Raw genomic sequence first — 70,145 nt, 5'->3', positions numbered from 1 at the left:
CATTGGTGTTGATTCATAGTGATTCGCCTAGGCAATAAGATCCGATGTGATATCGGCTACAGACCTATGAGGTATGGTATTATTGTTATAGGCTACAGGGCTATGAGGTATGGTATTATTGTTCTAGGCTACAGGGCTATGAGGTATGGTATTATTGTTCTAGGCTACAGGGCTATGAGGTATGGTATTATTGTTATAGGCTACAGGGCTATGAGGTATGGTATTATTGTTATAGGCTACAGGGCTATGAGGTATGGTATAATTGTTATCGGCGATTGACAGCACATTAAGGTGATTATTATCTGTGGAAACTGGCTCACTTTCACTTCCTGAAAGAAGACGCATCGGAATTATGTATAGCTGTCATTAAATAAAAGTCTGTCTCATCAAGTAAATGTGACGTTCAACAATGTGCATAGACACTATTTAAAAGTAGGGCTGAATTAAAATATAAGTTTAAAGCTTTCTGACGACAGATCAGGGAGGCGGTGGTCCATTTTGCTCACTGCAGATGCGCTCGGTCACTGGCTCATCTATGCGCATTGTGAACCACGGGTTGAATCATCAGCACGCCTTTCTCAGAATGAAAACCCCGGTGCACCGGTCAAGATAAACTGATCGCACCTCAATGAACTCAAGCACTGCACTGCAGCACGCGTCTATTCACTAAACCAGGGATGGGCAACTGTCGTTCTGGGACCAATAATAAAAACATTGTTTTGGAACTCAGTCTGGGTCTCAACTTCCTGTTGGCCGTTAGAATAATAGAAAACACATGGTGCAGTGTGTAAATGTGGTTGAGCATCAGCAGTCAGTCTATTGGCCCATGTTAGCTACATGTTTTTAGATTGGTAAATTAGGTAAATCTCCCAAAATATCAAATTGGGTGTCAAATGAAAGCTAAGAGTTTATGGTTTGGGGAAATCAGAAGACATAGATACATTTTTCAACCATTTTCCATCAGAAAAATTATGCATAAATAATGGTTTTGATTTCTGGTCAAACAGATGAAAAGGGGTCTTAGAAAACATCTACCAGAAACAGTCTAAAAAGGTTTTCAAAATACATCAAAACACAATAATGTTGAAGTAAAGACCCCTGACAACTAATATCGACACCTACATTTAGTTTTGGATAAATTATTACCTTCTGTCAGTTTAAAAAACATTGCCTTGTAATTCTGTTACCAAACATCACATACACAGTATCTTTAAGATGGAGGATCATGAAAGTTCACCGAAGTACCAAGTAGACCTATTAGTTTTTACTGATTTATTAAGTGATTAAAACTCCATGGCAGGGAAATGAACATGAACACTTAAATGTCTTATTTTTGCTGTTAAGAGGGGAGCCACTAAATATGTTTTGCTCGGGGGGAGGAGGGGGGAGGGGGGGGTGTAAGGTTGTGGGTTACTGATATACATTTTTATTTATGAATTATTAAATGATTAAAACTCGTAATCAAGTTACCAAATCTGAAGCTAAAATAATTAAGAAACTCGTTTGAAAAAAATAAAACTATAATCATTGACTCCAAAACATAAATAAAAACCATCATAAATGATGTCCAGTCATTTTTTTCCCTTCTATACATTGTCTGGTAAATGCTGGCAGGAGATGGTGATGTTTCAAATAGGCCCAACTTGTTCATCACTAGTCTCCCCCTCGACAGACAGGTTGCCTCCCACAATGTACCAATGTTCCTGCATGCAAGCAAAGATTGTCTATTATACTGAGAAGATACTCAAGTGACCGCTCTAACAATGGAAATGCATGTCCTCAAAGATGGAAGGCAGGCGGGAGGAGGTGAGATCTAGAGATCTAGCCAATGAGAGGGCAGATACGCATGTGAACAACAGGCCACAGAGATAAAGGGACTGATTTTTATATCTGTGCCATTATATCCTCTGTGACAGCATGGGCAGTGCCATTGAGGATATCTCCATTTTAAAGTAGTACATTTTCTTCTTCATTGGCTGATTGCTCCCAACTCATAGGAATCCCCACCCAGTTGACTACTTTAAAATGGTGGGAGGCCTCAAGAGCAATGTCCATGCTAAAACAGATTATATCCATGATGAGCCCTCCATCTCTATGACAACAGGAACAACTCCGATATGAAGTTGTTTTTTTCCCTCGTAACAACCTAACCATTACAAAACTTCTATTAGATCAAAAAAGCCTCACGTAGCAAATTAGCAATTCCATTATTTGTTGACCAAATTCGACAAACTCTCACTGACCTCCATACAAAAACTCCTCACTTCGTGGACAGAGTTTGCGCTTCGCTCGCTTTTTTATATGGAGGTCTATGAGAGTGTGGAGTTACGTGAGGCTTATTAGATCTAATAGAAGGTTTGTAGTGTTTAAGCTGTTACAGATGTACTGATATAAGTGGATGGATGTTGCATTCCGGTGTGATGATACTGATGATTTGTCTCCATAGATGGTTTGTTTACGTTTCTACGGTTGTGGCTAGATGGAGTAGAGCTGTAGGTCTACAGCTCCATCTAGTGGTTGAGTTGGGGACAACAGATGTTGACAAATGTAGCATGTTAGCTAAGCCTAACCCTTTTCCTAACCTTAACTTCAGTCTCCTGTGTTAGTTCTCCTAAGCTGCCGCGTTAGTTCTCCTCCTAACCTGCCGTGTTAGTTCTCCTCCTAACCTGCCGTGTTAGTTCTCCTCCTAACCTGCCGCGTTAGTTCTCCTCCTAACCTGCCGCGTTAGTTCTCCTCCTAACCTGCCGCGTTAGTTCTCCTCCTAACCTGCCGCGTTAGTTCTCCTCCTAACCTGCCGCGTTAGTTCTCCTCCTAACCTGCCGCGTTAGTTCTCCTCCTAACCTGCCGCGTTAGTTCTCCTTCTAACCTGCCGCGTTAGTTCTCCTCCTAACCTGCCGGGTTAGTTTTCTTCCTAACCTGCCGCGTTAGTTCTCCTCCTAAGCTGCCGCGTTAGTTCTCCTCCTAACCTGCCGCGTTAGTTCTCCTCCTAAGCTGCCGCGTTAGTTCTCCTCCTAAGCTGCCGCGTTAGTTCTCCTCCTAACCTGCCGCGTTAGTTCTCCTCCTAACCTGCCGCGTTAGTTCTCCTTCTAACCTGCCGCGTTAGTTCTCCTCCTAACCTGCCGCGTTAGTTCTCCTCCTAACCTGCCGCGTTAGTTCTCCTCCTAACCTGCCGCGTTAGTTCTCCTCCTAACCTGCCGCGTTAGTTCTCCTCCTAACCTGCCGTGTCAGTTCTCCTCCTAACCTGCCACATTAGTTCTCCTCCTAACCTGCCGCGTTACTTATTTTCCACCATAATTTGCAAATAAATTCATAAAAAATCCTACAATGTGATTTTCTGGATTTTTTTTTTCTCATTTTGTCTGTCATAGTTGAAGTGTACCTATGATGAAAATTACAGGCCTCTCTCATCTTTTTAAGTGGGAGAACTTGCACAATTGGTGGCTGACTAAATACTTTTTTGCCCCACTGTACGTGCGTGTGAAAAACGGAAATAACGGTTTCCACTAGTTACCACATTTGCTATATCGTAAAAATGAATATATATTTTTTTTTTTGTCTTAATTTAAGGTCGTGCTTCGGTACAAGGTTAGCAGTCTGGTTAAGGTTAGATTTAAAATCCTATTTTAAAAAGATATATTCCGATATTAAGTGTTTTTTCTCAAAGTTGCCGGGCTGTCATGTGTCCAATTTATATCAGTACACTTGTAACAACCCAATCATTACAAAACTTCTATTTGATCAAATAAACCACACGCAGCAAATAAGCCATAGGTTTTTTGGCTGACCAAATTCACCACTCTTTCATTGACCTCCATACAAAAAATCCTCGATTGGTGGGAGTGATTTTCTGCCAACTTACCCCTGTCGCTTCACCTCTTCCTCTCTGCTTAATGTAAACATTTCTGACTTCCCCCTGTCGCTTCACCTCTTCCTCTCTGCTTAATGTAAACATCTCTGACTTCCCCCTGTCGCTTCACCTCTTCCTCTCTGCTTAATGTAAACATCTCTGACTTCCCCCTGTCGCTTCACCTCTTCCTCTCTGCTTAATGTAAACATCTCTGACTTCCCCCTGTCGCTTCACCTCTTCCTCTCTGCTTAATGTAAACATCTCTGACTTCCCCCTGTCGCTTCACCTCTTCCTCTCTGCTTAATGTAAACATCTCTGACTTCCCCCTGTCGCTTCACCTCTTCCTCTCTGCTTAATGTAAACATCTCTGACTTCCCCCTGTCGCCTCACCTCTTCCTCTCTGCTTAATGTAAACATCTCTGCCGGACACAAAGTAGTAGGTGGCTAGTAAGATGGAAAACACAGGAGAATTTAACTCATTAAATATAACTAAAGTGGCTAGTTTCCATCATCTACCTTAAACCACTGCAAAGGTTTTGCCTGCAAACTTTGGTTTCGAATCACAACGTCAAAAGGAAATATCTAAAGGAAGTCTGTTCTGGAGTGTCTGACCTCTATCTGAGAGATAAGAAAGATCAGGAAACATGCATCTTTTTACATGTATTTATCCCCTTATTTTAGTGCCTAAACTATCTCCATAAATACTTCCATTCATTTAAAACTGGTTCTGAGGCTTGAGGTCGTCCTAGAGGAAAACAGAGAACAGCATCATGTTCTCTGTTAGTGGAATTAAATAATTCCTCTAATGTACTCATTAATTAAATTCAATCTGTCTATTTATAAGAATTTGTAAGATACTTATTAACATAAAATAGACAGTATGCAGTCTTATTAAAAGTAGATAAGTGTTTATTCTCGGAGCACGCTGCCATTTGATCATAAACACAGGTTTATATACAAGATATGACGTCATAGGTTACAGAATTAAGTCTCATTGTCCTGACAAATAGAAAACAGGTTCAAAAGTTCATTCCAACTTCACAGGGCACTCACATGACACATATATAATAATTTATCCTGAAGGCTCACTATAATTTATTACCACTTTAGCAGACAACTCAAGATAATGGAAGACCTAAAAAGTTTATCTAAACACCTCAGGGCTAAGTTGGGTCAGTTCAACCATAGTTTAACGACCCTTTCTGCTTATTTTATGACCCACAACACAAATCTCTTTTCACCAGGCATGCAGAGTTCAATTTGTTATAGTTTTATCTAAAGCTAGAATTTGTTTTAACTATTTATTAACAAAATTCCTAACATTCTCCCAGAGACTCTCATCTTTCAATGTGGCCATAATTAACTCAGCAAAAAAAACTTCCCTTTTTTAGGACCCTGTCTTTCAAAGATAATTCGTAAAAATCCAAATAACTTCACAGATCTTCATTGTAAACGGTTTAAACACTGTTTCCCATGCTTGCTCAATGAAACATAAACAATTGATGAACATCCACCTGTGGAACGGTCGTTAAGACACTAACAGCTTACAGACGGTAGGCAATTATGGTCACAGTTATGAAAACTTAGGACACTAAAGAGGCATTTCTATTGACTCTGGAAAAACTCCAAAAGAAAGATGCCCAGGGTCCCTGCTCATCTGCGTGAACGTGCCTTAGGCATGCTGCAAGGAGGCATGAGTGTGGCAGTCCACGTGTAACAACACCTGCACATGATCAGTACATCCAAACATCACACCTGCGGAACAGGTACAGCATGGCATCAACAACTGCCTGAGTTACACCAGGAACGCACAATCCCTCCAGCAGTGCTCAGACTGTCCGCAATAGGCTGAGAGAGGCTGGACTGAGGGCTTGTAGGCCTGTTGTATGGCAGGTTCTCACCAGACATCACCGGCAACAACGTCGCCTATGGGCACAAACCCACCGTCGCTGGACCAGACAGGACTGGCAAAAGTGCTCTTCACTGACGAGTCGTGGTTTTGTCTCACCAGGGGTGATGGTCGGATTTGCGTTTATCGTCGAAGGAATGAGCGTTACACTGAGGCCTGTACTCTGAAGCGGGATCGATTTGGAGGTGGAGGGTCCGTCATGGTCTGGGGCGGTGTGTCACAGCATCATCGGACTGAGCTTGTTGTCATTGCAGGCAATCTCAACGCTGTGCGTTACAGGGAAGACATCCTCCTCCCTTATGTGGAACCCTTCCTGCAGGCTCATCCTGACATGACCCTCCAGCATGGCAATGCCACCAGCCTTACTGCTCGTTCTGTGCGTGATTTCCTGCAAGACAGGAATGTTACTGTTCTGCCATGGCCAGCGAAGAGCCCGGATCTCAATCCCATTGAGCACGTCTGGGATCTGTTGGATCAGAGGTTGAGGGCTAGGGCCATTCCCCCCCCAGAAATGTCCGGGAACTTGCAGGTGCCTTGGTGGAAGAGTGGGGTAACATCTCACAGCAAGAACTGGCAAATCTGGTGCAGTCCATGAGGAGGAGATGCACTGCAGTACTTAATGCAGCTGGTGGCCACACCAGATACTGACTGTTACTTTTGATTTTGACCCCCCCTTTGTTCAGGGACACATTATTCCATTTCTGTTAGTCACATGTCTGTGGAACTTGTTCAGTTTATGTCTCAGTTGTTGAATCTTATGTTCATACAAATATTTACACATGTTAAGTTTGCTGAAAATAAACGCAGTTGACAGTGAGAGGACATTTCTTTTTTTGCTGAGTTTAGTTTGTAGGCCAAACCGTTCGGACGCTACGTAACATTATGTGAGAAAAACGATTTTCAGGATGTCTCATGGTCTGACAAACACCGCTCTAGCTCTACCACCTTCCACCGCAGATGCCGAAGGGCGATATCGGCGGATGGTGTGGATTGAGACGCAGCCCATACAAAAAAATTGTTTTTCGATGGGGATTGTTTTATGTTAATTTGATTTCCGCGGGGGCGCGACCATTGTAGGCTAAGGGTTTTTAAATTCATAGACGGAGCTATGGATGCTAGGACTGAACATACATGACATTAAATGACCATTTTAACCATGTTTTAAGGCTATGGTGTTTTTACAAACATTGGAGTTAAACAAGCTTATATTTTGGGTTCTGATGGAGGACAACAGTTGAACTGAGCTCATGAGACATTTATAAGTTAGATTCTTCAAGAATTAATCAGTATATCATTCATTTATAAGTCAAAAAATGGATGTAGCAACTAAGGATTCTAGCTTTAAAGACCCAATGCAGGCATGTTTATATCAATATCAAATAATTTCAGGTTAACAATTAATGAAGTACTTTGCTGTAATGGATTTCCTCCCAAAATGGGGCTGTTATGGAGTGAGGGGATCCAACCAGGTAGACTAGCTGTTGTTATGGAGTCAGGGGATCCACCCAGGTGGACTAGCTGTTGTTATGGAGTCAGGGGATCCAACCAGGTAGACTAGCTGTTGTTATGGAGTCAGGGGATCCAACCAGGTAGACGAGCTGTTGTTATGGAGTCAGTGGATCCAACCAGGTGGTCTAGCTGTTGTTATGGAGTCAGGGGATCCAACCAGGTAGACTAGCTGTTGTTATGGAGTCAGGGGATCCAACCAGGTAGACTAGCTGTTGTTATGGAGTCAGGGGATCCAACCAGGTAGACTAGCTGTTGTTATGGAGTCAGGGGATCCAACCAGGTAGACTAGCTGTTGTTATGAAGTCAGCTATTGGGAATCCAACCAGGTGGACTAGCTGTTGTTATGGAGTCAGGGGATCCAACCAGGTAGACTAGCTGTTGTTATGGAGTCAGGGGATCCAACCAGGTAGACTAGCTGTTGTTATGGAGTCAGCTAATGGGGATCAAAGTCAAATCAAATGAACAACATATTGGACTGTGTATTTTTGAATACAATATGAAGTTTGATTTAACTCTTTGACCTCAGACAGTAAATGTGTTGTTAAACTTCGTATGGCTGGGGGCAGTATTGAGTAGCTTGGATGAATAAGGTGCCCAGAGTAAACTGCCTGCTACTCAGTCCCAGTTGCTAATATATGCATATTATTTGTCGATTTGGATAGAAAACACTCTGAAGTTTCTAAAACTGTTTGAATGATGTCTGTGAGTATAACAGAACTCATATGGCAAGCAAAAACCTGAGAAAAAATCCAACCAGGAAGTGGGAAATCTGAGGTTTGTAGTTTTTCAACTCTTTGCCTATCGAATATACAGTGGGATTTTGGTCATATTGCACTTCTTAAGGCTTCCACTAGATGTCAACAGTCTTTAGAACCTTGTTTGATGCTTCTACTGTGAAGGAGGGGGGAATGGGAGCTCATTGAGTAAGGGGTCTGGCAGAGTGCCACGAGCTCAGTCTCGCACGCTCCCGTGAGAGTTAGCTATGTTCCATTGTATTTCTACAGACAAAGGAATTCTCCGGTTGGAACATTATTGAAGATTTATGATAAAAACATCCTAAACATTGATTCTATACTTCGTTTGACATGTTTCTACAAACTGTAATATGACTTTTCGTCTGAACTTTTGCCTGGACTTGCCCGCGCGTCGTGAGTTTGGATTGTGTACTTAACCTGTTTGGGCTGCAGGGGCAGTATTGAGTAGCCAGATAAAAGGTGCCCATTTCAAACGGCCTCGTACTCAATTCTTGCTCGTACAATATGCATGTTATTATTACTATTGGATAGAAAACACTCTCTAGTTTCTAAAACCGTTTGAATTATATCTGTGAGTAAAACAGAACTCATTTTGCAGCAAACTTCCTGACAGGAAGTGGAAAATCTGAAATCGATGCTCTCTTCTAGGGGCTGCCTATTAAAGTCCTTGATATTTATTCGTTTAGATGCACTTCATACGTCTTCCACTAGATGTCGACAAGGAGTGAGAGAAGAAATGAACTGTGTAACTTGATCTGGGCTCGTATAATTGCTATTTGTATGACGTGTCACCAGTTTCCTGTTTTCTGGAGAGCGCATCAAGGGACCTGGATTTGCCTTCTGATAAGCTGTCGTTACGGACGACTAATATCTCCGGCTTTGATTTTATTTGATACATGTGACAATATCATCGTAAAGTATGTTTTTTCAATATAGTTTAATCAGATTATTGAAATTTTTTCGGGAGTTTTGCCGTGTTCCGTTCTCTTCCGTTTGTTGACATGGAGAGATTCGCGCCACTTGGCAAGTGTGCTTGCTAAATCGAGAAGGAAAAAGGCCGTTCTAAATCCAAACAACGATTGTTCTGGACAAAGGACCCCTTGTACAACATTCTGATGAAAGATCAGCAAAAGTAGGACCCATTTTATGATGCTATTTCATATATCTGTCGAACATGTTGTGCTAGTCGTTTGCGCCCAGCTTTTGGGTACTCTCTCGCTATACCTAAGCTGTATGTCGTAATGAAGTTATTTTTAGAATTCTAACACGGCGATTGCATTAAGAACTAGTGTATCTATCATTTCCTATACAACATGTATTTTTTAGTTATGTTTATGAATAGCTATTTGGTCAGAATATGTGTGTCAGAAAAAGTGTCAGAAAAATATCCGGACTTTGTGGGAAAAAGATGCTACGTTAGCACAATGTATAACCACTGATTTCAGCTCTAAATATGCACATTTTCGAACAAAACATAATGTATACTGATGTATACTGATGTTATAGGACTGTCATCTGATGAAGCATATCAAGGTTAGTCAAAAATTATATATCTTTTGCTGGTTTGTTACGATCGCTAACTTTTACTGCTGGGGAATGGCTTGTGTTTCTGGCTATTGTGGTAAGCTAATATAACGCTATATTGTGTTTTCGCTGTAAAACACATAAGAAATCGGAAATATTGTCTGGAATCACAAGATGCCTGTCTTTCATTTGCTGTACACTATGTATTTTTCAGAAATGTTTTATGATGAGTATTTAGGTATTTGACGTTGGTGTCTGTAATTATTCTGGCTGCTTTCGGTGCAATTTCTGATTGTAGCTGCAATGTAAACTATGATTTATACCTGAAATATGCACATTTTTCGAACAAAACATAGATTTATTGAATAACATGTTATAAGACTGTCATCTGATGAAGTTGTTTGTTGGTTAGTTTGGTTGGTTCTTGGTTAGTTAGGTTGGCTTTGTGCATGCTACCTGTGCTGTGAAAAATGTCTGTCCTTTTTTGTATTTGGTGGTGAGCTAACATAAATATACGTGCTGTTTTCGCTGTAAAACATTTTAAAAATCGGACATGTTGGCTGGATTCACAAGATGTGTACCTTTCATTTGCTGTATTGGACTTGTTAATGTGTGAAAGTTAAATATTTCTAAAAAATATATTTTGAATTTCGCGCCCTGCACTTGAAGTGGCTGTTGTCATATTGTGGCCGGCCTCGGGCTTGCAGCCAGAAGAAGTTAACATGCAAACAAAAAGGAGGTATTTGGACATAAATGATGGACTTTATCAAACAAATCAAACATTTATTGTGGAACTGGGATTCCTGGGAGTGCATTCTGATGAAGATCATCAAAGGTAAGTGAACATTTATAATGCTATTCTGACTTCTGTTGACTCCACAACATGGCGGATATCTGTATGGTTGTTTTGGTCTCTGAGCGCAGTACTCAGATTATTGCATGGTGTGCTTTTTCCGTAAAGATTTTTTTAAATCTGACACAGCGGTTGCATTAAGGAGAAGTTTATCTAAAGTTCAGTGCTTAACACTTGCATTTTCATCAACATTTATGATGAGTATTTCTGTAAATTGATGTGGCTCTCTGCAAAATCACCGGATGTTTTGGAAGCAAAACATTACTGAACGTAACGCGCCAATGTAAACTGACATTTTTGGATTATAAAAATGAACTTTATCGAACAAAACATACATGTATTGTGTAACACGAAGTCCTATGAGTGTCATTGATGATCATCAAAGGTTAGTGATGAATTTTATCTCTATTTCTGCTTTTTGTGACTCCTCTCTTTGGCTGGAAAAATGGCTGTGTTTTTCTGAGACTAGGTGCAGACCTAACATAATCGTTTGGTGTGCTTTCGTCGTAAAGCCTTTTTGAAATCGGACCCTGTGGTGGGATTAAAAACTAGTTTATCTTTAAAATGGTGTAAAATACTTGTATGTCTGAGGAATTTTAATTATGAGATTTCTGATGTTTTGAATTTGGCGCCCTGCACTTTCACTGGCTGTTGTCATATCGATCCCGTTAACGGGATCTCAGCCATAAGAAGCTAATGGTTCTTCAACAATGTTCAGAAATATTGACTGTTCTGTTATTTCTTATTGTAGCTGAGTGAGTTGTGACTTGCATCTAACATGAGTCTCTCTGGGGAGAGAGAGCAGGGGACCACTGCCTCTAAAATGAGTCTCTCTGGGGAGAGAAGGGAAGGGGACCACTGCCTCTAAAATGAGTCTCTCTGGGGAGAGAGGAGGGGACCACTGCCTCTAAAATGAGTCTCTCTGGGGAGAGAGAGCAGGGGACCACCGCCTCTAAAATGAGTCTTTCTGGGGAGAGAGAAGAGACAACTGCCTCTAAAATGAGTCTCTCTGGGGAAAGAGAGGAGGAGACCACTGCCTCTAAAATGACTCAAGACACCAGTTCTAAGAGGTAAGAGATTAAATGTAAAATATACAGTTATCTTAAAGATATAAACTAAGAGAAAAGTGTTCACAAATGACATAAAATGGAGGTCTATATCATTCATTTAAAAGGCCAAAAATGGATTTACCAATTGCAGACTGTAGCTTTAAAAGAAACATCAGGACTTCTAGAAGTTCCACTATACAGTTGTTAAAATGAAGTAGATGAGGTATTGATGAGATATTGATGAGGTGATCTGTCTCCCTGTTTTGTTCAGTGTCCAGAAGCCAAGAGCAGTGTCCCCTACAACCAGCCTGCTATCAATGAAGAGTGATCAGCCACCTGCTTTCAGCCAGGAACCATTACCAGATGACAATAAGGAAGTGGAGAGTTTTGGCAGTGAGGATGCATTAAAGATCACACACAACCTTCTGGACAGAAGAAGTAAGACTGTGTTTCATACAATATTACAAAGAACGGTACAAAGGCCCTTATAAAACACACACACAAACAACTCTCATTGTTTTCCTACAGGTCAAACTCTGCTGACAGTCCAACAAGACATTAAGGCTAAACTGAAACACAAGTATCAACACATATCTGAAGGAATTGGACACCATGGAAACCAAAGTCTGTTAAAGGATATTTACACAGAGCTCTACATCACAGAGGGTGGAAGTGGAGGGCTCAATAATGAACATGAGGTTAGACAGATAGAGATGGCATCCAAGAAACAAACCACACAAGAGACATCAATCAAATGCAACGACATCTTCAAGCCTTTACCTGGACAAGACAAACCTATCAGAACTGTGCTGACAAAAGGAATCGCTGGCATTGGTAAAACAGTCTCTGTGCAGAAGGTCATCCTTGACTGGGCAGAGGGAAAAGCAAACCAGGACGTTCATTTCATGTTTCCTCTTCCTTTCCGTGATCTGAACCTGAAAAAGGACCAATACAGTCTGATGCAACTTCTTTCCCACTACTTCTCAGAGCTGAAAGAGATTGACAGCATTGAAGATGGTGAAACCAAAACTGTTTTCATTTTTGATGGTCTGGATGAGTGTCGACTTCCTCTAGACTTCAAAAACAATGAGAAGTGCTGTGATGTCACGAAGCCAACCTCAGTGGACGTGCTGCTGACAAACCTCATTGAGGGGAATCTGCTTCCCTCTGCTCTCCTCTGGGTAACCTCACGGCCTGCAGCAGCCAATCAGATCCCTCCTGAGTGTGTTGACCAGGTGACAGAGGTACGAGGTTTCAATGATCCACAGAAGGAGGAGTACTTCAGGAAGAAGATCACAGATCAGAATCTGGCCAATGATATCATCAAACACATGAAGACATCAAGAAGCCTCCACATCATGTGCCACATGCCAGTCTTCTGTTGGATATCAGCCACTGTCCTTGAGATGATACTGAAAGTGGCAGAGAAGGATGAAGTCCCCAAAACTCTGACCCAGATGTACTCACACTTTATGCTCATCCAAATCATTGTGAAGAACAAGAAGTACAACAAAGCCACAGAGACAAACCCAAAGGAACTGTCTCAGTCAGACAAAGAGATGATCCTGAAACTGGCAAAGCTGGCTTTCCAACAGCTGCAGAAGGGCAACCTGATCTTCTATGAGGAGGACCTGAGAGAGTGTGGCCTTGATGTCACAGAGGCATCAGAGTACTCAGCATTGTGTACAGAAATCTTTAAAGAAGAATCTGGGCTGTACCAAGACAAGGTCTACAGCTTTGTGCATCTGAGCATGCAGGAGTTTCTAGCAGCAGTGCATGCTTTAGAATCATGTCTGGACAAGAAGGAAAATGTTTTCTCCCCCACTAGTGATGATGAAGAGAAGGAGTCAATCCAGTTGTCTGACTTACACAGGAGTGCAGTGGACCAGGCCTTGAAGAGTGAGAATGGACACCTGGACCTGTTCCTCCGCTTCCTTCTGGGTCTCTCGCTGGAGTCCAATCAGAATCTGTTACGAGGCCTTCTGACACAGACAGGAAGTACAACACAGACCAATGAGGAAACAGTTGAGAGAACAGTCAGGTACCTTTCAGACAAGATCAACCAGGAATCCTCACCAGAAAGGATCATCAACTTGTTCCACTGTCTGAATGAACTTGGTGCCAACTCTCTAGTTGAAGACATGCAGAGCTCCCTGCATTCAGGAACTCTTTCAGAAACAAGACTAAAACCTGACCAATGTTCAGCCCTGGCCTACCTGTTACTGATGTCAGAGGAGGTGCTGGAGGAGTTTGACCTGAAGACATACAACACATCAGAGAAAGGTTATCAGAGGTTGCTGCCCGTAGTGAAAACCTGCAGGAGAGCACTGTAAGTTCTGTTATTGAGTTGATGTTTACAGTATCATTATAATGAAGGATTTGTATATCTAACAGATTATCTCCTCTCTCCAGACTGGATGGCTGTAAACTCACATATAAATCCTGTGAGACTCTGGCCTCAGCTCTGCAGACACCAAACTCCCCCCTGAGAGAACTGGACCTCAGCTTTAATGACCTGGAAGACAGAGGAGTGGAGCTGCTCTGTGTTGGACTAACCAGTCCACTCTGCAACATACAGACACTGGTGTGAGTAAAATATCTTGTGTCTACTGTGTGTTTTATATATTTTGTATTTAGTTAGTATGTGTATGTTTTTAATATTATTTGAACATCTTGGTAAATATGCAGAAACATACATACAATGTGATAAATATATCAAACTAAGGTTGAATATCTTGAGTGAGATAGTATGTTTTTAACATTGGTAAATCATGTGTCCTTTTGTTATTGTCTTAATGTATCTCATTATTCTTAAAGCTTTGCATATTTAACAGTGTATCGACATTAGTGGTCGACCGATTATGATTTTAACGCCGATACCGAATATTGGAGGACCAAAAAAAGCCGATACCGATTAATCGGGCGATTTTTATTTATTTATTTATTTATTTATTTACTTTTTAATATATATTTTGTAATAATGACAATTATCACAAATATGACACCTTGCTTTCCCTGGTGCCAATTCAATGTAATTGTCCCACACTGGTGCTCTGCTTTTCTCTGCTATCTGTAAAATGAATATAATCGTACACACACACACACACACACACACACACACACACACACACACACACACACACACACACACACACACACACACACACACACACACACACACACACACACACACACACACACACACACACACAGCTCTCTGAAGTGACAAGGATACTGAAGAGTCTTCTTAGGAGACACAAATACTCTCAACTGTTTGAATAATAAGACTACAGTTGAAGTTACCTGTGATGAATGTTGAAAACAACTGTAATTTCTATATGCAGGGAATCCTATTTTAATAATGGGTATGAGTTGACTACCAAAGTGTGAGTCATAAATCCCATGACACATTCCAGCAAAATCTGAAAAGCGGTTCCTTCATTCATATATTCCATAGGATATTTTTAGATTCACTTCAAATCAGGTCTGTGTTTCGTGTAGGCTTACACCACCTTACCAATTTAATAACTGTGTAGATATCCATAGGACAAGGTAACTCTGATCAATAATGGATAAATATAAGCAAATTTTTTTTTTTTTTAATTGTAGAGTGGATTTCTTAAAATATGTTGAAAAACGTTACCTTATCCTAGCCAGATTTACACGACTATCAAAACGCCGAGGCGTTTTAAGCCTGCACAAAACACAGACCGTATTTGACCGTATTTGAAGTAGATCAAGACATTCTCTATGGAAGACATGAACGGTAAAATAACTTAGGAACCGCTTTCAAGTTCAGCCGCAAATTGTCATAGGAATTATGACGCGTCGACTATTTCTCTCTATACCTTTTGTATTTCATATATCTTTGAATATTGGATGTTCTTATAGGCACTTTAGTTTTGCCAGCCTAATCACAGGAGTTGATAGGCTTGAAGTCATAAACAGCGTCAAGCATTGCTAAGAGCTGCTGGCAAACGCAGTAAAGTGCTGTTTGAATGAATGCTTACGAGCCTGCTGCTGCCTACCACCGCTCAGTCAGACTGCTCTATCAAATATCAAATCATATACTTAATTATAATATAATAAACACAGAAATACGAGCCTTTTGTCATTAATATGGTCAAATCCGGAAACTATCATTTCGAAAACAAAACGTTTATTCTTTCAGTGATATCCGGAACCGTTCCGCAGTTTATCGAACGGGTGGCATCCCTAAGTCTAAATATTGCTGTTACAACCTTCAATGTTATGTCATGATTATGTAAAACTTGGGCAAATTAATTCCGGTCTTTGTTAGGAAGAAATGGTCTTCACACAGTTCGCAACGAGCCAGGCGGCCCAAACTGCGGCATATACCCTGACTCTGCTTGCACTGAACGCAAGAGAAATGACTCAATTTTCCTAGTTAATATTGCCTGCTAACATGAATTTCTTTCAACTAAATATGCAGGTTTAAAAAAAATATAGACTTCTGTGTATTGATTAAGAAAGGCATTGATGTTTATGGTTAGGTACATTTGTGCAACGATTGTGCTTTTGTTAAATCATCACCCGTTTGGCGAAGTTGAAGTAGGCTGTGAGTCGATGATAAATTAACAGGCAATGCATTGATTATATGTAACGCAGGACAAGCTAGTTAAACTAGTAATATCATCAACCATGTGTAGTTAACTAGTGATCATGTTAAGATTGATTGTTTTTTACAAGGTAAGTTAATTGCTAGCTAGCAACTTACCTTGGCCCCTTGCAGCAACAAGGTCCTTTTGATGCTGCACTTGCGTAACAGGTGGTCAGCCTGCCACGCAGTCTCCTCATGGATTGCAATTTAATCGGCCATAATCGGCGTCCAAAAATGCTGATTACCGATTATGAAAACTTGAAATCGGCCCTAATTAATCGTCCGACCTCTAATCGACATATCTCCTCTCTCCAGACTGGTTGACTGTAAAATCACACATGAATCCTGTGAGACTCTGATCTCAGCTCTGCAGACACCAAACTCCCCCCTGAGAAAACTGGACCTCAGCAACAATGACCTGGAAGACAGAGGAGTGAAGCTGCTCTGTGATGGACTAACCAGTCCACTCTGCAACATACAGACACTAGTGTGAGTTCAATATCTTCAGTATCCACTGTGTGTTTATATATTTTGTATGTAGTAAGTATGTGTATGTTTTTAACATTGTTTAATCATTTCCTTCTGTTATTGTCTTAATGAACAACGTTATTCTTAAAGCTTTGCATATTTAACAGTGTATCAACATATCTCCTCTCTCCAGACTGGTTGACTGTAAAATCACATATGAATCCTGTGAGACTCTGGCCTCAGCTCTGCAGACACCAAACTCCCCCCTGAGAGAACTGGACCTCAGCAACAATGACCTGGAAGACAGAGGAGTGAAACTGCTCTGTGTTGGACTAACCAGTCCACTCTGCAACATACAGACACTAGTGTGAGTTCAATATCTTCAGTATCCACTGTGTGTTTATATATTTTGTATGTAGCTAGTATGTTTTAGGTTTTTAACATTATTTGAACATCTTGGTAAATATGTAGGAACATTCATCAAATTTGATAAATGCAGTGGAGGGGAACAAGTATTTGATACACTGTCGATTTTGCAGGTTTTCCTTCTTACAAAGCGTGTAGAGGTCTGTAATTTTTATCATAGGTACACTTCAACTGTGAGAGATGGAATCTAAAACAAAAATCCAGAAAATCACATTGTATGATTTTTAAGTAATTAATTTGCATTTTATTGCATGACATAAGTATTTGATCACCTACCAACCAGTAAGAATTCTGGCTCTCACAGACCTGTTAGTTTTTCTTTAAGAAGCCCTCCTATTCTCCACTCATTACCTGTATTAACTGCACCCGTTTGAACTCGTTACCTGTATAAAAGACACCTGTCCACACACTCAATCAAACAGACTCCAACCTCTCCACAATGGCCAAGACCAGAGAGCTGTGTAAGGACATCAGGGATAAAATTGTAGACCAGCACAAGGCTGGGATGGGCTACAGGACAATAGGCAAGCAGCTTGGTGAGAAGGCAACAACTGTTGGCGCAATTATTAGAAAATGGAAGAAGTTCAAGATGACGGTCAATCACCCTTGGTCTGGGGCTCCATGCAAGATCTCACCTTGTGGGGTATCAATGATCATGAGGAAGGTGAGGGATCAGCCCAGAACTACACGGCAGGACCTGGTCAATGACCTGAAGAGAGCTGGGACCACAGTCTCAAAGAAAACCATTAATAACACACTCTACGCCGTCATGGATTAAAATCCTGCAGCGCACAAGGTCCCCCTGCTCAAGCCAGCGCATGTCTAGGCCCGTCTGAAGTTTACCAATGACCATCTGGATGATCCAGAGGAGGAATGGGAGAAGGTCATGTGGTCTGATGAGACAAAAATAGAGCTTTTTGGTCTAAACTCCACTCGCCGTGTTTGGAGGAAGAAGAAGGATGAGTACAACCCCAAGAACACCATCCCAACCATGAAGCATGGAGGTGGAAACATCATTCTTTGGGGATGCTTTTCTGCAAAGGGGACAGGACGACTGCACCGTATTGAGGGGAGGATGGATGGGGCCATGTATCGCGAGATCTTGGCCAACAACCTCCTTCCCTCAGTAAGAGCATTGAAGATGGGTCGTGGCTGGGTCTTCCAGCATGACAACGACCCGAAACACACAGCCAGGGCAACTAAGGAGTGGCTCCGTAAGAAGCATCTCAAGGTCCTGGAGTTGCCTAGCCAGTCTCCAGACCTGAACCCAATAGAAAATCTTTGGAGGGAGCTGAAAGTCCGTATTCCCCAGCGACAGCCCCGAAACCTGAAGGATCTGGAGAAGGTCTGTATGGAGGAGTGGGCCAAAATCCCTGCTGCAGTGTGTCCAAACCTGGTCAAGAACTACAGGAAACGTATGATCTCTGTAATTGCAAACAAAGGTTTCTGTACCAAATAGTAAGTTCTGCTCTTCTGATGTATCAAAGACTTATGTCATGCAATAAAATGCAAATACATTTCTTAAAAATGATACAATGTGATTTTCTGGATTTTTGTTTTAGATTCCGTCTCTCACAGTTGAAGTGTACCTATGATAAAAATGACATACCTCTACATGCTTTGTAAGTAGGAAAACTTGCAAAATCGGCAGTGTATCAAATACTTGTTCTCCAAACTGTATATCAATCTAAGGTTAAATATCTTTAGTGAGTTAGTATGTGTTTTTAGAAAAAAAAAAATTACTATTGGAACCAAGACTTAAAAATAACTGGCACAAGATGGAGGGAATGTTGGAACATAACTAATGAAATTAAAGTTAGCAAAAATGTACGTTTAATCCAGTATAAACTAATGTATAGAATTTATTACACAAGACAAAATGAACAAATTCTACAGCACAACGACAGAGTCATGTCTTAAGTGTAAAACTAACAATGAGTCAATAATTCATGCTTTCTGGGAATGCTATAATTCCTAAAGTTATGGGCGGAGTTAGAAGTTGTTTGTCAGAAGTATTACAATGTAAACATACTTTTAATCCGTCTGTCTGCATATTTCATGACATGGCATATGGGGGGTGTAGAGAGAGACCCAATGAGCTGGACAATTCTCTTGTCATCACTCATCTTGTAAAAACGTATACTAAAAATATATGAATAAATAAACAGATCTTATCAAATTAAAAGGGTCGTAAAAAGTATGTTTTTAACATTGGTTAATCATGTCCTTCTGTTATTGTCTTAATGCATCTCATTATTGTTAAAGCTTTGCATATTTAACAGTGTATTGACATATCACCTCTCTCCAGACTGGCTGACTGTAAAATCACATATGAATCCTGTGAGACTCTGACCTCAGCTCTGCAGACACCAAACTCCCACCTGAGAGAACTGGACCTCAGTTACAATGACCTGGGAGACAGAGGAGTGGAGCTGCTCTGTGTTGGACTAGCCAGTCCACTCTGCAACATACAGACACTAGTGTGAGTTAAATATATTCAGTATGAGTTATTATGTGGATGTTTTAAACATGTGTTAATCATGTGCTCTTCTGCCCTCTAGTCTAGGTCAGTGTGGTCTGACAGAGAGTTGCTGTTCAGATCTGGCCTCAGTCCTGAGTTCACCCAACTCACAACTGAAACAACTGGAGCTGAGAGACAATGACCTGCAGGACTCAGGAGTTACACTGCTGTCTGCTGGACTGAAGGATCCAGACTATAAACTACACACACTGGGGTAAGTACAGCTGTTTCAGTCAGGTCGGTACTGAGCTGAGTTACACTGCTGTCTGCTGGACTGGATGATCCAGACTGTAAACTACACACACTGGGGTAAGTACAGCTGTTTCAGTCAGGTCTGTACTGAGCTGAGTTACACTGCTGTCTGCTGGACTGGAGGATCCAGACTGTAAACTACACACACTGGGGTAAGTACACCTGTTTCAGTCAGGTCGGTACTGAGCTGAGTTACACTGCTGTCTGCTGGACTGGAGGATCCAGACTGTAAACTACACACACTGGGGTAAGTACAGCTGTTTCAGTCAGGTCGGTACTGAGCTTAGTAAAACAAATACTCTGAAAATCTGATGTTTCATCACAATATTTGTGTCATGGACAAATGGATGGGTGTCCTACAAGATGATTGACACCAGTACATCAACCTAGACAGCTGTTGTGTCTCTCTGTAGGCTGTCTGGCTGTCTGGTCACAGAGGAGGGCTGTGCTGCTCTGTCTTCAGCTCTGAGGTCAAACCCCTCCCTCCTGAAAGAGCTGGACCTGAGCTACAATCACCCAGGAGACTCTGTAGGGGGACTGCTTTCAGCTGCTCTGGTGGATCCCACATATAAACTGATGAAGCTGAAGTAAGTCAGAATAGATGTCCTAATAGTGTGAGCAGCGGTTGTGTCATATGTAGTGTAGTAGAGTCAGTAACATGAGGACATGATGGTAGAATTAAGGGGAAGTTTACTCAGCAGGCTGAGCACTCCAACACAGCATACATCATCACCACATGAATACTCTTCTTCTGCATCTCTGATATCCTGTTGGAATTGTACTCTGTTCTGTATGCAGTAGGTAGGATAGAATACCTGTATGTCTATAGTAATGAATTGTACTCCGTTCTGTATGCAGTAGGTAGGATAGAATACCTGTAGGTCTCTAGTAATGAATTGTACTCTGTTCTGTATGCAGTAGGTAGGATAGAATACCTGTATGTCTCTAGTAATGAATTGTACTCTGTTCTGTATGCAGTAGATAGGATATAATACCTGTATGTCTCTAGTAATGAATTGTACTCTGTTCTGTATGCAGTAGGTAGGATAGAATACCTGTATGTCTCTAGTAATGAATTGTACTCTGTTCTGTATGCAGTAGATAGGATATAATACCTGTATGTCTCTAGTAATGAATTGTACTCCGTTCTGTATGCAGTAGGGTAGGATAGAATACCTGTATGTCTCTAGTAATGAATTGTACTCTGTTCTGTATGCAGTAGGTAGTATAGAATACCTGTATGTCTCTAGTAATGAATTGTACTGTGTTCTGTATGCAGTAGGTAGGATAGAATACCTGTATGTCTCTAGTAATGAATTGTACTCTGTTCTGTATGCAGTAGATAGGATATAATACCTGTATGTCTCTAGTAATGAATTGTACTCTGTTCTGTATGCAGTAGGTAGGATAGAATACCTGTATGTCTCTAGTAAAGAATTGTACTCCGTTCTGTATGCAGTAGGTAGGATAGAATACCTGTATGTCTCTAGTAATGAATTGTACTCTGTTCTGTATGCAGTAGGTAGAATAGAATACCTGTATGTCTCTAGTAATGAATTGTACTCCGTTCTGTATGCAGTAGGTAGGATAGAATACCTGTATGTCTCTAGTAATGAATTGTACTCCGTTCTGTATGCAGTAGGTAGGATAGAATACCTGTATGTCTCTAGTAATGAATTGTACTCCGTTCTGTATGCAGTAGGTAGGATAGAATACCTGTATGTCTCTAGTAATGAATTGTACTCTGTTCTGTATGCAGTAGGTAGAATAGAATACCTGTATGTCTCTAGTAATGAATTGTACTCCGTTCTGTATGCAGTAGGTAGGATAGAATACCTGTATGTCTCTAGTAATGAATTGTACTCCGTTCTGTATGCAGTAGGTAGGATAGAATACCTGTATGTCTCTAGTAATGAATTGTACTCCGTTCTGTATGCAGTAGGTAGGATAGAATACCTGTATGTCTCTAGTAATGAATTGTACTCCGTTCTGTATGCAGTAGGTAGGATAGAATACCTGTATGTCTCTAGTAATGAACTTGGATAGTGCACCAGAACACAACAATATGGTTTAAATGTTGACTGCTTTATTAGGTCTTTGTCAGTCAACAACCTGTTTCTCCTACAGTGTGGATCATGGTGGAGAGTGCAGGCTGAAATCAGGGCTGAGGAAATGTAAGTCACTTTAATCCTAATTAACTGCATATTCAGAACTATAGTAACATAGTAACTAAGCAATACTTGTGCTGTTCCTCCAAAACAATATTTTGTATGAAGATGTGGTTTGATTAAACTCTCCTTTTGTCTACAGATGCCTGTCGTCTCACCCTGGACCCAAATACAGTAAACCCAAACCTGATACTGTCTGAGGGGAACAGGAAGGTGACATTGGTGGAAGAGAAGCAGCATTATGAAGACCATCCAGACAGATTTGACTATCATTCCCAAGTTCTCTGCAGAGAAGTCTTATCTGGAGGTCGTTATTACTGGGAGGTGGAGATGGATAGGTACCTGGATGGTGGCATGACTGTCATTGGTGTGGTGTACAAAGGAATGATGAGGAAGGGAGCTGGAGATGACAGTAGGATTGGACACAATAAGGAGTCCTGGTGTTTAGTCTGCTCTGACAGTCATTATCACTTTTTCCAAGCTGGAGTACGTAGGAGATCCATCAATCGTCCTGATTCTATGAGAGTTGGTGTGTATCTGGACTGGCCAGCTGGTACTTTGTCCTTCTATAGTGTGTCCTCCTCTGGTACACTAAAACACCTTTACACAAGAAACACCACATTCACTGAACCCCTCTGTCCTGGATTTGGGTTTCTGTTTGGGGTTTACTCCTCCTCATCCTCAGTGACCCTGTGTCAAATAGATGACCAACACATTCAGAGGTGAGTCATAGATATGTTTGATCATTTGTTTATCATTTATTTCCCTCTGGAATCATTTCTATAATTAGATTAGTAGTAGTGGTGTGTTTTAATGTGTTCTGTTGGACCTTCAGACAGTTAGATTAGTAGTAGTGGTGTGTTTTAATGGGTTCTGTTGGACCTACAGACAGTTAGATTAGTAGTAGTGGTGTGTTTTCATGGGTTCTGTTGGACCTACAGACAGTTAGATTAGTAGTAGTGGTGTGTTTTAATGGGTTCTGTTGGACCTACAGACAGTTAGATTAGTAGTAGTGGTGTGTTTTCATGGGTTCTGTTGGACCTACAGACAGTTAGATTAGTAGTAGTGGTGTGTTTTCATGTGTTCTGTTGGACCTTTAGACAGTTAGATTAGTAGTAGTGGTGTGTTTTAATGGGTTCTGTTGGACCTACAGACAGTTAGATTAGTAGTAGTGGTGTGTTTTCATGGGTTCTGTTGGACCTACAGACAGTTAGATTAGTAGTAGTGGTGTGTTTTCATGTGTTCTGTTGGACCTTTAGACAGTTAGATTAGTAGTAGTGGTGTGTTTTAATGGGTTCTGTTGGACCTACAGACAGTTAGATTAGTAGTAGTGGTGTGTTTTCATGTGTTCTGTTGGACCTACAGACATTTAGATTAGTAGTAGTGGTGTGTTCTAATGTGTTCTGTTGGACCTACAGACAGTTAGATTAGTAGTAGTGGTGTGTTTTAATGTGTTCTGTTGGACCTACAGACAGTTAGATTAGTAGTAGTGGTGTGTTTTAATGTGTTCTGTCAGACCTACAGACAGTTAGATTAGTAGTAGTGGTGTGTTTTAATGTGTTCTGTTGGACCTTCAGACAGTTAGATTAGTTGTAGTGGTGTGTTTTCATGTGTTCTGTTGGACCTACAGACAGTTAGATTAGTAGTAGTGGTGTGTTTTCATGTGTTCTGTTGGACCTTCAGACAGTTAGATTAGTAGTAGTGGTGTGTTTTAATGGGTTCTGTTGGACCTACAGACAGTTAGATTAGTAGTAGTGGTGTGTTTTCATGTGTTCTGTTGGACCTTCAGACAGTTAGATTAGTAGTAGTGGTGTGTTTTAATGGGTTCTGTTGGACCTACAGACAGTTAGATTAGGAGTAGTGGTGTGTTTTCATGGGTTCTGTTGGACCTACAGACAGTTAGATTAGCAGTAGTGGTGTGTTTTAATGTGTTCTGTTGGACCTACAGACAGTTAGATTAGTAGTAGTGGTGTGTTTTAATGTGTTCTGTTGGACCTACAGACAGTTAGATTAGTAGTAGTGGTGTGTTTTAATGTGTTCTGTTGGACCCACAGACAGTTAGATTAGTAGTAGTGGTGTGTTTTCATGGGTTCTGTTGGACCTACAGACAGTTAGATTACTACTAGTGGTGTGTTTTAATGTGTTCTGTTGGACCCACAGACAGTTAGATTAGTAGTGGTGTGTTTTCATGTGTTCTGTTGGACCCACAGACAGTTAGATTACTAGTAGTGGTGTGTTTTCATGTGTTCTGTTGGACCTACAGACAGTTAGATTAGTAGTGTGTTTAATGTGTTCTGTTGGACCTACAGACAGTTCGATTAGTAGTAGTGGTGTGTTTTAATGTGTTCTGTTGGATGTACAGACAGTTAGATTATCTCTCCTCTCTGTAATGTCAGTCTCACTCTAACCACTAGAGGGCATCAGAACCTATTAAATAGGACATCCTCACTGTAAGGCCAGTCTCAATCACTCATTTCCAAATCAAATTTTGTTAGTCACATGCGCTGAATACAACCTTGCAGTGAAATGCTTACTTACGAGCCCTTAACCAACAGTGCAGCTGGGAAGAAAATATGGATAAGAATAAGATAAGAGTAACGAGTAATTAAAGAGCAGCAGTAAAATAACAATAGTGACCTCAATCCAATAGTCAATGTGCGGGGGAACCGGTTAGTTGAGGTAATATGTACATGTAGGTTGAGTTATTAAAGTGACTATGCATAGATGATAACAACAGAGAGTAGCAGCGGTGTAAGGGGGGGGGGGGGGGGTGCAAATAGTCTGGGTAGCCATTTGATTAGATGTTCAGGCGTCTTATGGCTTGAGGGTAGAAGCTGTTTAGAAGCCTCTTGGACCTAGACTTGGCGCGCCGGTACCGCTTGCCGTGCGGTAGCAGAGAGAACAGTGACTGGGGTGGCTGGGGTCTTTAACAACTTTTAGGGCCTTCCTCTGACACCGCCTGGTATAGAGGTCTTGGATGGCAGGAAGCTTGGCCCCAGTGATGTACTGGGCCGTTCGCACTACCCTCTGTAGTGCCTTGCGGTCGGAGGCTTAGCAGTTGCCATACCAATCAGGATGCTCTCGATGGTGCAGCTATATAACCTTTTGAGGATCTGAGGACCCATGCCAAATGTTTTCAGTCTCCTGAGGGGGAATAGGTTTTGTTGTGCCCTCTTCACGAATGTCTTGGTGTGCTTGGACCATGTTAGTTGGTTGGTGATGTCGACACAGAGGAACTTGAAGCTCTCAACCTGCTCCACTGCAGCCCTGTCGATGAGAATGGGGGCGTTCTCGGTCCTCTTATTCCTGTAGTCCACAATCATCTCCTTTGTCTTGATCACGTTGAAGTAGAGGTTGTTGCACCACACGGCCAGGTCTCTGACCTCCTTCCTAAAGACTGTCTCGTCGGTGATCAGGCCTACCACTGTTGTGTCATTTGTAAACTTAATGATGGTGTTGGAGTCATGCCTGGCCGTGCAGTCATGAGTGAACAGGGAGTACAGGAGGGGACTGAGCAACCACCCCTGAGGGGCCCCCGTGTTGAGGATCAGCGTGGCAGATGTGTTGTTACCTACCCTTACCACCTGGGGGCGGCCCGTCAGGAAGTCCAGGATCCAGTTGCAGAGGGAGGCGTTTAGTCCCAGGGTCTTTAGCTTATTGATTAGCTTTGAGGGCACTATGGTGTGTTCCTTTTGTCCAGGTGGGAAAGGGCAGTGTGGATTGCAATAGAGATTGCATGATCTGTTGGGGCGGTATGCAAATTGGAGTGGGTCTAGGGTTTCTGGAATAATGGTGTTGATGTGAGCCATGACCAGCCTTTCAAATCAAATCAAATGTATTTATATAGCCCTTCGTACATCAGCTGATATCTCAAAGTGCTGTACAGAAACCCAGCCTAAAACCCCAAACAGAAAGCAATGCAGGTGTAGAAGCACGGTGGTTAGGAAAAACTCCCTAGAAAGGCCAAAACCTAGGAAGAAACGTAGAGAGGAACCAGGCTATGAGGGGTGGCCAAAGCACTTCATGGCAACAGACCTGAGTGCTACGTGTCGGTAGTCATTTAGGCAGATTACCTTAGTGTTCGTGGGCACAGGCACTATGGTGGTCTGCTTAAAACATGTTGGTATTACAGACTCGGACAGGGAGAGGTTGAAAATGTCAGTGAAGACGCTTTCCAGTTGGTCAGCGCATGCTCGCAGTACACGTCCTGGTAATCCGTCTGGCCCTGCGGCCTTGTGAATGTTGACCTTTTAAAGGTCTTACATCAGAGAGCGTGATCACAGTCTTCCAGAACAGATGGTGCGCTCATGCATGTTTCAGTGTTATTTGACTCGAAGCGAGCATAGAAGTACAGTGCCTTGCAAAAGTATTCACCCCCCTTGGCATTTTTCCTATTTTGTTGCCTTACAACCTGGAATTAAAATGGATCATTTGATTTACACAACATGCCTACCACTTTGAAGATGAAAAATATTTTTTATTTTGAAACAAGAAGAAATAAGACAAAAAAACAGAACTTGGGCGTGCATAACTATTCACCCTCACAAAGTCAATACTTTGTAGGGCCACCTTCTGCAGCAATTACAACTGCAAGTCTCTTGGGATATGTCTCTATAAGCTTGGCACATGTAGCCACTGGGATTTTTGCCCATTCTTCAAGGCAAAACTGCTCCAGCTCCTTCAAGTTGGATGGGTTCCTGCTGGTGTACAGCAATCTTTAAGTCGTACCACAGATTCTAAATTGGATTGAGGTCTGGGCTTTGACTAGGCCATTCCAAGACATTTAAATGTTTCCCCTTAAACCACTCGAGTGTTGCTTTAGCAGTATGCTTAGGGTCATTGTCCTGCTGGAAGGTGAGCCTCTGTCCCAGTCTCAAATCTCTGGAAGACTGAAACAGGTTTCCCTCAATAATTTCCCTGTATTTAGCGCCATCCATCATTCCTTAAATTCTGACCAGTTTCCCAGTCCCTGCAGATGGAAAAACATCCCCACAGCATGATGCTGCCACCATGCTTCAGTGTGGGGATGGTGTTCTCGGGGTGATGAGAGGTGTTGGGTTTGTGCCAGACATAGCAATTTCCTTGATGGCCAAAAAGCTAAATTTTTGTCTCATCTGACCAGAGTACCTTCTTCCATATGTTTGGGGAGTCTCCCACATGCCTTTTTGCGAACACCAATTGTGTTTGCTTATTTATTTTCTTTAAGCAATGGCTTTTTTCTGGCCATTCTTCTGTAAAGCCCAGCTCTGTGGAGTGTACGGCATAAAGTGGTCCTATGGACAGATACTCCAATCTCCACTGTGGAGCTTTGCAGCTCCTTCAGGGTTATCTTTGGTCTCTTTGTTGCCTCTCTGATTAATGCCCTCTTTGCCTGGTCTGTGAGTTTTGGTGGGTGGCCCTCTCTTGGCAGGTTTGTTGGGGTGCCATATTCTTCCCATTTGTTTAATAATGGATTTAATGGGGCTCCGTGGGATGTTCAAAGTTTCTGATCTTTTTTTATAACCCAACCCTGATCTGTACTTCTCCACAACTTTGTCCCTGACCTGTTTGGAGGTCTTCATGGTGCCGCTTGCTTGTTGGTGGCCCTTGCTTAGTGGTGTTGCAGACTCTGGGGCCTTTCAGAACAGGTGTATATATACTGAGATCATGTGACAGATCATGTGACACTTAGATTGCACACAGGTGGACTTTATTTAAATAATGATGTGATTTCTGAAGGTAATTGGTTAGGGGTTTCATAGCAAGGGGGGTGAATACATATGCACGCACCACTTTTCCGTTTTTAATTTTAATTTATTTTTTGTAACAAGTATTTTTTTGTCATTTCCCTTCACCAATTTGGACTATTTTGTGTATGTCCATTACATGAAATCCAAATAAAAATCCATTTAAATTACAGGTTGTAGTGCAACAAAATAGGAAAAAGGCCAAGGGGGTGAATACTTTTGCAAGGCACTGTAGTTTAGCTCGTCTGGTAGGCTCGTGTCACTAGGCAGCTCTCGGCTGTGCTTCCCTTTGTAGTCTGTAATGGTTTGCAAGCCCTGCCACATCCGACGAGCGTCAGAGCCGGTGTAGTATACGATTCGATCTTAGTCCTGTATTGATGCTTTGCCTGTTTGATGGTTCGTTGGAAGGCATAGCGGGATTTCTTATAAGTTTCCGGTTTAGAGTCCCGCTCATTGAAAGCGGCAGCTCTAGCCTTTAGCTCAGTGCGGATGTTGCCTGTAATCCATGGCTTCTGGTTTGGGAATGTACGTACGGTCACTGGCGACGAAGTCATCGATGCACTTATTGATGAAGCCAGTGAATGCTAAGACAACGCCAAAAACAAACAAAACACAATTGGTTGGGGACACGTAAAACGTCAGCCTTCTTCTCCGCTGCCTTCATATATATCTCTCTCTCTCTATATATATATATATATATATATATATATCGTGTAAATCTCAATTTTGTGTGCCACAAGCTCCGTGTTTTATGAGGGGGGAAAGTGTGTTTGTGTGAAGTATGGGGGGGTATGTAACTCATGATACCTGTTGACGTCACATCTCTAGGGGGGTATGTAACTCATGATACCTGTTGACGTCACATCTCTAGGGGGGTATGTAACTCATGATGCCTGGTGACTTCACATCTATAAGCAATGTCCACCTGAGGGATCCTGAGTATCGCAGACCAGGGTTCGACCGCGGGCTGTACCGCAACCGGCCGTGATCGGGAGACCCGTAGGGCGGCGCACAATTGGCCTAGCGTTGTCCGGGTTAGGGGAGGGTCTGGGGTAGGGGAGGGTTTGGCTGGTGTAGGCCGTCATTTTAAATAAGATTTTTTTCTTATTGTTCTTATCTTATTGACTTGCCTAGTTAAATAAAGGTTGAATAATACATTTAAAAAACTGTAACGTCACCATCAGTATTGACTTTATGGAAGTTGACATAGTGGGTTATGTCACATTTAGGCAATGCATCCTACATAGGGTGCTGTCCAATCACCCTTTATACTCTTATTGTATTGCTTATGAAGACTGTATGTATGCTATATAAAGCCTTTATAAGTTGTATTTAGTTTAATCACAGTCTATCCTTCTGCTTTACCAACACCAGAGAACATGGTGGAGAGTGTTGTATCAAGCCTGGACCTGAGAAATGTGAGTAAACTAATTTAAATGTTTTAAAATCCAAATACGATGAAAGCAATCATTACACTTGAGTCCCAGGCAAGGAACACAATCATGATCTATTTGGTCAAAACAAACTTAAAGGTAGAGTCAGCGATATGACGCACAAAGTAAACGGCATTGTGGGCCAATTTCTGCAACAACTAAGAGCGTTTTAACACGATGCTAAACGTCTCTGTTTTGGTCGCGTGGCTGACACTCTGCTAGAGAGTGAAGAGAACATCCTAGGATCTAGCAGAAATCAACATCTACAAAACACGGACCAGAACGATGTTGTTTCCTGCTTCCACAAACATTAATTAATATAACACTAATGTCAGATTATGGTATGCTAATGAGTGTACGTTCTGAGACTGTTACTTAGTTATATTCATTTATATTACAAGTCTATTTAATAATTATTAATTAATTATTACATTGTCAATTTTAACAACTACTTTTGACTTTAGGGACTCCTCAGAGCTGTAAGACTTGTGACCATGTTGAGGTAAGTCATAATGTCAATTCTTACTTTTACATACCTGCAGGAGTCAGGCACAGTCTCAAAGCCAGGTGTGTACTGACCAACCATTCATACTGGGATATAGACAGTCCTGTGTTCTGCTTTAGTAATATAAACACTGTCTCAAAGCCAGGTGTGTACTGACCAACCATTCATACTGGGATATAGACAGTCCTGTGTTCTGCTTTAGTAATATAAACAGAGTCTCAAAGCCAGGTGTGTACTGACCAACCATTCATACTGGACAGACAGACCTGTGTTCTGCTTGTAGGCATGCAGGATTTTAGCTGTTGTCATATTTTGTCATTAGACAATTTAATTGATAATTCACCAGCATTCCATGTAACATTGAATAAATACATCAGATTAGTTACTTTGATTAATGGGCCAGTTTCCCAGACACAGATTAAGTCTAGTCCTGGACCTTAAAGAACTTTCTATTGAAACTTCCATTGAGCATGCTTTTTAGTCCAGCACTAGACTCAATCGGTGTCCAGGAAACAGGCCCCATATTTATTACTGACATGCTTGTCCTTGTTCAGGACACCACACACTGGCTTCAGATTGAACCCTTGACTTCCACTGTCCAGGGAGTGACAATGTTCAGGTAAAATAACTACTTTTAACATTTCATTCCACCTGCTAGTGTATTTCCCCATTACCTTTGGGAATTGTCTTCTAATCCAACCTCTCCATTTAACCATTGACCCTCTCTACCATATCTTGTTGTTGCCCTCAGGCACAGGACACCCAAAGGGAGTTATGAGTGCACAGTGTCTGGGCTCCGCTGGCTGTGTGAGAGAGATGTCATCCTGAAGTATCACTTCAGGAACTGGGAACCCTACAGTCAACTTCTGAAAGACATGCAGTACACACAAGGTGGTCCATTGCTGGACATCACTATGGAGTTAGGTGAACTGGAGGAAGTTCATCTGCCACACTGTGTCTGTTTAGGTAAAACCATATAGAAATAGTATTCAGAAAGACATTTCCATGTAACTGAGTTTCACTTCCTGAATGAATTAACTATTCTGGGAGTTTGAGTTTACTGTGATCTGGTACTGCATATTCGTTGTGTTTTAGTTGGATGAATAATACAATATTTGTCTTTCTGTCTCCTTTGTATTGTGGTGTTCAGGGACCAACCCTTCCCTGAGGAATGAGATGAAGATTCTTCATGTAGAGGAACATGGAGTGTCTTTTGAGGAAGTGCATGAGGTCACCAGATTCCATGCTAAGATTCTCCATCCCAAGTTCTCAGCTATCTCTGTTATACTGAGCTATATCCTTTCTTGGAATGTACATGTCCACTGTGAGCTGATGCTCTATCTGACAGTGATGAAGGAAACATTAATTCCACGCCTATACCTGTTCCCCAGTAACCCCGGCCAAATACAGGTGAGGTACCATTATTATAGAGATGACCGTAAACTGCACCACTGGTGCAGTTTATGTTGAATCTCATTAAATGAAGATAAGTGTGTTGCTAGTTTTCTGAATAATGTTTGAATAAGACTATACATTGACTGGCTGTGTATTCCGTGCCTCGTTTCACAGGCTGTGGAACAACAGGAATTAAAGTTTCAAGGATCTAAAAGGTTTCCCAACACAAGACCAGAGCAATCCTTCAAACTGAATAGTTCCTTCAGACTGAACATTCCCTGTTCTACCTCCATCAATCCACCGGTACAGTTTTAGTAGACTAAGAACATGAATCTGACATTTCAGTCACAGTTCTATTTATTGTTCTCTCTCGCTCGCTCTCAATTAAATTCAAATGGCTTTATTTGCATGGGAAACATGTTTACATTGCTAAAGCAGACTCTCTCTCTCCCTCCAGAGGATTCATCTCATACATAGAGACACCACACCAAGCTTTTTCAAGGCGATTGTGAAAATGACAGGGAATGACATTGAGATGGAGTTATTCAGTGATGATGAGAGGATAGTATGGACAGAAATAGTATCACAAGGTAGGAGCATATGTCAATCATTACTTTGTACTTTTGTACCAGATGCTATTTAGAGTGATATAACCTCATGTTGTTTATCTTTCAGATGAATACTATCAGAACCAAGGTAAGACCCAGATGCAGACTGTCCAAGTAACAGTGTTTATTGTAACAGGGGCAGGCAAAGACAGGTCAAGGCAGAGGTCAGTAATCCAGAGAGGGTGAAAAAGGTACTGATCGGCAGGTGGGGTCAGGGACAGGCAGAGTGGTCAGGTAGGCGGGCTCAGAGGCAGGACAGGCAAGGGTCAAAACCGGGAGGACAGGAAAAGAGAGACTGGGGAAAAAACAGGGACTGAGACACAACACTGGTTGACTCGAACAAACAAGATGAAATGGCAACAGACAAACAGAGAACACAGGAATAAGTACACAGGGGGTAATGGGGAGATGGGCGATACCTGGAGGGGGGTGGAGACAATCGCAAAGACAGGTGAAACAGATCAGGGTGTGACAGAATACGTCACTGACACCCATTCAACAAGTAAGTAAACATGAGAGTTACAGTGCATTCGGAAAGTATTCAGACCCCTTGACTTTTCCACATTTTCTTACGTTACAGCCTTGTTCTAAAATGGATTCAATTGTTTTTTCCCCTCATCAATCTACACACAATACCCCATAATGACAAAGCAAAAACAGGTTTAGACATTTTTGCAAATGTATTAAAAATAAAAAACGATCACATTTACATAAGTATTCAGACCCTTTACACAGTACTTTGTTGAAGCAACTTTGGTAGCGATTACAGCCTAGAATCTTCTTGGGTATGACGCTACAAGCTTGGCACACCTGTATTTGGGAAGTTTTTTCCATTCTTCTCTGCAGATCCGTTCAAGCTCTGTCAGTTTGGATGGGGAGCGTCGCTGCACAGCTATTTTCAGGTCTCTCCAGAGATGTTTGATCGGGTTCAAGTCCGGGCCCTGGCTGGGCCTCTTATGGACATTCGGAGACTTGTCCCGAAGCCACTCCTGCGTTGTCTTGTCTGTGTGCTTAGGGTAGTTGTCCTGTTGGAAGGTGAACCTTCGCCCCAGTCTGAGGTCCTGAGCACTCTGGAGCAGGTTTTCATCAAGGATCTCTCTGTACTTTGCTCCGTTCATCTTTCCCTCGATCCTGACTAGTCTCCCAGTCCCTGCCGCTGAAAAACATCCCCACAGCATGATGCTGCCACCACCGTGCTTCACCGTAGGGATGGTGCCAGGTTTCCTCCAGACGTGACACTTGGCAGTCAGGCCAAAGAGTTCAATCTTGGTTTCATCAGACCAGAGAATCTTGTTTCTCATGATCTGAGAGTCTTTAGGTGCCTTTTGGCAAACTCCAAGCTGGCTGTCATCTGCCATTTACTGAGGAGTGGCCTCCGTCTGCCCACTCTACTATAACGGTCTGATTGGTGGAGTGCTGCTGAGATGGTTGTCCTTCTGGAAGGTTCTCCCATCTCCACAGAGGAACTCTGGAGCTCTGTCAGAGCGACCATCAGGTTCTTGGTCACATCCCCGACCAAGGCTCTTCTCCCCCAATTGCTCAGTTTGGCCGGGGTCGGCCAGCTCTAAGAAGAGTCTTGGTGGTTCCAAACTCCTTCCATTTAAGAATGATGGAGGCCACTGTGTTCTTGGGGAACTTTAATGCTGCAGACATTTTTTTATACCCTTCCCCAGATCTGTGCCTCAACACAATCCTATATCAGAGCTCTATGGACAATTCCTGAGACCTCATGGTTTGGTTTTTGCTATGACATGCACTGTCAACTGTGGGACCTTATATAGACAGGTGTGTGCCTTTCCAAATCATGTCCATGACATGATGGACATGATAGGATGCAACTGAGCTAAATTTCGAGTCTCATAGCAAACGGTCTGAATACTTATGTAAATAAGGAATTTCTGTTTCTTATTTTTTATACATTTGCAAAAAATGTCTACACCTGTTTTCGCTTTGTTGTTATGGGGTATTGTGATGTCATTATGGGGTATTGTGATGTCATTATGGGGTATTGTGTGTTGATGTTTTTTATTTAACGTGGCAAGTCAGTTAAGAAGAAATTCTTATTTACAATGACGGCCTAACCCTGACAACACTGGGCCAATTGTGCGCCGACCTATGGGACTCCCAATCACGGCGGGTTGTGATACAGCCAGGAATCGACCCAGGGTCTGTGCCACTAGATTGCTGAGGATTTTTTTTTGTCATCTATTTTAGAATAAGGCTGTAACGTTACAACATGTGGAAAAATTCAAGGGGTCTGAATACTTTCCGAAGGCGGTGAATATGAGGCTTTCAGAAACATCCCTGGTCTTTGTAGATCATTGAATCTGTGCTTGAAATGTGTTACTTGACTGAGGGACCTTCCAGATGTTGTATCTATGGGGGACAGGTCCACTTTGACATTAGAGTATTTTCAGTAGATTGTTGACAAAACATTACAATTAAATCCATTTTAATCCCACTATGTAACACAACAGAGAAATCCAAGGGGTATGAACACTTTTGCAAGGCTCTGTATGTTATGTAGAATAGACAATCGTGTCAGCCAGGGTAGGCGTCAATTCCAAATAAATCAGTCAATTCAGGAAGTAAACTGAAATTCCAATTCAATAACTGGAAAATGGCATCTATTTTCAATGACTAGTGGGAAGAAAAAAATGTGTTTAAATTGACTGACTTGAATATGAATTGACTACAACCCTGGAATCAGCTCTATACAAGAAATGACTATCAGAGGAATGATAACTAGAGAGACTGTTAGATGTAGAAACAGCTGCTGTTCACCCTAAAGCCATATTCATTTAATTCACCCCCCTTCAGCATTAACACTCCCTGGGATTCCTGCTGAGGAGTTTCTGAAGAAACACAGGGCTAAACTCATTCAGGGAGTCAAAAACCCAATGCCGATAGCAGATGTTCTGTGGTCAAAGGGCATGATTGGTGATGAAGAGTACTCCAGAATAACAGCTGAAACAACTGAACAGGAGCGAATGAGAGAACTACTGAATGCAGTCCTCCCTAAAGGACCAGAAGTGATGGGAGCTTGTCTCAAAGCTCTCAGTGAACATGAACACCATCTTGTTAAGTACTTGAGTGAATCTAGGTAAGACCCTTTTCTTTTCTCCCTACCTTGAATATGTGGAATGATTAAATATAGGTCAAATAAAAACATAGCTACCCAGATCAAAGAGAAAGTCTTTTTCAGAATGGAAGCATGTTTTTGTGTTGCTGCCTGTAATAAATGTATCTTATTATAGTTCTATCATAGGACCATCATCACATCATTATCTCAGGTGTATCATAGGACCATCATCACATCATTATCTCTGGTGTATCATAGGACCATCATCACATCATTATCTCAGGTGTATCATAGGACCATCATCACATCATTATCTCAGGTGTATCATAGGACCATCATCACATCATTATCTCAGGTGTATCATAGGACCATCATCACATCATTATCTCAGGTGTATCATAGGACCATCGTCACATCATTATCTCAGGTGTATCATAGGACCATCGTCACATCATTATCTCAGGTGTATCATAGGACCATCGTCACATCGTTATCTCAGGTGTATCTCACTCCTCATTCTTCTCCATACTTTCTGATCTCTCTCTTCCCTTCTCCTCCATCCTCTGTCTTGTAGCACCTAATCTGAAGATGCTGAGGCCTGTCTCCTAGTCTGTGGACAAAGACACTTCTCCACCTAATCTGAAGATGCTGAGGCCTGTCTCCTAGTCTGTGGACAAAGACACTTCTCCACCTAATCTGAAGATGCTGAGGCCTGTCTCCTAGTCTGTGGACAAAGACACTTCTTCACCTAATCTGAAGATGCTGAGGCCTGTCTCCTAGTCTGTGGACAAAGACACTTCTTCACCTAATCTGAAGATGCTGAGGCCAGTCTGTTAGTCTGTGGACAAAGACACTTAAATGATTGTAAGGGAAATTGTAATGTTTGCTTTTCTTTCAACAAATGTCTGTATTATTCATATGCTGTTCTATAAACCAATTTGTGTTCATCAAGTGGCTGACTGTACAAATCCTCACTATCAGTAGCTGTAATTTGGCAGCAAGCCCAGATGATGTTTTGAGAACGAGATATCTCAGTTTCAAGGTCTCAGTTTATTGCGGTTAGCTAGTTGCGAGGATCCAGATGAAAAGGTTCAGAGTTTGCGGTAGGAATCCAGGGATATGGAGAGAAAAATAGGTCCTTTATGCTCTGGTTTGAGTCACGTTGTACGAACTGGCGAGAGCTTTCCGAGCTAAAGGTTAGCTGATGACCGCTAGCAGTGGTTTGCTGACTGATAGCTGGTAGCTGGCTAGCTTCAGTTGAGGGATTCCAGATCCGAAGTAAGTAGAAATACTTTAGATAAAAAAACAGACCCACGCAACATTGGGTGAGGCGGGTTGCAGGAGAGTATTTAGAAGTTGAGGTTTAAGAAAATATTTTTAAAAGAATGTGAAGAAAAAGCTATAAAAAGATATATACAAGGGACACGACAGGACAAAGACGTCTGACTGCTACGCCATCTTGGATTTATGTTGGATCATTTTGTTGGTTATTTGTATTACTGCTGTTACCATGGCAACTATCTAGTAATAATTACTTTTAATGCTGTTAACAAATGTCAATGCTATAATATTATTTGTGCTATAAAGAATATTGACTTTTGCGTTTTTCATATTGTTAAACAACATTCTAAGTCTGCTAACGTTTCCTCATAAAATGTTACACATTTCAACCATTTGTATTATTTTTCATCATCACTGAGGGACTCTTATTTTGAAGGAAAATCACCGAGGTCACGACCTTATTGTTTCTAGGTCTTGGTTATTTTTATTGGCAGAACGGAGGTGAAGCGAAGCAGCGGCACCATTGAGCTATAATAAGAGACCCTTTCCTCTACTTCCTTATAAATGGACTTCCTGTTTCAACACAGTGGGCGGATTCAACACCTATAGGTTTATTGGTTGATATTTATGTCATGTAAAGTCTTCATACACTTAATACCAGTATTCAGCCTATAAATTAAGATTCTAACTAGTAAAAGTGCAGTTACATTTTTTATTTCCTGATTTGATTTATTTAGGTGATGTTTTGCAGTGTTACCAGGAGAGGGCAGTGTGACACAACAACCAGGTCTGGCAGAAGGACTCTAGACCAGTGGTTGCCAACCTGTGCTCCGTGGGGGTGGTGCAGCTGGTCTGCAATTATTTAGAGATTGTAGTATTTTATTATTCAATAATAATAACAGGAGTATCAATGGTATTATAAGCAATTTTACATTCCTTTTCATGATACAAATAGTTTATGATAAGACTTTTACAGGACTTGTTACATTCACATGTATTGACAGAATTTAACCATCAATATATTTGATGTGGAAAAATATCAGCGACTCTGTGAATGGTGAATGGTGGACCTCAAGAGCTTTTGACGGTGATTTGATGGTCTCCAGATTGGGAAAGGTTGGGAACCACTGAGATAGTCAGTCACATCTGTGTGGTAACATGATAGGATGGGAACTGCTGAGCTAGTCAGTCACATCTGTTTGGTAACATGATAGGATGGGAACCGCTGAGATAGACAGTCACATCTGTGTGGTAACATGATAGGATGGGAACTGCTGAGCTAGTCAGTCACATCTGTGTGGTAACATGATAGGATGGGTAACCAATGACATACAATGACTCTGCAAACTACATGTATTTGACAGGGATTGTGCACATCAATCAACATTTCTGTAAATGTGTCAGATTTAGTCAGCTAGCTAGTTGTCAACTGTAGTCCCTGGGCAGGTAGATAAACATAACAAAATACATTAAAAAACATTTGGTAAAACATTGTGTATAGATGGGGGCTGATTGTCCTTCAGCCATTTTCAAGTCATAGGTACCTAGTGTAGGACTGACTGACCCTCCAGCTAGATAGGGGTCCAGCTAGGTACCTAGTGTAGGACTGACTGACCCTCCTGCTAGATAGGGGTCCAGCTAGGTACCTAGTGTAGGACTGACTGACCCTCCTGCTAGATAGGGGTCCAGCTAGGTACCTAGTGGAGGACTGACTGACCCTCCTGCTAGATAGGGGTCCAGCTAGGTACCTAGTGTAGGACTGACTGACCCTCCTGCTAGATAGGGGTCCAGCTAGGTACCTAGTGGAGGACTAACTGACCCTCCTGCTAGATAGAGGTCCAGCTAGGTACCTAGTGGAGGACTAACTTACCCTCCTGCTAGATAGAGGTCCAGCTAGGTACCTAGTGGAGGACTGACTGACCCTCCTGCTAGATAGGGGTCCAGCTAGGTACCTAGTGGAGGACTGACTGACCCTCCTGCTAGATAGGGGTCCAGCTAGGTACCTAGTGGAGGACTGACTGAACCTCCTGCTAGAAGATCCACACTTCCAGGAGGCTGCAGAAGGAGAGAGTCTGTGTGGTTGGACCTTTCGCACGTTTATTGTTATTAATGTGGTCATGTTTGGTTGACATTTTCTGTACGTTTTTGTGACCCTGAATTAAAGCAACAGACAGCAAGACCATGTTGAACCATCCTTTCTGTCTATTCTGCCTGGTCTCCTCACACCCAGGGGTTGACTACAACTGTTGATCTGAAGCTCTGTCCAAAGATAAGGGTCCAGCTCCACAAGAAGGGTGATCATCCTGGAACATGACTCAGTTCCTTTTCTCAACACCATGTCGATGATGACTCGTGCCTTCTCTGCCCTCTCAGCTATCCCCTTAAGTGAGTCCATTTCCTCCCTTCCTTCAGACAGAGTGAGTTGTAATCCCATAAAGAATCTAAGGAAGGTCTTTGGTCAAGATGTCAACGTGGTGGTGTGTATCTTTGACTAGCCTGACTATCAGCTTCCCCATCTGTATAGGACAAGAGATCATTCCAGTTCATTCCCTTAATTGAGTTTTCAAAATCATGTTGTGGAAATTCTTCCACACAGAGACACTCGAAGTCAATCTTAAATAAATCTGTGTTTATTGTCAGCGAGCTGGAGAGGTTCCAACCAATCAGGAGCTCTCCCTGGTCAGACCCAGCAGTTGTCTTGTATATGGCGATACACATACAAGTTATATTTGCATGATTTAGCATAATTAATTAATCATTACCGTTTTGTTCCATTCATGTGACCGACCAATACTGGTTCATAGCATTTGACAGACCAACACCTCACCAGTCTTCTTCTCTCTAAGCTGAGACCTTGAAACTGAGATATCTCGTTCTCAAAACATCATCTGGGCTTACTGCCAAATTACAGCTACTGATAGTGAGCGTTTGTACAGTCGGCCACTTGATGAACACACACATTACTTTATAGAACAGCACATGAATAAAATACAGAATTTGTTAAAAGAATAGCAAACATAATTTCCCTTACATACATGAAGGGCACTTTTTGGCATTTTCTGTATGATTGATGAGAAACTCCATATTGTTAATGTACGGTCCCCTACTAGACGTCCGCGAATGTTTCTAAACTTCGCCAACGCCGGCGGGCCGTGCACCGGGGCCAGATCTTCCGGGAAGTCATCGAATGAAGTCTCTCGGACATCCGGTTTCCCTTTTAATAAATTGTCAAATTTTGGTCATTTTTCCGCTGTCCCGGTAAATATCACCAGATGGCAAATGAAATCATATTGCAAATGTACAAAACATCACCAATCACAACATGGCCATTTCTCCTAAACGGAAAAGACTTTGAAGACGAAACTTGGTGAGCATAGGTTTGGCATAATGGGCAGTTAGCCCCGAACAAGATGGCGCCGAGGCCTCAACGCTTTTTGAGTTAAGGCCATTTTTCTGGGATTAAAGGTCAAAAACGAAAATAGAGCGCTAATTTGACCGCTTCACGTCAAAGTACATGAACCTACGGTGTCAGGAAAAAAATAACCAGACATTTATCTATCGTAATTTAAGAGAAATCGTACAATTGGTGATGCTCAAAGAAATGTGTTTTTTTCTCCCAAATAAGTTACAGATCCAGTTGCGGCATGTTCAGACGAATCCGTGAAGGTGGGTTTCGGAACTCTACGTGATTTCTGTGATTTTCTGAAATAACACTCAATCATTCAACCCTCTGTAAATAAGTCAGTTCTTAACGTAAAGACTTACAACTCAACATTCTGTAAGAGCCTACCCCAAAGAGGATATATGTTCACTTTCAGCTTCCTGTGTCAACCGGAAGTGCCTGGGGCTGTTTCGAAGGGTTAAAAAGGTCAGATCATTTCAAAACTTCATATGTGTGACTAGGTAACCCTCATGAACTGTAAATCAATCATTTCTCCCATCAGATTTCCAAGAAAAGCTCACACACACACACACAGCTAGGATGGAGTGACACAGTGTGGGGCTTAGAGACATACAGAGCCTGCAATAGTTACCTTCATTCGAACTATCAAAGAACCGTCAGACCTAGAGCTCTGGAACTTTAGAAACCTGTTCTAGAGCTCAAGATGATAGTGCACGGTGAGTTATGTGGCTCTAGAAGGTTCTCAGACCGAGAAACAGCCTCGTACATTTGCAATAACTTCAATTCATTTTGACCATTACGAAAATGACGACATTTAGAAAAGTCCCAGAGTCGCAAGACTAGGTGCATTGAAACCGCCTCGGCCCATAGAGACGGACCCCAACGTTTCCGTCCGATAGCTCATTCAAGGACCCCGTAGCAACGCCCGGAAAATGTGGATTTTCAGCACCAATTAAGATCGCTGCTCGGGCTTCAAATGACCTATCGAGCCGAAACTTGGGATTCAGCTAGGCCTACACATAATGTCAGAACTGGACCCGCAACTAGAACGTAACTACGTGATTTATGTTTTTATTATGCTTTAAACAAAAGGAGCTGTGAATTTTGGGCCTGCTCTAAAATATGTGATAGTTGGCTTCTAAACGAGTTGGAAAAAGTGGGTGTGGTGTCAGTTTGTATCAGTTTGGTTTCAGAATGATATCTAATTGACTGATGGACGGTGATTATCTGGCTGACTTGTGTCCATTTGCAATACGTTTAAACCGTGATAGACCATCACCAAATTGACATTCTGAAATCAAGACCAACGAGCGATGGAGAGGAACCACTATCACTGCCCGGCAATCCCGAGTTCATCGGGACAGTCAATTTAGCATTTCTGCAGTATTTTTGAGCATGTCATATTCGTGATGGTAAATGCCCATTGAAACTTATTGCAAATGGACAGCCGTGCGCCTGGTGATTGGAACGAGTTACCAAGAGCACATTTTTAAAATTGTTTTTAATGCCTTTATAAGGGGTGCAAGGGGTCCACGGTTGGGTAGGGAGCACCCCCCACCCGTGCCCATCCAACAGGGGTCGTGCCTGGTCATTTTGGACGTTTTCAAGAAATCGTTAAAAAATGACAGAGTCCCACTTCTCTCATGTCACCATCGAGCGATGGAGAGGAACCACTATCACTGCCCGGCAATCCCGAGTTCATCGGGACAGTCAATTTAGCATTTCTGCAGGAGTTTTGAGCATGTCAAATTTGTGATGGTAAAAGCCCATTGAAACATATTGCAAATGGACAGCCGTGCACCTGGTGTATGGAATGGGTTACCAGGAGCATATTTTTAAAATGCTTTTTAATGCTTTTAGGGGGGAGCAAGGGGTCTACGGTTGGGTTGGGAGCACCCCCCACCCGTGCCCATCCAAAAGGGTCATTTTGGACGTTTTTTAAAAAATCGTTAAAAAACAACAGAGTCCCAGTTCTCCCTCATCATACATGACAAATAGACCATCTAGGTTGATTCATGGCTTAACATAGTGCTATATATCGTTTGGGCAGTATAAATGCCATTTGGACATGGTTCACTGACTTTTGGGTTTGGAAACCGACTTCCTATGATCGTACATGGCAAATGGACATAACATCCTGATTTGGCACTTTCAATACTTTCATATTGCATTTGGACATTTCTTATGGCATTTGGCAATGGTTCACTGACTTTTGACTTCGACTTTTGACTTCCTATGAAATCATATTGCAAATGGACAAAACATCCTGATTTGGCACATTCAATACTTTCATATTGAATTTGGACATTTCTTATGGCATTTGGCAATGGTTCACTGACTTTTGACTTCGACTTTTGACTTCCTATGAAATCATATTGCAAATGGACAAAACATATGACTTATGGACAAGTAAAAAAAAATATATATATATGACAATAAAATATGACGAAAGTATGTTCATACAGATCTTATACATGTATAATTGACAAGAAAAAAAAAATCGAAAGAATTTTGAAAAACGGTCCATTAAGCTTTTTTTTAGGGGGGTGATAAGTTTTTGAAAAAAAATTCTAATTTTCTAAATTTGACTCTTGGGTCTTGACTTGATATGCATTTGCAATATGAAAATCTACGGTGGAGAGCGCTCGCCATCTTTTGGATTTTTGCTGTATGACACTTGGCATTTGCCTTATGACATTTGCCATAAGCTTTGAATGAAATGCCGTACATTTGAGTGGTATTGGACACCGTGCATATGTTTCGTACAGTGCCAATATGTTCCCATTAATTTGTGTCCATTTCAGGGGGGTCTTCCTTTACAATCATGTAAGTGTCTTTGTCCACAGACTAAGAGACAGGCCTCAGCATCTTCAGATTAGGTGCTACAAGAAAGAGGGTGGAGGAGAAGGGAAGAGAGAGATCAGAAAGTATGGAGAAGAAGGAGGAGTGAGATACACCTGAGATAATGATGTGATGATGGTCCTATGATACACCTGAGGTAATGATGTGATGATGGTCCTATGATACACCTGAGATAATGATGTGATGATGGTCCTATGATACACCTGAGATAATGATGTGATGATGGTCCTATGATACACCTGAGATAATGATGTGATGATGGTCCTATGATACAGCTGAGATAATGATGTGATGATGGTCCTATGATAGAACTATAATAAGATACATTTATTACAGGCAGCAACACAAAAACATGCTTCCATTCTGAAAAAATACTTTCTCTTTGATCTGGGTAGCTATGTTTTTATTTGACCTATATTTAATCATTCCACATATTCAAGGGAGGGAGAAAAGAAAAGGGTCTTACCTAGATTCACTCAAGTACTTAACAAGATGGTGTTCATGTTCACTGAGAGCTTTGAGACAAGCTCCCATCACTTCTGGTCCTTTAGGGAGGACTGCATTCAGTAGTTCTCTCATTCGCTCCTGTTCAGTTGTTTCAGCTGTTATTCTGGAGTACTCTTCATCACCAATCATGTCCTTTGATGACAGAACATCTGCTATTGGCATTGGGTTTTTGACTCCCTGAATGAGTACAGCCCTGTGTTTCTTCAGAAACTCCTCAGCAGGAATCCCAGAGAGTGTTAATGCTGAAGGGGGGTGAATTAAATGACAGAGTGAAAATAATACAAATATACAGAATACATTTTCGAAATATTCCAAAACATGCATCTTATATACAACAAGGTAATAAAGTAATACTGTAAAAAACACAAAGTCTCATGTTTGGGGCAAATCCAACACAACACATCACTGAGTAACTGCCTCCTTATTTTCAAGCATGGTGGTGGCTGCATCATGGTATGGGTATGCTTGTCATCAGCAAATACTGTAGAGTTTTCAGGATGAAAATAAATGGAATGGAACTAAGAACAGACAAAATCCTAGAGGGAAACCTGCTTCAGTCTGCTTTACACCAGACACTGGGAGAGTAATTCACCTTTCAACAGAACAATAACCTACAACACAAGGCCAAATCTACACTGGAGTTGCTTACCAAGAAGGAATGTTCCTGAGTGGCCAAGTTCTTACAGTTCTTACTTAAATCTGCTTGTAAATCTATGGTAAGACTTTAAAAGGGCTGTCTAGCCATGATCCCCAACATCTTGACAGAGCTTGAAGATATATGAAAATAATAATGGGCTAATATTGTACAATCCAGGTGTGTAAAGCTCTTAGAGACTTACCCAAGAAGACTCCCAGCTGTAATCGCTGCCAACGGTGTTTCTAAGTATTGACTCGGGGGGTTGAATACTTATGGAATGACTATTTTAGGCATTTAATTTCTATCAATCTAAATATATATATTCTTTGACATTACAGAGTATTTTGTGTAGATTGTTGACAGGAAATGACAATGAAATCCCTTTTAATCCCACTTTGTAACACAATAAAATGTAATGCAGATACTTTTGAAAGGCTCTGTATTTCTGTCTGAAAGTTCTGTATATTCTATATCATTACACTCCACTGAACATGACTCATGAAGACCTTCATCACCCCACTGAACATGACTCATGAAGACCTTCATCACCCCACTGAACACGACTCATGAAGACCTTCATCACCCCACTGAACACGACTCATGAAGACCTTCATCACCCCACTGAACACGACTCATGAAGACCTTCATCACCCGACTGAACATGGTGACTCATGAAGACCTTCATCACCCCACTGAACATGACTCATGAAGACCTTCATCAGTGTCCTTCATCACAACTTGAAGAGATGTTAGCTCTGTAACCCGTTTTATAAACCTCAACAAACAAACTTACATATTGGATGAGAGTCGTTGCTGTACACATCTGAAAAACAAACAAGAGAAAATATCATAAAACATTTTAATAGCATCTGTTAGAAAAGGACATTTATGATTGACATACTGTTCATGTATAGTATTTCTTACCTTTTGATACCACTGATTTCCATACTGTTCTCTCATCATCCCCGATTAACTCCATCTCAATGTCAACCCCTGTGTTTCCCATAATCATCTGACAACAGCTTGGTGTGGTGTCTGCAGGTAACAGCTGAATCTTCTGTAGAGGCCATATGGTGCAACGATTGACACAACAGACAGAGAGAGAAATAGTGAAATAGAATGATATTCCAGTTATTCATATACAATATGACAGATTCATGTCCTCAGCCTGATAAAACTGCACCTCTGGATTGATGGAAGTGGAGTGGGGATTCTTGAACGCAAACCAACTGTTCAGCTTTAAGGACCCGTTTGGACTTGACAGGACGAATTCTGAAAATCCTTTGGACACCTGATTTTTCTCCCGTTCCTGAACAGCCTACAAAATGAGCAATGTAGTAGTCAGTCAGAACAATGTAGTCTCGTAATTCACACAACATGCAGCTCACTGAGAAATCCATTTTTGTCAACAACAAAAAATGTGTACACTACTGTTTTACTATCCCTATTTTACCAGGATATTATGTTAAAGGTGTACCAGGTAAGTTGACTGAGAAGAGATTCTCTTTTACAGCAACGAACTGGGGAAGAGGAGAGGGGGAAAATGAGCCAATTGGAAGCTGGGGATGATTAGGTAGCCATGATGGTATGAGGGCCAGATTGGGAATTTAGCCAGGACACCGGGGTTAACATCCCTACTCTTACGATAAGTGCCATGGGATCTTCAGTGACCATGGAGAGGACACCCGTTTAACGTCCCATCTGAAAGACAGCACCCTACACAGGGAAATGTCCCCTTCACTGCCCTGGGGCATTGGGTTCTCCTCTTTACTGCCAAATAGAGGACCACGTCACAATGGACCTCTACGTTCCAAGACAGTAATCTCAGTATCAGAGAGATAGCTGAGAACTTGGGATGGAGAATCTTAGCATGGAATCTGGTGACCTCATGCACTTCCTCTAAAGACACTCCATGTTCCTCTACATGAAGAATCTTCATCTCATTCCTCAGGGAACGGTTGGTCCCTGAACAACACAATACAAAGGAGACAGAAAGACAAATATTGCATTATTCATCCAACTAAAACACAAAGAATATGCAGTACCAGATCACAGTAAACTCAAACTCCCAGAATAGTTCATTCATTAATTCAGGAAGTGAAACTCAGTTACATGGAAATGTCTTTCTGAATACTATTTCTATATGGTTTTACCTAAACAGACACAGTGTGGCAGATGAACTTCCTCCAGTTCACCTAACTCCATAGTGATGTCCAGCAATGGACCACCTTGTGTGTACTGCATGTCTTTCAGAAGTTGACTGTAGGGTTCCCAGGTCCTGAAGTGATACTTCAGAACGACATCTCTCTCACACAGCCAGCGGAGCCCAGACACTGTGCACTCATAACTCCCTTTGGGTGTCCTGTGCCTGAGGGCAACAACAAGATATGGGAGAGAGGGTCAATGGTCAAATGGAGAGGTTGGATTAGAAGACTATTCCCAAAGGTAATGGGGAAATACACTAGCAGGTGGAATGAAATGTTAAAAGTAGTTATTTTACCTGAACATTGTCACTCCCTGGACAGTGGAAGTCAAGGGTTCAATCTGAAGCCATTGTGTGGAGTCCTGAACAAGGACAAGCATGTCAGTAATACATATGGGGCCTGTTTCCTGGACACCGATTGAGTCTAGTGCTGGACTAAAAAGCATGCTCAATGGAAGTTTATATAGAAAGTTCTTTAAGGTCCAGGACAAGACTTAATCTGTGTCTGGGAAACTGGCCCATTAACCAAAGTAACTCATCAAATATATTTATTCAATGTTACATGGAATGCTGGTGATTTATCATTTAAACTGTCTAATGACAAAATATGACAACAGCTAAAATCCTGCATGCCTACAAGCAGAACACAGGACTGTCTATATCCCAGTATGAATGGTTGGTCAGTACACACCTGGCTTTGAGACTGTGTTTATATTACTAAAGCAGAACACAGGACTGTTTATATTCCAGTATGAATGGTTGGTCACTACACACCTGGCTTTGAGACTGTGTTTATATTACTAAAGCAGAACACAGGACTGTCTATATCCCAGTATGAATGGTTGGTCAGTACACACCTGGCTTTGAGACTGTGCCTGACTCCTGCAGGTATGTAAAAGTAAGAATTGACATTATGACTTACCTCAACATGGTCACAAGTCTTACAGCTCTGAGGAATCCCTGAAGTCAAAAGTAGTTGTTATTTAAAATGGACAATCTCATGGAATAATGAATTAATAATTATTAAATAGACTTGTAATAAAAATGAATATAAGTGAGCAACAGTCTCAGAATGTACACTCATTAGCATACCATAATCTGACATTAGTGTTATAATAATTAATGTTTGTGGAAGCAGGAAACAACATCGTTCTGGTCCATGTTTTGTAGATGTTGGGAATCTGATTTCTGCTAGATCCTAGGATGTTCTCTTCACTCTCTTACAGCGTGTTAGCCACGCGACCAAAACAGAGAAGTTTAGCATCGTGTTACAACGCTCTTAGTTGTTGCAGAAATTGGCCCACAATGCCGTTTACTTTGTGCACATATGTCATATCGCTGACTCTACCTTTAAGTTTGTTTTGACCAAATAGATCATGATTGTGTTCCTTGACTGGGACTCAAGTGTAATGAACGTTTTCATCGCATATAGATTTTAAAACAATTAAATTAGTTAACTCACATTTCTCAGGTCCAGGCTTGATCCAACACTCTCCACCATGGTCTCTGGTGTTCTCAGGTCCAGGCTTGATCCAACACTCTCCACCATGGTCTCTGGTGTTCTCAGGTCCAGGCTTGATCCAACACTCTCCACCATGGACTCTGGTGTTCTCAGATGGAGACTTAATACAACAATCTCCACCATGGTCTCTGGTGTTCTCAGGTCCAGGCTTGATCCAACTCTCTCCACCATGGTCTCTGGTGTTCTCAGGTCCAGGCTTGATCCAACACTCTCCACCATGGTCTCTGGTGTTCTCAGGTCCAGGCTTGATCCAACTCTCTCCACCATGGTCTCTGGTGTTCTCAGGTCCAGGCTTGATCCAACTCTCTCCACCATGGTCTCTGGTGTTCTTAGGTCCAGGCTTGATCCAACACTCTCCACCATGGTCTCTGGTGTTCTTAGGTCCAGGCTTGATCCAACACTCTCCACCATGGTCTCTGGTGTTCTTAGGTCCAGGCTTGATCCAACTCTCTCCACCATGGTCTCTGGTGTTCTCAGGTCCAGGCTTGATCCAACTCTCTCCACCATGGTCTCTGGTGTCCTCAGGTCCAGGCTTGGTCCAACACTCTCCACCATGGTCTCTGGTGTTGGTACAGCAGAAGGATAGACTGTGATTAAACTAAATACAACTTATAAAGGTTTTATTTAGCATACATACAGTCTGTCTGTTGGTCCAACAGAACACATTAAAACACACCACTACTACTAATGAAATTGTAGGAATGATTCCAGAGGCAAACACATGATGAAACAATGCTATATGACTCACCTCTGAATGTGTTGATCATCTATCTGACACAGGGTCACTGAGGAGGAGAAAACCTCAAACCCAAATCCAGGATAGAGGGGTTCAGTGAATGTGGTGTGTTCTGTGTAAAGATGTGTCAGTGTACCAGAGGAGGACACACTATAGAAGGACAAATTACCAGCTGAACAGTCCAGATACACTCCAACTCTGTTAGAAACAGGACCAGAGAAGGATCTCCTCCAGACTCCAGGATGGTTAAATTCATAACCACTATCAGAGCAGTATAAACTCCAGGACTTCCAATTGGCTCCAATCCAAGTGTCATCCTCCCCTCCCTTCCTCCTCATTCCTTTGTACACCACACCAATGAAAGCCACGCGACCATCCCTCTCCACCTCCCAGTAATAACGACATCCAGATAAGCCTTCTCTGCAGAGAACTTGGTAAAGATAGTCAAATCTGTCTGGATGGTCTTCATAATGCTGCTCCTCTCTCTCACATGTCACCTTCCTGTTCCCCTCAGACAGTATCAGGAATGGGTTTGCTGTATTTGGGTCCAGGGTGAGATGACAGGCATCTGTAGACAAAAGGAGAGTTTAATCAAACCACATCTTCATATAAAATGTTGTTTTGTAGGAACAGAACAAGTATTGATTAGTTACTATGTTACTATAGTTCTGAATATACAGTTAATTAGGATTGAAGAGACTTACATTTCCTCAGCCCTGATTTCAGCCAGCACTCTCCACCATGATCCACACTGTAGGAGAAACAGGTTATTGACTGACAAAGACCTAATAAAGCAGTCAACATTTAAACCATATTGTTGTGTTCTGGTGCACTATTCAAGTTCATTACTAGAGACATACAGGTGTTCTATCCTACCTACTGCATACAGAACGGAGTACAATTCATTACTAGAGACATACAGGTATTCTATCATACCTACTGCATACAGAACGGAGTACAATTCCAACAGGATATCAGAGATGCAGAAGAAGAGTGTTCATGTGGTGATGATGTATGCTGTGTTGGAGTGCTCAGCCTGCTGAGTAAACTTCCCCTTAATTCTCCCATCATGTCCTCAAGTTACTGACCCTACTACACTACATATGACACAACCGCTGCTCACACTATTAGGACATCTATTCTGACTTACTTCAGCTTCATCAGTTTATATGTGGGATCCAGCAGAGCAGCTGAAAGCAGTCCACCTACAGAGTCTCCTGGGTGATTGTAGCTCAGGTCCAGCTCTTTCAGGTGGGAGGGGTTTGACCTCAGAGCTGAAGACAGAGCTGCACAGCCCTCCTCTGTGACCAGACAGCCAGACAGCCTACAGAGAGACACACAACAGCTGTCTAGGTTGGTGTACTGGTGTCAATCATCTTGTAGGACACCCATACATTTGTCCATGACACAAACATTGTGATGAAACATCAGAGTATTTGTTTTACTCAGCTCAGTACCGACCTGACTGAAACAGCTGTACTTACCCCAGTGTGTGTAGTTTACAGTCTGGATCCTCCAGTCCAGCAGACAGCAGTGTAACTCCTGAGTCCTGCAGGTCATTGTCTCTCAGCTCCAGGTGTTTCAGTTGTGAGTTGGGTGAACTCAGGACTGAGGCCAGATCTGAACAGCAACCCTCTGTCAGACCACACTGACCTAGACTAGAGGGCAGAAGAGCACATGATTAACACATGTTTAAAACATCCACATAATACCTCTAACTGAAGATATTGAACTCACACTAGTGTCTGTATGTTGCAGAGTGGACTGGTTAGTCCAACACAGAGCAGCTCCACTCCTCTGTCTCCCAGGTCATTGTAGCTGAGGTTCAGTTCTCTCAGGGGGGAGTTTGGTGTCTGCAGAGCTGAGGCCAGAGTCTCACAGGATTCATATGTGAGTTTACAGCCATCCAGTCTGGAGAGAGGAGATATGTTGATACACTGTTAAATATGCAAAGCTTTAACAATAATGAGATGCATTAAGACAATAACAGAAGGACGTGATTAACCAATGTTAAAAACATACTTTTTACGGCCCTTTTAATTTTTTTATATATATTGATTTATTCATATATTTTTTGTATACGTTTTTACAAGATGAGTGATGAGAAGAGAATCAACCAGCTCATTGGGTCTCTCTCTACACCCCCCATATGCCATGTCATGAAATATGCAGACAGGTGGATTAAAAGTATGTTTACATTGTAATACTTCTGACAAACAACTTCTAACTTCGCCCATAACTTTAGGAATTATAGCATTCCCAGAAAGCATGAATTATTGACTCGTTGTAAGTTTTACACTTAAGACATGATTCTGCCGTTGTGCTGTAGAATTTGTTCATTTTGTCTCGTGTAATAAATTCTATACATTAGTTTATACTGGATTAACTATACATTTTTGCTAATGTAACAGTTTAACTTTAGTCTGCCCCCTCGCCCCTACCCGGGCTCGAACCAGGGACCCTCTGCACACATCAACAACTGACACCCACGAAGAATCGTTACCCATCGCTCCACAAAAGCCACGGCCCTTGCAGATGAAGGGGAACCACTACTTCAAGGTCTCAGCGCAAGTGACGTCACCTATTGAAACGCTATTAGCGCGCACCATCGCAAAACAAGCTTGCCATTTCACATCGGTTACACTAACTTTAATTTCGTTAGTTATGTTCCAACATTCCCTCCATCTTGTGCCAATATCAGTTATTTTAAAGTTTTGGTTTCAATAGTTTAGATTTTTCACTAAAAACACATACTAACTCACTGTCACGACAACTGCCGAGGTCCTTCTCCTTGTACGGGCGGCGTTCGGCGTCACCGGTCTTCTAGCCATCGCTGATCCATCCTTCATTTTCCATTGTTTTTGTCTTTCTTTTCCACACACCTGGCTTTCATTATCCAATGACATGTTCATGTATTTAACCCTCTGTTTCCCCCATGTTTGTCGTGCTTTAGTTATTTCTATGTTCAGTTCGATTCATGATGGTTTTTTTGACGGGTGCTGTGTTTATTTACCGTTGGTTTTTTGGTCAATTGTATTTGTTTACCTTGTTACCTTAACTTTTGAGTAAAGTACGTTGCTCACTCATTTTGCTCTCCTGACTAATATGACTTTATTATTCAGCTACACTCACCTTCTGACACTCACTCAATATATTTAAAACACTCTCTCAATATATTTAACCTTAGGTTGATATATTTATCACGTTTAATGAATGTTTCTGCATATTTACCAAGATGTTAAAATAATGTTAAAAACATAATAACACATAATTACTACAAATATATAAACACTATAAAGACAGTGCATACTGAAGATATTTACTCACACTAGTGTCTGTATGTGGCAGAGTGGACTGGTTAGTCCAACACAGAGCAGCTCCACTCCTCTGTCTCTCAGGTCATTGTAGCTGAGGTCCAGTTCTCTCAGGGGGGAGTTTGGGGTCTGCAGAGCTGAGGCCAGAGTCTCACAGGATTTATATGAGAGTTGACAGCCATCCAGTCTGGAGAGAAAAGATAATCTGTTAGATATACAAATCCTTCATTATAATGATACTGTAAACATCAACTCAATAACAGAACTTACAGTGCTCTCTTGCAGGTTTTCAATACTGGCATTAACCTCTGATAACCTTCCTCTGTTGTGGTGTATGTCTTCAGGTCAAACTCCTCCAGCACTTCCTCTGACATCAGTAACAGGTAGGCCAGGGCTGAACATTGGTCAGGTTTTAGCTCTGTTTCTGAAAGAGTTCCTGAATGCAGGGAGGTCTGCATGTCTTCAACTAGAGAGTTGGCACCAAGTTCATTCAGACAGTGGAACAAGTTGATGATCCTTTCTGGTGAGGATTCCTCCTCGATCTTGTATGAAAGGTACCTGACTGTTTCCTCATTACTCTGTGTTGTACATCCTGTCTGTGTAACAAGGCCTCGTAACAGATTCTGATTGGACTCCAGTGAGAGACCCAGAAGGAAGCGGAGGAACAGGTCCAGGTGTCCATTCTCACTCTTCAAGGCCTGGTCCACTGCTCTCCTGTGTAAGTCAGACAACTGGATTGACTCCTTCTCTTCATCATCACTAGTGGGGGAGAAAACATTTTCCTTCTTGCCCAGACATGATTCTAAAGCATGCACTGCTGCTAGAAACTCCTGAATGCTCAGATGCACAAAGCTGTAGACCTTGTCTTGGTACAGCCCAGATTCTTCTTTAAAGATCTCTGTACACAATGCTGAGTACTCTGATGCCTCTGTGACATCAAGGCCACACTCTCTCAGGTCCTCCTCATAGAAGATCAGGTTGCCCTTCTGCAGCTGTTGGAAAGCCAGCTTTGCCAGTTTCAGGATCATCTCTTTTTCTGACTGAGACAGTTCCTTTGGGTTTGTCTCTGTGGCTTTGTTGTACTTCCTGTTCTTCACAATGATTTGGATGAGAATGAAGTGTGAGTACATCTGGGTCAGAGTTTTGGGGACTTCATCCTTCTCTGCCTCTTTCAGCATCATCTCAAGGACAGTGGCTGATATCCAACAGAAGACTGGTATGTGGCACATGATGTGGAGGCTCCTTGATGTCTTCATGTGTTTGATGATTTCATTGGCCAGATTCTGATCTGTGATTTTCTTCCTGAAATACTTCACCTTCTGTGGATCATTGAACCCTCGTACCTCTGTCACCTTGTCAATACACTCAGGAGGGATCTGATTGGCTGCTGCAGGCCGTGAGGTTATCCAGAGGAGAGCAGAGGGAAGCAGAGTCCCCTCGATGAGGTTTGTCAGCAGCACGTCCACTGAGGTTGGCTTCGTGACATCACAGCACTTCTCATTGTTTTTGAAGTCTAGAGGAAGTCGACACTCATCCAGACCATCAAAAATGAAAACAGTTTTGGTTTCACCAACTTCAATGCTGTCAATCTCTTTCAGCTCTGGGAAGTAGTGGGAAAGAAGTTGCATCAGACTGTATTGGTCCTTTTTCAGGTTCAGATCACGGAAAGGAAGAGGAAACATGAAATGAACGTCCTGATTTGCTTTTCCCTCTGCCCAGTCAAGGATGACCTTCTGCACAGAGACTGTTTTTCCAATGCCAGCGATTCCTTTTGTCAGCACAGTTCTGATAGGTTTGTCTTGTCCAGGTAAAGGCTTGAAGATGTCGTTGAATTTGATTGGTGTCTCTTGTGTGGTTTGTTTCTTGGATGCCATCTCTATCTGTCTAACCTCATGTTCATTATTGAGCCCTCCACTTCCACCCTCTGTGATGTAGAGCTCTGTGTAGATGTCCTTGAACAGACTTTGGTTTCCATGGTGTCCAATTCTTTCAGATATGTGTTGATACTTGTGTTTCAGTTTAGCCTTAATGTCTTGTTGGACTGTCAGCAGAGTTTGACCTGTAGGAAAACAAGGAGATTGATATTAAGACCATGCAACTAGAAGATTAACTTTTGAAAGTTAAAACTGATCAACATGATCAAATATTAAATGAGTAATTTGATCAATATAGATGGATGTAAGGTGTGGACTGGGGAGAGACAGGGAGGACTGTTGTAACTCCCAGTCTTACCTCTCCTACCCAGAGGGCTGTTGTAACTCCCAGTCTTACCTCTCCTACCCAGAGGGCTGTTGTAACTCCCAGTCTTACCTCTCCTACCCAGAGGGCTGTTGTAACTCCCAGTCTTACCTCTCCTACCCAGAGGACTGTTGTAACTCCCAGTCTTACCTCTCCTACCCAGAGGGCTGTTGTAACTCCCAGTCTTACCTCTCCTACCCAGAGGACTGTTGTAACTCCCAGTCTTACCTCTCCTACCCAGAGGGCTGTTGTAACTCCCAGTCTTACCTCTCCTACCCAGAGGACTGTTGTAACTCCCAGTCTTACCTCTCCTACCCAGAGGGCTGTGGGTGAACATCACAGCACCCTCGCTGTCAATCCTCTCCATCGTCTCAACTGACTCCTGAACATTTTCATAGTCCAACTGGTAGTCAGAGCTTTTAATTTGTTGTTCAGACATTTGGTCATGTCTCAGAGGTTCCTGGCTGGGTGAAGGTGACTCTGCTCTGGGCTTCTGGACACTTTCAACAAAACAGGGAGACCGATCACTTCATCAACAGAGCATCAATATCACATCAACTTTATTTCAACAACTGCATAGCTGAACTCAAGTCCTGGTGTTTCTTTAAACTGAGTGGCTGCAGTTCCCAATTCTCTGGAAGCCTTTTCCAGAACAATCTGAAGCTCCTGCGTATGTATGGGATTCTCTACTTTACATAGTCTCTGTTGTACTCATTCACTGTATGGTATTCTCTACTTTACATAGTCTCTGTTGTACTCATTCACTGTATGGGATTCTCTACTTTACGTAGTCTCTACTCTTTCACTGTATGGGATTCTCTACTTTACATAGTCTCTGTTCTACTCATTCACTGTATGGGATTCTCTACTTTACATAGTCTCTGTTCTACTCATTCACTGTATGGGATTCTCTACTTTACATAGTCTCTGTTCTACTCATTCACTGTATGGGATTCTCTACTTTACATAGTCTCTGTTCTACTCATTCACTGTATGGGATTCTCTACTTTACATAGTCTCTGTTCTACTCATTCACTGTATGGGATTCTCTACTTTACATAGTCTCTGTTCTACTCATTCACTGTATGGGATTCTCTACTTTACGTAGTCTCTGCTCGACACAACAACAAAAAACAATATAATAGTATAATGTTACTGGAAGACAAAAAAAATTCATTCACGATTGAGAGGGCCAGTAAAGTACATCTCGGATACAATTTTTAAAGACAGGCCTGATGGAAACAGGTCATTTGTCTGATCAAAATATGCGGTGGGATGTTTAGCGTTTGTAAAAAAAATAATGATGTGCGAAAATGTTGGTGGAAACGCCTTTAGAAGCTAATATTGATATAATAACCATCATATGGAAGTAAAGTTGGAGTCACGAGATGATACGATGTCGATGTCTTGAGGTCTTTTCATTACGACTCAGGCAACAGAGTGATGAGCTTGATGATTCTCTTTTCAATAAATATGGAGGGTCTTATTCTGGTGACATGTGGTTTCTGTCATCATTATAAACCAGATGATGATCTATGGGATTATAATAATGACAGAACCCTGTGAGTTTGTTTTCTGAATTTCATGGTTGCAAATACGATTCCTCTTCAAGCTACTTCCTGAGATTTGATTGATGGAACAATCCAGCCAATGGTTGCAACAATAGGCAGCTGTGGTTTTGGCTGATTGGTCAGGAGTAAAAGGTCCTGCCCCCAAAGCGGCTGAAACCAGTTATTTTTTTACTTCCGAATCTCTTTCTACAAACTTACGAATCTCTTGGTAACATGAAAACAGTGACAGAACTCAGAGCGATAAAATAAAATCTGTAAGTGTAACGTCCTGACCAGAGTTCTTATGTGTTTTGCTTGTTTAGTGTTGGTCAGGACGTGAGCTGGGTGGGAATTCTATGTTGTGTGTCTAGTTCGTCTGTTTCTGTGTCCAGCCTAATATGGTTCTCAATTAGAGGCAGCTGTCAATCGTTGTCCCTGATTGAGAATCATATATAGGTGGCTTGTTTTGTGTTGGGGATTGTGGGTGCTTGTTTCCTGTCTCTGTGTTTGTGTTCTGCACCAGATAGGACTGTCTCAGCTTTCACGTTTGTTATTTTGTAGTTTGTATAGTGTTCACGTTATTGTCAGTCTTTATTAAACATGTTGAACACTAACTGCGCTGCATTTTGGTCCTCTCCTTCACCTATGGAAGAAAACCGTTACAGAACCACCCACCTAACCCGGACCAAGCAGCGTGGCAACGGGCAGCAGCGACAGCAGCAGTGGTACAAGGAGGAATGGACATGGGAGGAGATTCTGGACGGAGAAGGACCCTGGGCAGAGCCAGAGGAGTGTCGCCGCCCTAAAGCGGAGCTGGAGGCATCTAAAGCGGAGAGGCGGCATTATGAGGCGCTAGCAAGGCAGAGCGGCTGGAAGCCCGAGAGGCTCACCCAAAAATTTCTTGGGGGGGGCTAAAAGGGAGTGTAGCTGGGTCAAGTAGGAGACTTGAGCCAACTCCCCCTGCTTACCGTAAGGATCCGGTCAGGGCGGAATTGGAGGTGAGCGACGCAGAGACAGTGAAGGAGTTAATGGGGAAATTGGAGGAGAGAGTTATGAGGGAGGTGCTGGTTTGGTGCATGAGGCACGACATCCGCCCGACTGAACGTGTCGGGGAGTTGATGTCACCGGGTACAGCTCTCCATACTCGTCCTGAGGTGCGTGCTAGCCGTCTGGTTAAGACTGTGCCAGCCTCACGCACCAGGCCTCCTGTGCGCCTTCCTAGCCCTGCACGTCCTCTGCCAGCTCGCCGCTACAGCTCTCCCAGCCGTGCTTCCAGTGGAGAGAGAGGGCGTCGTCCCGGGCAGGCACCGTGTTATGCGGTGGAGCGCACCGTGTCCCCGGTGCGTGTGCTTAGCCCGGTGCGCAATATCTCAGCTCCCCACATCTGCCGGGCTAGGGTGAAGATCCAGCCAGGGCGGATGGTGCCAGCCCTGCTCTCAAGACCTCCAGTGCGTCTTCACGGTCCGGTCTGTCCAGTACCACCAGTGCCTTCACCACGCACCATGTTCCCAGTGCATCTCCAGAGCCCAGTTCCTCCTCCACGCACTCTCCCTATGGTGCGTGTCTCCAGCCCAGTACCTCCAGTTCCGGCACCACGCACCAAGCCTCCTGTGCGTCTCCAGAGCCCTGTACGCACTGTTCCTTCTCCCCGCACTCGCCCTGAGGTGCGTGCCCTCAGCCCGGTACCTCCAGTTCCGGTACCACGCACCAAGCCTCCTGTGCGTCTCCAGAGCCCTGTACGCACTGTTCCTTCTCCCCGCACTCGCCCTGAGGTGCGTGCCCTCAGCCCGGTACATCCAGTTCCGGTACCACGCACCAGGCCTATAGTGCGCCTCGAGAGTCCAGTGTGCCCTGTTCCTGTTCCCCGCACTAGCCTTGAGGTGCGTGTCTCCAGTCCGGTACCACCAGTTCCGGCACCACGCACCAGGCCTACTGTGCACCTCAGCAGGTCAGAGCCATCCGTCTGCCCAGCGCCATCTGAGCCATCCGTCTGCCCAGCGCCATCTGAGCCATCCGTCTGCCCAGCGCCATCTGAGCCATCCGTCTGCCCAGCGCCATCTGAGCCATCCGTCTGCCCAGCGCCATCTGAGCCATCCGTCTGTCACGAGCCTTCAGAGCCGCCCGTCTGTCCCGAGCCATTAGAGCCGTCCGTCAGTCAGGAGCCGCTAGAGCCGTCCGTCAGTCAGGAGCCGCCAGAGCCGCCAGCCAGTCAGGAGCTGCCAGAGCCGCCAGCCAGTCAGGAGCTGCCAGAGCCGCCAGCCAGTCAGGAGCTGCCAGAGCCGCCAGCCAGTCAGGAGCTGCCAGAGCCGCCAGCCAGTCATGAGCTGCCTTCCAGTCATGAGCTGCCTTCCAGTCATGAGCTGCCTTCCAGTCATGAGCTGCCTTCCAGTCATGAGCTGCCCTACAGTCATGAGCTGTCCTACAGTCATGAGCTGCCCTACAGTCATGAGCTGCCCCACAGTCATGAGCTGCCCCACAGTCATGAGCTGCCCTACAGTCATGAGCTGCCCTACAGTCATGAGCTGCCACTCAGTCCGGAGCTGCCACTCAGTCCGGAGCTGCCACTCAGTCCGGAGCTGCCACTCAGTCCGGAGCTGCCTCTCTGTCCTGAGCTGCCTCTCTGTCCTGAGCTGCCTCTCTGTCCTGAGCTACCTCTCTGTCCTGAGCTACCTCTCTGTCCTGAGCTACCTCCTAAATCATGTGGGGGCCTTGGGGAGGATTCTTAGGCCAAGGTCGTGGGCGAGGGTCGCCACTCAAAGGACGCTAAGGAGGGGGACAAAGACAGTGGTGGAGTGGTGTCCTCGTCCTGCGCCGGAGCCGCCACCGCGGACAGATGCCCACCCAGACCCTCCTCTTGAGTTTTAGGTGTGCGTTCGGAGTCCGCACCTCAGGAGGGGGGTACTGTAACGTCCTGACCAGAGTTCTTATGTGTTTTGCTTGTTTAGTGTTGGTCAGGACGTGAGCTGGGTGGGAATTCTATGTTGTGTGTCTAGTTCGTCTGTTTCTGTGTCCAGCCTAATATGGTTCTCAATTAGAGGCAGCTGTCAATCGTTGTCCCTGATTGAGAATCATATATAGGTGGCTTGTTTTGTGTTGGGGATTGTGGGTGCTTGTTTCCTGTCTCTGTGTTTGTGTTCTGCACCAGATAGGACTGTCTCGGCTTTCACGTTTGTTATTTTGTAGTTTGTATAGTGTTCACGTTATTGTCAGTCTTTATTAAACATGTTGAACACTAACTGCGCTGCATTTTGGTCCTCTCCTTCACCTATGGAAGAAAAAACCGTTACAGTAAGTGTATTTTTGATACACAGCAGAATATTCATAGTAGTAAATGGGCAAGTAATAATTCGGAAAGAAAATCTTATTGAAACTATTCAAAATGTACGTTTGCGACCGTTGTTAAATTTCACACAACGACACAAGCTTGCAAAATTAAATTACAAATTTGTGAATCGTACTTGCAACCACGAAATTCAAAATCCAAACTAAAAGCGCTATGTCAACATTATTATCTCATAAAGATCGATGGCTGGCTGCACTTTGACCCCAAAAATGATCTTTCTCTTGTTTCCATAACAGGAATCTATTAATGTAGGTAGTCTACCTGCACCATAACAGGAATCTATTAATGTAGGTAGTCTACCTGCACCATAACAGGAATCTATTCATGTAGGTAGTCTACCTGCACCATAACAGGAATCTATTCATGTAGGTAGTCTACCTGCACCATAACAGGAATCTATTAATGTAGGTAGTCTACCTGCACCATAACAGGAATGTCATCATGTAGGTAGTCTACCTGCACCATAACAGGAATCTATTAATGTAGGTAGTCTACCTGCACCATAACAGGAATCTATTAATGTAGGTAGTCTACCTGCACCATAACAGGAATCTATTCATGTAGGTAGTCTACCTGCACCATAACAGGAATCTATTAATGTAGGTAGTCTACCTGCACCATAACAGGAATGTCATCATGTAGGTAGTCTACCTGCACCATAACAGGAATATATTAATGTAGGTAGTCTACCTGCACCATAACAGGAATGTCATCATGTAGGTAGTCTACCTGCACCATAACAGGAATCTATTAACGTAGGTAGTCTACCTGCACCATAACAGGAATGTCATCATGTAGGTAGTCTACCTGCACCATAACAGGAATGTCATCATGTAGGTAGTCTACCTGCACCATAACAGGAACCTATTAATGTAGGTAGTCTACCTGCACCATAACAGGAATGTCATCATGTAGGTAGTCTACCTGCACCATAACAGGAATCTATTCATGTAGGTAGTCTACCTGCACCATAACAGGAATCTATTAATGTAGGTAGTCTACCTGCACCTTAACAGGAATGTCATCATGTAGGTAGTCTACCTGCACCATAACAGGAATCTATTAATGTAGGTAGTCTACCTGCACCATAACAGGAATCTATTCATGTAGGTAGTCTACCTGCACCATAACAGGAATGTCATCATGTAGGTAGTCTACCTGCACCATAACAGGAATCTATTCATGTAGGTAGTCTACCTGCACCATAACAGGAATCTATTAACGTAGGTAGTCTACCTGCACCATAACAGGAATCTATTAATGTAGGTAGTCTACCTGCACCATAACAGGAATCTATTAATGTAGGTAGTCTACCTGCACCATAACAGGAATCTATTCATGTAGGTAGTCTACCTGCACCATAACAGGAATCTATTAATGTAGGTAGTCTACCTGCACCATAACAGGAATGTCATCATGTAGGTAGTCTACCTGCACCATAACAGGAATCTATTAATGTAGGTAGTCTACCTGCACCATAACAGGAATCTATTAATGTAGGTAGTCTACCTGCACCATAACAGGAATCTATTCATGTAGGTAGTCTACCTGCACCATAACAGGAATCTATTAATGTAGGTAGTCTACCTGCACCATAACAGGAATGTCATCATGTAGGTAGTCTACCTGCACCATAACAGGAATCTATTAATGTAGGTAGTCTACCTGCACCATAACAGGAATGTCATCATGTAGGTAGTCTACCTGCACCATAACAGGAATCTATTAATGTAGGTAGTCTACCTGCAGCATAACAGGAATGTCATCATGTAGGTAGTCTACCTGCACCATAACAGGAATGTCATCATGTAGGTAGTCTACCTGCACCATAACAGGAACCTATTAATGTAGGTAGTCTACCTGCACCATAACAGGAATGTCATCATGTAGGTAGTCTACCTGCACCATAACAGGAATCTATTCATGTAGGTAGTCTACCTGCACCATAACAGGAATCTATTAATGTAGGTAGTCTACCTGCACCTTAACAGGAATGTCATCATGTAGGTAGTCTACCTGCACCATAACAGGAATCTATTAATGTAGGTAGTCTACCTGCACCATAACAGGAATCTATTCATGTAGGTAGTCTACCTGCACCATAACAGGAATATCATCATGTAGGTAGTCTACCTGCACCATAACAGGAATCTATTAATGTAGGTAGTCTACCTGCATCATAACAGGAATCTATTAACGTAGGTAGTCTACCTGCACCATAACAGGAATCTATTAATGTAGGTAGTCTACCTGCACCATAACAGGAATGTCATCATGTAGGTAGTCTACCTGCACCATAACAGGAATGTCATCATGTAGGTAGTCTACCTGCACCATAACAGGAATCTATTAATGTAGGTAGTCTACCTGCACCATAACAGGAATCTATTAACGTAGGTAGTCTACCTGCACCATAACAGGAATCTATTCATCTAGGTAGTCTACCTGCACCATAACAGGAATGTCATCATGTAGGTAGTCTACCTGCACCATAACAGGCATCTATTCATGTAGGTAGTCTACCTGCACCATAACAGGCATCTATTAATGTAGGTAGTCTACCTGCACCATAACAGGAATGTCATCATGTAGGTAGTCTACCTGCACCATAACAGGCATCTATTCATGTAGGTAGTCTACCTGCACCATAACAGGAATGTCATCATGTAGGTAGTCTACCTGCACCATAACAGGAATCTATTAATGTAGGTAGTCTACCTGCACCATAACAGGAATCTATTCATGTAGGTAGTCTACCTGCACCATAACAGGATTCTATTAATGTAGGTAGTCTCCCTGCACCATAACAGGAATGTCAACATGTAGGTAGTCTACCTGCACCATAACAGGAATGTCATCATGTAGGTAGTCTACCTGCAACATAACAGGAATGTCATCATGTAGGTAGTCTACCTGCACCATAACAAGAATCTATTAATGTAGGTAGTCTACCTGCACCATAACAGGAATCTATTAATGTAGGTAATCTACCTGCACCATAACAGGAATCTATTCATGTAGTTAGTCTACCTGCACCATAACAGGAATCTATTAATGTAGGTAGTCTACCTGCACCATAACAGGAATCTATTAATGTAGGTAGTCTCCCTGCACCATAACAGGAATGTCAACATGTAGGTAGTCTACCTGCACCATAACAGGAATCTATTCATGTAGGTAGTCTACATGCACCATAACAGGAATCTATTCATGTAGGTAGTCTACCTGCACCATAACAGGAATCTATTAATGTAGGTAGTCTACCTGCACCATAACAGGAATCTATTCATGTAGGTAGTCTACCTGCACCATAACAGGAATCTATTCATGTAGGTAGTCTACCTGCACCATAACAGGAATCTATTCATGTAGGTAGTCTACCTGCACCATAACAGGAATCTATTCATGTAGGTAGTCTACCTGCACCTTAACAGGAATCTATTAATGTAGGTAGTCTACCTGCACCATAACAGGAATCTATTCATGTAGGTAGTCTACCTTCACCATAACAGGAATCTATTCATGTAGGTAGTCTACCTGCACCATAACAGGAATCTATTAATGCAGGTAGTCTACCTGCACCATAACAGGAATGTCAACATGTAGGTAGTCTACCTGCACCATAACAGGAATCTATTCATGTAGGTAGTCTACCTGCACCATAACAGGAATATATTAATGTAGGTAGTCTACCTGCACCATAACAGGAATGTCATCATGTAGGTAGTCTACCTGCACCATAACAGGAATCTATTAACGTAGGTAGTCTACCTGCACCATAACAGGAATGTCATCATGTAGGTAGTCTACCTGCACCATAACAGGAATGTCATCATGTAGGTAGTCTACCTGCACCATAACAGGAATCTATTAATGTAGGTAGTCTACCTGCACCATAACAGGAATCTATTAACGTAGGTAGTCTACCTGCACCATAACAGGAATCTATTCATGTAGGTAGTCTACCTGCACCATAACAGGAATCTCATCATGTAGGTAGTCTACCTGCACCATAACAGGCATCTATTCATGTAGGTAGTCTACCTGCACCATAACAGGCATCTATTAATGTAGGTAGTCTACCTGCACCATAACAGGAATGTCATCATGTAGGTAGTCTACCTGCACCATAACAGGCATCTATTCATGTAGGTAGTCTACCTGCACCATAACAGGAATGTCATCATGTAGGTAGTCTACCTGCACCATAACAGGAATCTATTAATGTAGGTAGTCTACCTGCACCATAACAGGAATCTATTCATGTAGGTAGTCTACCTGCACCATAACAGGATTCTATTAATGTAGGTAGTCTCCCTGCACCATAACAGGAATGTCAACATGTAGGTAGTCTACCTGCACCATAACAGGAATGTCATCATGTAGGTAGTCTACCTGCAACACAACAGGAATGTCATCATGTAGGTAGTCTACCTGCACCATAACAAGAATCTATTAATGTAGGTAGTCTACCTGCACCATAACAGGAATCTATTAATGTAGGTAGTCTACCTGCACCATAACAGGAATCTATTAATGTAGGTAGTCTCCCTGCACCATAACAGGAATGTCAACATGTAGGTAGTCTACCTGCACCATAACAGGAATCTATTCATGTAGGTAGTCTACATGCACCATAACAGGAATCTATTCATGTAGGTAGTCTACCTGCACCATAACAGGAATCTATTAATGTAGGTAGTCTACCTGCACCATAACAGGAATCTATTCATGTAGGTAGTCTACCTGCACCATAACAGGAATCTATTCATGTAGGTAGTCTACCTGCACCATAACAGGAATCTATTCATGTAGGTAGTCTACCTGCACCATAACAGGAATCTATTAATGTAGGTAGTCTACCTGCACCATAACAGGAATCTATTAATGTAGGTAGTCTACCTGCACCATAACAGGAATGTCAACATGTAGGTAGTCTACCTGCACCATAACAGGAATCTATTCATGTAGGTAGTCTACATGCACCATAACAGGAATCTATTTATGTAGGTAGTCTACCTGCACCATAACAGGAATCTATTAATGTAGGTAGTCTACCTGCACCATAACAGGAATCTATTCATGTAGGTAGTCTACCTGCACCATAACAGGAATCTATTCATGTAGGTAGTCTACCTGCACCATAACAGGAATCTATTCATGTAGGTAGTCTACCTGCACCATAACAGGAATCTATTCATGTAGGTAGTCTACCTGCACCTTAACAGGAATCTATTAATGTAGGTAGTCTACCTGCACCATAACAGGAATCTATTCATGTAGGTAGTCTACCTTCACCATAACAGGAATCTATTCATGTAGGTAGTCTACCTGCACCATAACAGGAATCTATTAATGCAGGTAGTCTACCTGCACCATAACAGGAATGTCAACATGTAGGTAGTCTACCTGCACCATAACAGGAATCTATTCATGTAGGTAGTCTACCTGCACCATAACAGGAATGTCATCATGTAGGTAGTCTACCTGCACCATAACAGGAATCTATTAATGTAGGTAGTCAACCTGCACCATAACAGGAATGTCAACATGTAGGTAGTCTACCTGCACCATAACAGGAATCTATTAATGTAGGTAGTCTACCTGCACTATAACAGGAATCTATTCATGTAGGTAGTCTACCTGTACTATAACAGGAATCTATTAATGTAGGTAGTCAACCTGCACCATAACAGGAATGTCAACATGTAGGTAGTCTACCTGCACCATAACAGGAATCTATTCATGTAGGTAGTCTACCTGCACCATAACAGGAATGTCATCATGTAGGTAGTCTACCTGCACCATAACAGGAATCTATTAATGTAGGTAGTCTACCTGCACTATAACAGGAATCTATTCATGTAGGTAGTCTACCTGCACTATAACAGGAATCTATTCATGTAGGTAGTCTACCTGCACCATAACAGGAATGTCATCATGTAGGTAGTCTACCTGCACCATAACAGGAATCTATTAATGTAGGTAGTCTACCTGCACCATAACAGGAATTTCATCATGTAGGTAGTCTACCTGCACCATAACAGGAATGTCATCATGTAGGTAGTCTACCTGCACCATAACATCATCACATCGATATTGAATGTGCTACCCGGGCTGGTAAAACCCTGGATCATTGTTATTCTAACTTCCGCGATGCATATAAGGCCCTCTCCCGTCCTCTTTTCGGAAAAGTTGACTACGACTCAATTTTGTTGCTTCCAGCCTATAGACAGAAACTAAAACAGGAAGCTCCTGCGCTCAGGTCTGTCCAACGCTGGTCCGACGAATCGGATTCCACGCGTCAAGATTGCTTCGATCACGTGGACTGGGATATGTTCCGCGTCAAAGAACAACATTGACGAATACGCTGATTCGGTGAGCGAGTTTATTAGCAAGTGCATCGGCGATGTCGTACCCACAGCAACTAGTAAAACATTCCAAAACCAGAAACCGTGGATTGATGGCAGCATTCGCGCAAAACTGAAAGTACGAACCACTGCTTTTAAATCAGGGCAAGGTGACCGGAAACATGACCGAATACACACAGTGTAGCGATTCTCTCCGCAAGGCAATCAAACAAGCTAAGCATCAGTATAGAGACAAAGTAGAGTCGCAATTCAATGGCTCAGACACGAGAGGTATGTGGCAGGGTCTACAGTCAATCACGGACTATAAAAGGAAAACCAGCCCCGTCGCGGACCAGGATGTTTTGCTTCCAGACAGACTAAACAACTTCTTTGCTCGCTTGAGGACTATACAATGCCAACGACATGACCCACTGCCAAAACCTGCGGGCTCTCCTTCACTGCAGCCGACGTGAGTAAACGCTGCAGGCCCAGACGGCATCCCCAGCCGCGTCCTCAGAGCATGCGCAGACCAGCTGGCTGGTGTATTTACGGACATATTCAATCAATCCTTATCCCAGTCTGCTGTTCCCACATGCTTCAAGAGGGCCACCATTGTTCAAGATGGCCACCAAGGTAACTGAGCTAAATGACTACCGCCCCGTAGCACTCACTTCCGTCATCATGAAGTGCTTTGAGAGACTAGTCAAGGACCATATCACCTCCACCCTACCTGACACCCTAGACCCACTCCAGTTTGCTTACCGCCCCAATAGGTCCACAGACGACGCAATCACACTGCACACTGCCCTAACCCATCTGGACAAGAGGAATACCTATGTGAGAATGCTGTTCATCGACTACAGCTCAGACTTAAACACCATAGTACCCTCCAAACTCGTCATCAAGCTCGAGACCCTAGGTCTCAACCCCGCCCTGTGCAACTGGGGCCTGGACTTACTGAAGGGCCGCCACCAGGTGGTGAGGGTAGGTAACAATATCTCCACCCCGCTGATCCTCAATGCTGGGGCCCCACAAGGGTGCATTTTCAGCCCTCTTCTGTACCCTCTGTTCACATGTGGCTGCGTGGCCATGCATGCCTCCAACTCAATCATCAAGTTTGCAGACGACACTACAGTGGTAGGCTTGATTACCAACAACGACGAGACGGCCTACAGGGAGGAGTTGAGGGCCCTCGGAGTGTGGTGTCAGGAAAATAACCTCACACTCAACGTCAACAAGACAAAGGAGATTATTGTGGACTTCGGGAAACAGCAGAGGGAGCACCCCCCTATCCACATCAACGGGACAGTAGTGGAGAGGGTAGAAAGTTTTAAGTTCCTCGGCGTACACATCACGGACAAACTGAAATGGTCCACCCACACAGACAGCCTGGTGAAGAAGGCGCAGCAGCGCCTCTTCAACCTCAGGAGGCTGAAGAAATCCGGCTTGTCACCAAAAACACTCACAAACTTTTATAGATGTACAATCGAGAGCATCCTGTCGGGATGTATCACCGCCTGGTACGACAACTGTTCCGCCCATAACCGTAAGGCTCTCCAGAGGGTAGTGAGGTCTGCACAACGCATCACCAGGGGCAAACTACCTGCCCTCCAGGACACCTACACCACCCGATGTCACAGGAAGGCCAAAAAGATCATTAAGGACAACAACCACCCGAGCCACTGCCTGTTCACCCCGCTATCATCCAGAAGGCGAGGTCAGTACAGATGCATCAAAGCAGGGACCGAGAGACTGAAAAACAGCTTCTATCTCAAGGCTAGAGGTCGACCGATTATGATTTTCAACACCGATACCGATACCGATTATTGGAGGACCAAAAAAAGCCAATACCGATTAATCGTACAATTTTTTTTATATGTATTTGTAATAATGACAATTACAACAATACTGAATGAACACTTATTTTAACTTAATATAATACATCAATAAAATCAATTTAGCCTCAAATAAATAATGAAACATGTTCAATTTGGTTTAAATAATGCAAAAACAAAGTGTTGGGGAAGAAAGAAAAGTGCAATATGTGCCATGTAAGAAAGCTAACGTTTAAGTTCCTTGCTTAGAACATGAGAACATATGAAAGCTGGTGGTTCCTTGTTAAGATATTTTATCAAGGTTTAAGATAAATGATTAAATAATTCTACTCAGAAACTTAACCATTAGGATTAGAGGTTATGTAGCATGAACAAGGAGTAATTAAAAATAATAAACACCGCTCCAACTAGGTTGGGGAAGAGAGGAATGCATGTGTGTGTGTCTAAAGTAAGCAAAGAGGATCCTTAACCTATGTTTGAACCGACCCGGCTATAACTCTGTCGAGATAGAATAAGACAGCGAGAGCCCCTCCAGGTTTTCCGTATCTGGGTGGGACTGGAACTGTCTGCTAAGTGGTAATAAACTGTGGTGAGACTTCAGGAGATAATCCAGATATATTGTGTGTCATGTATGTGCACTAGTGAGTTGGAATTCACTTTTGAAGCTGCTTTGTCCTGGTTGGAGAGGAGGAGGGACATTTTAAAACCTATGACGTCATATGTAATCTATAAACTGATGTACATGGTACTATGAGCAGCGCTCTCGAGAATAAATGCTATTGGCTAATTTCAGTAGACTGGTCTCTATCCATTTTATGCAAATAAGGATCTTACAAATTCTTAGAAACAGACAGAGTGATTTAAATTGAATTGGTTAATAAACACATATAGGAATTGTTATATTCCTTTAACATTCCTTTTAACATGAGTCTTCAATTTTCCCAGGTAAGAAGTTTTAGGTTGTAGTTATTATAGGAATTATAGGACTATTTCTCTCTATGCGATTTGTATTTCATACATCTTTGACTATTGGATGTTCTTATAGGCACTTTAGTATTGCCAGTGTAACAGTATAGCTTCCGTCCCTCTCCTCGCTCCTACCTGGGCTCGAACCAGGAACACATCGACAACAGCCACCCTCGAAGCAGCGCTACCCATGCAGAGCAAGGGGAACAACTACTCCAAGTCTCAGAGCGAGTGACGTCACCGATTGAAACGCTATTAGCGCGCACCCCGCTAACTCGCTAGCCATTTCACATCGGTTACACCAGCCTAATCTAGGGAGTTGATAGGCTTGAAGTCATAAACAGCGCAATGCTTGAAGCACAGCTTCGAGCTGCTGGCAAAACGCACGAAAGTGCTGTTTGAATGAATGCTTACGAGCCTGCGGCTGCCTACCATCGCTCAGTCAGACTGCTCTATCAAATCATAGACTTAATTATAACATAATAACACACAGAAATACGAGCCTTAGGTCATTAATATGGTCGAATCCGGAAACTATCATCTCGAAAACAAAACATTTATTCTTTCAGTGAAATACGGAACCGTTCCGTACTTTATCTAACCGGTGGCATCCATAAGTCTAAATATTCCTGTTACATTGCACAACCTTCAATGTTATGTCATAATTACGTAAAATTCTGGCAAATTAGTTCGCAACGAGCCAGGCGGCCCAAACTGTTGCATATACCCTAACTCTGCGTGCAATGAACGCAAGAGAAGTGACACAATTTCACCTGGTTAATATTGCCTGCTAACCTGGATTTCTTTTAGCTAAATATGCAGGTTAAAAAATATATACTTCTGTGTATTGATTTTAAGAAAGGCATTGATGTTTATGGTTAGGTACAGTCGTGCAACGATTGTGCTTTTTTCGCAAATGCGCTTTTGTTAAATCATCCCCCGTTTGGCGAAGTTGGCTGTCTTTGTTAGGAAGAAATAGTCTTCACACAGTTTGCAACGAGCCAGGCGGCCCAAACTGCTAAATATACCCTGACTCTGTTGCAAGAGAAGTGACACAATTGTCCTAGTTAAAAGAAATTCATGTTAGCAGGCAATATTAACTAAATATGCAGTTTAAAAAAATATATACTTGTGTATTGATTTTAAGAAAGGCATTGATGTTTATGGTTAGGTACACGTTGGAGCAACGACAGTCCTGTTTCGCGAATGCGCACTGCATCGATTATATGCAACGCAGGACACGCTAGATAAACTAGTAATATCATCAACCCTGTGTAGTTAACTAGGAAATTGATTGTTTTTTATAAGATAAGTTTAATGCTAGCTAGCAACTTACCTTGGCGTCCTACTGCATTCACGTAACAGGCAGGATGGTCGTGTTCTGCAATGTAAAGCAGGTGGTTAGAGCGTTGGACTAGTTAACTGTAAGGTTGCAAGATTGAATCCCCGAGCTGACAAGGTAAAAATCTGTCGTTCTGCCCCTGAACAAGGCAGTTAACACACCGTTCCAAGGCCGTCATTGAAAATAAGAATGTGTTCTTAACTGACTTGCCCAGTTAAATAAAGGTATAAAAAAAAAAAAAAAAAATAGATTTCCGATTGTTATGAAAACTTGAAATCGGCCCTAATTAATCGGCCATTACAATTAATCGGTCGACCTCTACTCAAGGGCATCAGACTAACATTGTATGTAATAAATGTATCACTAGCCACTTTAAACAATGCCACTTTTATATGTTACATACCCTACATTACTCATCTCATATGTTAATACTGTACTCTATACCATCTACTGCATCTTGCCTATGCCGTTCGGCCATCACTCATTCATATATTTTTATGTACAGTGGGGAGAACAAGTATTTGATACACTGACGATTTTGCAGGTTTTCCTACTTACAAAGCATGCAGAGGTCTGTCATTTTTATCATAGGTACACTTCAACTGTGAGAGACGGAATCTAAAACAAAATCCAGAAAATCACATTGTATGATTTTTAAGTAATTAATTTGCATTTTATTGCATGACATAAGTATTTGATACATCAGAAAAGCAGAACTTAATATTTGGTACAGAAACCTTTGTTTGCAATTACAGAGATCATACGTTTCCTGTAGTTCTTGACCAGGTTTGCACACACTGCAGCAGGGATTTTGGCCCACTCCTCCATACAGACCTTCTCCAGATCCTTCAGGTTTCGGGGCTGTCGCTGTGCAATACGGACTTTCAGCTCCCTCCAAAGATTTTCTATTGGGTTCAGGTCTGGAGACTGGCTAGGCCACTCCAGGACCTTGAGATGCTTCTTACGGAGCCACTCCTTAGTTGCCCTGGCTGTGTGTTTCGGGTCATTGTCATGCTGGAAGACCCAGCCACGACCCATTTTCAATGCTCTTACTGAGGGAAGGTTGTTGGCCAAGATCTCGCGATACATGGCCCCATCCATCCTCCCCTCAATACGGTGCAGTCGTCCTGTCCCCTTTGCAGAAAAGCATCCCCAAAGAATGATGTTTCCACCTCCATGCTTCACGGTTGGGATGGTGTTCTTGGGGTTGTACTCATCCTTCTTCTTCCTCCAAACACGGTGAGTGGAGTTTAGACCAAAAAGCTCCATTTCTGTCTCATCAGACCACATGACCTTCTCCCATTCCTCCTCTGGATCATCCAGATGGTCATTGGCAAACTTCAGACGGGCCTGGACATGCGCTGGCTTGAGCAGGGGGACCTTGTGTGTGTTACTAATGGTTTTC

At 42.6% G+C, this 70,145-nt stretch overlaps 4 protein-coding genes and 1 long non-coding RNA gene across 5 annotated transcripts; 3 read left to right on the top strand and 2 right to left on the bottom strand.

The window, feature by feature from the left end:
• Window positions 1-11,441: 11,441 nt before the first annotated feature.
• Window positions 11,442-22,628, top strand: LOC120051635 (protein NLRC3-like). The gene is made up of 9 exons (XM_038998530.1): window positions 11,442-11,467; window positions 11,718-11,884; window positions 11,975-13,775; window positions 13,859-14,032; window positions 16,383-16,556; window positions 16,729-16,902; window positions 20,148-20,321; window positions 21,862-21,908; window positions 22,045-22,628. Exons 1-9 carry the CDS (start codon window positions 11,442-11,444, stop codon window positions 22,626-22,628), a joined length of 3,321 nt encoding a protein of 1,106 aa, XP_038854458.1.
• A 6,397-nt stretch (window positions 22,629-29,025) lies between these two features.
• On the top strand, window positions 29,026-31,036 carry LOC120051634 (NACHT, LRR and PYD domains-containing protein 1 homolog). The gene is made up of 5 exons (XM_038998529.1): window positions 29,026-29,046; window positions 29,526-29,563; window positions 30,121-30,185; window positions 30,318-30,532; window positions 30,717-31,036. The coding sequence occupies exons 3-5, from the start codon at window positions 30,178-30,180 to the stop codon at window positions 31,034-31,036; spliced, it is 543 nt and encodes a 180-aa protein (XP_038854457.1). The 5' UTR covers window positions 29,026-29,046; window positions 29,526-29,563; window positions 30,121-30,177.
• Window positions 31,037-34,317: 3,281 nt separating this feature from the next.
• LOC120052263 lies at window positions 34,318-35,603 on the top strand. Its single transcript, XR_005477359.1, has 2 exons — window positions 34,318-34,672; window positions 35,226-35,603. It is a non-coding gene; the product is annotated as an uncharacterized LOC120052263 (long non-coding RNA).
• Window positions 35,604-44,117: 8,514 nt separating this feature from the next.
• Window positions 44,118-45,888, bottom strand: LOC120051632 (NACHT, LRR and PYD domains-containing protein 1 homolog). The gene is made up of 5 exons (XM_038998528.1): window positions 45,842-45,888; window positions 45,495-45,709; window positions 45,113-45,306; window positions 44,819-44,861; window positions 44,118-44,164 (listed from the first exon to the last, which is right to left on the bottom strand). The coding sequence occupies exons 1-5, from the start codon at window positions 45,847-45,849 to the stop codon at window positions 44,118-44,120; spliced, it is 507 nt and encodes a 168-aa protein (XP_038854456.1). The 5' UTR covers window positions 45,850-45,888.
• A 1,922-nt stretch (window positions 45,889-47,810) lies between these two features.
• LOC120051631 (protein NLRC3-like) lies at window positions 47,811-53,721 on the bottom strand. Its single transcript, XM_038998527.1, has 6 exons — window positions 53,661-53,721; window positions 51,387-53,175; window positions 51,130-51,303; window positions 48,953-49,126; window positions 48,507-48,553; window positions 47,811-48,370 (listed from the first exon to the last, which is right to left on the bottom strand). Exons 1-6 carry the CDS (start codon window positions 53,719-53,721, stop codon window positions 47,811-47,813), a joined length of 2,805 nt encoding a protein of 934 aa, XP_038854455.1.
• Between the last annotated feature and the right edge of the window lie 16,424 nt (window positions 53,722-70,145).

The sequence above is a fragment of the Salvelinus namaycush genome, chromosome 8, assembly GCF_016432855.1.
Source record: "Salvelinus namaycush isolate Seneca chromosome 8, SaNama_1.0, whole genome shotgun sequence".
In the NCBI taxonomy this organism is placed as follows: domain Eukaryota; kingdom Metazoa; phylum Chordata; class Actinopteri; order Salmoniformes; family Salmonidae; genus Salvelinus; species Salvelinus namaycush.
Note: the sequence above shows the minus strand (reverse complement) of the source record. Positions and strands in the feature narration are given on the sequence as shown.

Bases quoted from the DNA above. Each gene is read 5' to 3' on its own strand.
- LOC120051635 (XM_038998530.1), top strand. From the start codon at position 11,442: ATGACTCAAGACACCAGTTCTAAGAG. The intron at 13,776-13,858 runs GTAAGTTCTGTT...TCCTCTCTCCAG, and splicing joins AAAACCTGCAGGAGAGCACT to ACTGGATGGCTGTAAACTCA. The intron at 16,557-16,728 runs GTGAGTTCAATA...TCCTCTCTCCAG, and splicing joins TGCAACATACAGACACTAGT to ACTGGTTGACTGTAAAATCA.
- LOC120051634 (XM_038998529.1), top strand. The intron at 30,533-30,716 runs GTAAAACCATAT...TGTGGTGTTCAG, and splicing joins GCCACACTGTGTCTGTTTAG to GGACCAACCCTTCCCTGAGG.
- LOC120051632 (XM_038998528.1), bottom strand. The intron at 45,307-45,494 runs GTAAAACCATAT...TGTGTTGTTCAG, and splicing joins GCCACACTGTGTCTGTTTAG to GGACCAACCGTTCCCTGAGG. The intron at 44,165-44,818 runs GTACACCTTTAA...TTTGTTTTTCAG, and splicing joins CTTCTCAGTCAACTTACCTG to ATGTGTACAGCAACGACTCT.
- LOC120051631 (XM_038998527.1), bottom strand. From the start codon at position 53,721: ATGGAGAGGATTGACAGCGAGGGTGCTGTGATGTTCACCCACAGCCCT. The intron at 53,176-53,660 runs GTAAGACTGGGA...GTTTTCCTACAG, and splicing joins CAGCCCTCTGGGTAGGAGAG to GTCAAACTCTGCTGACAGTC. The intron at 51,304-51,386 runs GTAAGTTCTGTT...TTTTCTCTCCAG, and splicing joins AAAACCTGCAAGAGAGCACT to ACTGGATGGCTGTCAACTCT.